Source organism: Canis lupus, chromosome 29 (assembly GCF_048164855.1).
Source record: "Canis lupus baileyi chromosome 29, mCanLup2.hap1, whole genome shotgun sequence".
Lineage (NCBI taxonomy): Eukaryota > Metazoa > Chordata > Mammalia > Carnivora > Canidae > Canis > Canis lupus.
In genome coordinates, this window is record NC_132866.1 from 21,235,969 (window position 1) to 21,308,057 (window position 72,089).

The 72,089-nt window shown below is 35.8% G+C and overlaps 1 long non-coding RNA gene across 1 annotated transcript; it reads right to left on the reverse strand.

Moving 5' to 3' along the window:
• Positions 1–13,260: 13,260 nt before the first annotated feature.
• On the reverse strand, positions 13,261–52,683 carry LOC140620563 (uncharacterized). The gene is made up of 2 exons (XR_012020319.1): positions 52,525–52,683; positions 13,261–13,661 (listed from the first exon to the last, which is right to left on the reverse strand). It is a non-coding gene; the product is annotated as an uncharacterized lncRNA (long non-coding RNA).
• Between the last annotated feature and the right edge of the window lie 19,406 nt (positions 52,684–72,089).

Here is a 72,089-nt window from a genome sequence, read left to right on the forward strand (position 1 = left end):
CAGAAGATTAATTTCCTTTTTAATCATGGTCTCTTCCTAGGAGGTTGAGGGAAGTGAAGGCCTAAGCCACTAGTTCTCCTCCTTAGATGCTACTTTCAAGAAATCCACTCTGGGTAGACCGCTTGAGATTGAGGGCAGGTGTGATGCCTAGTCCCCACCTTCACTACTCTTCAAGTCTTTCTCACTAACCAAACTCCCTTGAGAAAGATGAAAGCCATCTGACATCCTTCCTTATAGACCCATTTTTTTTTCACATTCAAAGAAAGATACAACTAACTTGCATTACCCCACCTTTGCAATGAACTTCAGCCAAAATATTCAACTGTGTAATCTCCAAATGCCCTAGATGACATTGCACTGGATATTATTTAAAATCATGCTTCAAGGGGAATAAAGCTTAATAATTTATGCTTTCTTGGCTTTTTAAATTTTCTCTTTATTGCATTTTGGCAGGGCACACTAAGTATAAATTGAATAAAGTGAGACATCATACATTGAGTATTAATTACCACAATATTAAGAGACCCTGCAGCTTTGCCTTCTGAGCTGAACAATGGCAAACTGTGAGGAAATAGAATTTTAAAAGATTGCTTGCTAATCTTCCTCTACTCAGAATGTGAGTTATGCACATGTTTCTTAGCTTTTATATTTTACTTGAATTCTATTAACAGGAACGACTGTTGGCCTGAATGAAGCAAAAGCTGGACCCAGAGATGTTATGTAGTAGAACAGATGATTCTAGGACAGAATCTATTCAAGGGCTCAGAGGTGAAGATATGGGACTAGACATGAATTCCTTCAGATGCCAAAAAAAATCCCGGGAGATAGAGATGTCAACTCCTACTTGAAAGACAAAAAAAAAAAAAAAAAAAAACTGAAAGCCACTGACCTGGTAAATTTACACAAATTTCACACCAAGTGGAGAAAAAGAGGCCTTAGCAGATCCAAAGCAGTGGGCATAGAACAGAGTGAGGAAGTGTTTGAGGTATCTTATACTTGTGGGCCTAGGGATGGCCAATGAAAGACATAAGAGAAATATAAATTGTGTCTTGGGCATCAATTTGTGTAGGAAAAAAAATTTGAATTCAGCTATGAGTTCTTTGCAGTGATTACACATTATCTAGAAGTGAATACCCTTCTCATGTAATCTCCCCATGAAACCTGGATAGGTGATTTTATTGCAGGGAAAAAGAATCATAGGTCTACCAACAGCATGAGTCCTCATGGCATAGCCACAAAGTGGCTGGTTAAAAAAAAAAAAAAAAAAAAAAAAAAAGATGATAGGAATAACATAGGTTTCTATCCCACACTAACAAGTAGACTTGGGTGCTACAACCTTGTGTATCATCCATCATTACTGCCAATATTGAAATAGCAAAATGCTTTCCTCTTGAGGGTAGGCAAAAAAAGTCTATTATTGCAATTTTCAAGATTACACTGAGAGTACTAATATCCTATGAAGTTGAAAAAAACTGCATTTTAATGTCTAGAAGACAAGTCTACTTATCTAGGAAATTCAAACTAATGTTCAGGTAAGACCTTAATATTAATTTGTGTATGTCATAAAGTCACAGAATACATGGTTCATTCAATAGTCAAGAATTAATTTTATTTATATATACAACTATGTGTATGTAACAGTTATATATATGTTTTCCTCAAGTTAACCCTTATATTCAGTGTATCCTCGTTAAAATATCAGCAATTTATGTGTGCATGTTAGTCTTTATAGAAACTGTCAAGTTAATTCTAAAGTTCAAATATAAATTCAAGATCCAAGATTACCAAAGAAAATGTTGAAGAAAGCTAGCAAATATACAGTACCAAAAACTTACTTCTAAGCTGTGTTAATAGGTCACAATCCTAGTAAAAGATAGCTACACAATGAAATATACAGAACCCAGAAAATTCCAAAACCTGTAAATTTATCCAGTATCACTGAAATGATAGTAGTATATAGTGGGGAAAAGATCGTCTTCTCAGTTAGATATGTTAGATTTTTAAGAATTATATCTAGATCCTTATTTCACTTAAAGTTCCAAGTAGATGTCAGATCTAAATATGAATGGAAAGTAGTAAAAAATATTTTTCAAGAAAACTAAAGGACATCATTTGGATTATAGAGTGAGTAAACCTCTTCAACAGGACACAAAAACTACAAGAAAATTAGTAAATTAAAATTTATCAGAACAAAAATTTGCATTCTTCACAAGATATTACTAGGATTAGAAGGCTAACTTAATTTTTCAGACATATCTGACAAATGTGTTGTATTTAGAATATATGAGGGATATCTACAGATCAGTAAGTCCTACAACCCAGGAGAAAAGTGTACAAAAAAATTTAGCTCTTTATGAAAAAAAGGATACAAAATAGCCATCAAGTTAATGAAGAGATACTTAACTTTAGATATCATAGAAGTATAAATTAAACATGAAAGGCTTAAATGAAAAGATAACTTTTGGCTGCGGAATACCACTAAAAATGTGAATAAACTAGAGCACTAAATATACACTGCTGGTGAGTTAAATTGGCACAGCCGCATTGGCTTACAATTCAAGATTATCTAATGAAGCCTAACAACGACATATATGAAGTCCAAGCAAGCTCACAGTTAGACATAAGTACATCAAAAATGTTAAATAAAATGCAAACATTGGAATATAGCAGCATTTATTACAGCATGCACACAGATACACAAAACAGAAACAACTGTCTACAAGTCCATCAGCATTAACATAATTAGATATTCCCCTACTTTCACTTTCAACCTATTTGTTTCTTTGGATCTAAAGTGACTTAATATAGCACATAGTTGAAGTTTTTAAATCCATTTTATCAATCTCTGTCCTTGATTAGAAAGATAATCCATTTACATGTAAATATTTACTGATAAGAGACTTGCCACATTTTTTTTAACCTTTGTAATTTTATCTTATTCCACCTTATTATGGTGGTTTGTGTTTGATCTTTCTGTAGTGAAGTGTTTTAATTGTGTGTGTATGTGCATTTTATAGCTGTTTTCTTTGTGTTTACTATTGGGATTACATTAAATATCCTGAAAGTATAATGCTCTAACTTAAAATTTATAGCATCTCAACTTTAACTACATACAAAGTGCTGCTCCTTTACAACTTTATCCTTATCCCTTAAAGTTATCAAAATATTACATCTTTATCCATAGAACATCCAAAACAATTTAGAATACAACAGTCTCTAAATCTAGTAGGGAAACAAAATGTAGGTTCACAAACCAGAGTTACAATACGGCTTTTATAGCAGCCCATGTATCCCCTTTCTTGAAACCATGTGCAGGGATCCCTGGGTGGGTCAGTGGTTTAGCGCCTGCCTTTAGTCCAGGACACAATCCTTGAGTCCTGGGATCAAGTTCCGGATCAGGCTCCCTGCATGGAGCCTGCTTCTCCCTCTGCCTGTGTCTCTGCCTCTCTCTCTGTCTCTCTCTCATGAATAAATAAAATCTTTAAAAAAAAAAAAAAACATGTGCAATGACTGGTGTGTTCATTCCAACCTACAGAACTGTCTGGCATGTCTCACTATGCAAATCTAGCAGTAACCAACTCTCAACTTCTGTTTATCTGGGCATGTCCTAATTACTACCTTACTTTTAAAGAACAGTTTTGCCAAATATAGGGTAATTTATGGTTACTTCTTCTAGCACATTAAATATGTAACTCCATTGCCTTCTGGCTTCCAAGGTTTCTAACAAGTCATCTGGTGATAATCTTATTGGGGATTCCTTTTGTGTGATGAGTCATTCTTTTTTTGCTGCTTGCAAAATTATCCTTGTCTGCAGTAGTTTGATTTCATAGAATTCAGTGTGGCTGTCTTTTAGTTTTATCCCAATTGTAGCTCAACTAACTGGATATTTATATTCACAGCTCTCAAATTCATGGAATTATCATCCATTATTGCTTCAAATATTTCCCCTGCCTCTTCCTTCTTCTAGAAGATCTACAATGCATGTGTCTACTTTATGGTGTTCCACAGGTCCTGTAGGTTCTCTTCACTCTTTTCATCTTCTCTTCCTCAAACTTGGTAATTTCAATTATGCTATATTCAAGTTCATCAACTCTTCTGTTTGAATCTGCCTTTGAATCCCTCTAGTGAATTTCTCATTTCACTTATTTTTTTAAAGATTTTATTTATTCATGAAAGACACACACATACACACACACACAGAGGCAGAGACATAGGCAGAGGGAGAGGCAGGCTCCATGCAGGGAGCCTGGTGCAGGACTCGATCCCAGGTCTTCAGGATCAGGCCCTGGGCTGAAGGCAGTGCTAAACCGCTGAGCCACCCGGGCTGCCCAGCTTTATCATTTCTGATAAGTTTTATATTTAATATTTTTGTATTCATACTTTTACTTTCTTCATGTTTATCTTTTGTTGAGTATTTAAGGAAGCTGTTTCCAAGTCCTTGTTTGGTAGATCTGCCATCAAGTATTTTTCTGTAATAGTTGATCATTTTTCTCTCCTTAGAATTGACAATACTGTGCTATTTCTTGTATAGTGTTTTTGTTGCTGTTGAAAACTGGACATTTTAACCTGACATACAGAAGTGCAACAAGAATGGCTGCCTTTTTGTCTCTACCTCCATGATCAGAAGCAACATTTAGCAGAGGCAGAAATTAGCAATCAAAACATGATGGATCCTTGATATTTGTAGAACAAAATCGTTTTTGACTGCCCTAGCTCCTAAAAGCTGTGTTCAAGTTATCCCAAAATGTGTTCATCCACCTATATGGCCTGGGTGATGAGTAGCTGCTGCCTAGCTAAAAGTTGGCTTTGAGGGCAGCCCCAGTGGTGCAGCAGTTGGCGCCTGCAGTCCAGGGCATGATCCTGGAGACCCAGGATCGAGTCCTACGTCAGGCTCCCTGCATGGAGCCTGCTTCCCCCTCTGCCTCTTTCTCTCTCTGTGTATAAATAAATAAAATCTTTAAAAAAAAAGTAAAAGTTGGCTTTGAACAAGATCAGTTATGATTCACTATTCAATCTTTCCCTTGAGAGTTGAAAGCCTATAATAGACTCTAGACAATTGTTAAATGGGACAGATTCTGCTAGTGTAACTGGTCTGAATGGCTGTGCTTCCTACTCTACCATCTTCCCACAATCCCCTCTGGATATGATTTTTGACTATGGCTCTTATTGAATGATTTTTTTTTCCCAAATCACCAAACCTGTGTTGTTCCTTTCTTCCTATAAAAGGGGAGACTAATAACTACTATTCTAGGAAACTCTTAATGAAGAGCTTACCATGTTTCAGGCAATGGGCTATGCCTTCCAATATAAAACACACATACACCTGTAAGACTGATGATATGAGAAGAATTTTATACTTAACAAAAACACTACTAATTCCATAAGGTAAAATAATTTCTCAAAGACACTGAGCTACTATAGTAAACAGTAATGACTCTAGAGAACATAGGTACCTATTTACTTTGAGCATATGAGGTATACCTAAGTTTTCTTTTTTTTTCTTTTTTTAATTTATTTTTTTATTGGTGTTCAATTTGCCAACATATAGAATAACACCCAGTGCTCATCCTATCAAGTGCCCCCCTCGGTGCCTGTCACCCACTCACCTCCACCCCTGCCTACCTCCCTTTCTACCACCCCTTGTTCGTTTCCCAGAGTTAGGAGTCTCTCATATATACCTAAGTTTTCTGACATATTGCTAAACATAGTGTCAATTCTCAAGATATGGGAGCTTAAGCAATAAAGGTAACAGTGGCTGTAGCAGCACACCTAAAAGGAGGGGCTACCTACCTGTTGCAATGGCTCAGATAGATCTGGGAAACATCTTTCCCATCTGGGAAAATGAGATGGTGAATTACCTAGTCAGAGATTATTGGAAGTTTAAGAACCTAGAGAAATTTTAAAGTATTTGTTTTCCCTTTAAGTAACAAGTCATAATTTTCTACATTGCTTGTCTTACCCCATTCCAAGGATAAGGAAGCTAGCAAATGGGGGACCCATACACTATCACAGTTTTGATATAGGAGGATTCTAGAAAGAGGGACCCAGAGAATTGTTAGGTGAGATCCTATGTTGAGACATAGATCACACTGAGTGTATGCTAGTTTAGAGCAGGCATGACTCCCTCACATTAAGAAAATGCACAATTTCCCCACATAGCAAAAACAAAAGCAGAACAAGGAGATGGGCTTATCTAAAACAAAGTGGTTCATCTGTTACTCCTGACCTATATGGCCTATTGTTCATAATACTCTATCATAGTCGTTCTCTGCTTCCTTTTCATAATGTTTTAAACATTTAGTATCTACTCATTAGAAAGATACCATATTCTAACAGATTCTTTCCCAAGTGTTGTGCTTCCTTTATGATTTTGATTCTGCTATTTCCTTTATAAATATGTATGTGTGTATGTACATGTTTTTAGGAAAAGCCCCTCTAGATACATCCTATGTTTGAATTTTAGCAAAAATACTAAAATTGAATCTTAAATGAAATTTGTAGGAATCATCTCAAAACTACTCTTAGAGACCCGATTGACACTGTCAGATAATCATTTAGAGAAGGTCATAGAAAAAAAAATTAAACATTCTTTTCTCTCGTCACACTCAGCTACACACCTGGGTCTAAAGCATTCTTCCTTTTCATGGAGGATGTAGGTGGACAATTTATTTCATGTCTGCAGGACAGGGCTGGTTCTGTTCTTATCTATGTAACTACTTATGACTGAAGAGGCAGAAATAAATACTTATTCAAATATATTTTCCCAATAATCTTAGGTGGCTTAGAATTACATGGACTGAATACAACTTCAACAGCTTTCAAATAGATGACACAATCCTATGAATGATTTCCCTTCATAGCTCAGAGATGTTAGCTTTCTGATATGATAAGATTTATCTATTTCCTTGGATGAATGCTATCTGCTGGTATCTTATTGCTTCATAGATCAATTGAAAGCTTTCAATTAAAATCAGAAAAACTGGCTCTGGATTAAAATCTAAAACCTGAAGCTGAGACAGCTGTAAATAGACTTTTCCACTATCTATGACTTTGTGTGTTTCAGATGTCTTTATTTATTTATTTATTTATTTTTTGGGTCATAACTTATTTTACGGGAAAAAAAGTGATTCAGGTAGCTTTAAAGACTTCTCTAAATTGCATCATGCAAATATATCAACTTTACTCTCCCTTCTTCATGGGGATTCTTCTGAGGTTCAATATATGAAGGTATTTGTAAGAAAAAAAAATTGAAACTTAAACTATCAGTTCTTAGGAAGCTGTATAGAAAGTGAAAGCACATACCCTAGTTCTGGGCAGCTTTGTCATCTTTATTATTTATAAGTTTAAGAAAAAATTTGTAGGTTTTTTTATGACTATTTTCTACTAAAATGGGACAAAAATTTCATTAGGTGATACTATTCTCCTTTATTTGCCTTGCTCTCCTCTTGGTTTAACTTAGCTCCAATCTCGGAAAAAAAGCACTAGCTTCCTAGGAATTTTATCAAGTCAATTTTAGAAGATTAATTTACTTAGTATCTAGAGAATTCAGTTCTAATAAAGGTCTAGCATTCTTTTCTTAGGTCGTAGGTTCAAGTCTACATCGGACCTTATGCTGATTATGTTATGGGTGTTATTGCAGACAGGCAAGAGTTTTATTCTGCTTAAGAGTCAATCTTGTTTCTCTGCACAGAATTCAGCACACTAATGTTTGACATGCAGCAAAATGGCTTTGTTCAATTCTGTCTTGTGAAAGGTAGAAGCATTAACTGGTGTTAGAGTTGTCTCACACCAGCTGAATTCAGGGGACCTGGAGTATGTAATGGACATGGCCTGTATTAGTGGAACTAATAGCCACTGAATTTTGTTTTCTTGTGTTTGCATGTAGTTTTTGTTTTCCAGGAGTTTCTCCTGCCCTCCAAAAATAAATGGAAGTTTAGCCACAAATACAGTACCATAGCCATTGCCAGTGATTTGGTATGGTAATGCTAATCACAGAATTGGAAGCACTGTGCTGCAGGAGTAAAACTAACCACAGTTCTGTCCAGCTCTGGCACAAAAAAAATTGTAAGATATTGCTGTTTAAGATGGGTCTCTACTTAATGTCTCCATTTAAAAAAAAAAAATTTAAAAGTGGGACACCTGGGTGGCTCAGCAGTTGAGCATCTGCCTTTGGCTCAGGGTGTGATCCCAGAATCTCAGGATCAAGTCCTGATCTGGGCTTCCTGAATGAAGCCTGCTTCTCCCTCTGCCTGTGTCTCTGACTCTCTCTGTGTATCTCTCATGAATCAATAAATGAAATCTTTAAAAAGTTTGGATTCAATAGCCTAACTTATATTTCATAGGTCACAGACTGAGAGAGAGAGAGAGAGAGAGAGAGAGAGAGAGTATTGTTTCTGGTTCTTTCTTTTGTGGTGAATTCTTCCTTCTAGTCATTTTTTCCAGTGCAGAATGGCTGTATGAGCAGGCTAAGTCAAAAATATCAACTACAACCTAAGTAAACTACACTCTAGATGATTCCAAATGATTCCATTTTCAGACACCAGAAAATAAAAGAAAAAGAAGAATAGAACAAAATAAAAGGATCAGTAAAGTGAAAAACAAATTTTAAAACAAAGTACTAAAAATGAAAAGCAAAAAAACAAAGACAAAGAAGATAAAGAAAAGAGAAAAAAAGGAGGAGATGGTGGTGAGGATGTGGTAGTGGAGAGAGAATGTAGTCTACCTGAGGGGTCCTAGACAGTTATCCTCTTGGTTCTGAGTGTCTTTTGCTCTGTATGTTAGAAGATGCTTAATCCTAAATTTATATAAACCACCAATACTTATAGAAAGCCCCAACATGGACCACCAAAACATAAACAAGATAAAAGAGGGGGACAGAATGGGAAGGAAGAGAGAATATTATCTCACAGATGAACCAACACGGTGTTCCACATGGTTCTGAGTGTATTTTGGTCATGTGTTAGAAGGTACTAACTTCCACCATTATAAAACAAAACAAGGCAGAAAAAACAAAAACCTGTATCTCATAAAAAACAAAAACCCATATCTCAAAAACCCATATCTAAAGTTGGAAAAGAGAAAAAAAATATTAGAAATTTTTAGTCTGGGCAGCCCCGATGGCTCAGCAGTTTAGTGCCGCCTTCAGCTGAGGGTATGATCCTGGAGACCCGGGATCGAGTCCCATGTCGGGCTCCCTGCATGGAGCCTGCTTCTCCCTCTGCCTGTGTCTCTGCCTCTCTCTCTCTCTCTCTTTCTCTCTCTCTCTCTCTCTCTCTCTCTGTGTGTGTGTCTCTCATGAATAAATAAATAAAAAATCTTAAAAAAAAAGAAAAACAAAATTTTAGTCTGATATAAAAACAAGTGGTAATGGAGGGAAAAAAAGGACCCTCTAGTTCTTTTTTTTTTTTTTTTTTTTTAATTTTATTTATTTATTCATGATAGTCACAGAGAGAGAGAGAGGCAGAGAGACACAGGCAGAGGGAGAAGCAGGCTCCATGCGCTGGGAGCCCGACGTGGGATTCGATCCCGGGTCTCCAGGATCGCGCCCTGGGCCAAAGGCAGGCGCTAAACCGCTGCGCCACCCAGGGATCCCCCTCTAGTTCTATATACTATTTTCCCTCAGTCCTGGAGCTTTCCAGTGCTGCTTATTCAGTAAACTTGCTTTTCCTTTGTTCTTCCAGCTGGTCTTCCAGGGGAGGGCTTGCTGTTCTGATTCTCAGGTGCCTGTGCCTGGGTGTGGATGCCCCACCCCTTGCCAGGTGCTGGGCTCAGTATGAGCTGTTTATCTTGTGAGGCCTTTGTTCCCTAGAGGCCCCACCTCTCCCAGGCACAAGTTGCAACAAAGAAGAAAAAAAAATAGCAGTGGCCAGATTTCCAGCTCTGGAGTCAAGTTCCCCTGAGTAACTAACCTCAGTCTCCCAGTCCACAAAGGCCTAGAAGCTCCAGGGGCAGGCATGGGTGCACTGATCTGCACAGCTGGCAGAATGCCCAGCAGGAGAGTTCTCACTTTCCTGTACCCTCCCTGATTCCACCTGTCCCAGAGGGAACAGAGGATAGCCAGCTTTGTCCACTTGGGCACCCTGGGATCTGAGGCCCTGCACCACTGAACCTGCACTCCCAGGGACCACCTCTCCCAAAGGGAACAGAAGAAACCCACCTTTGTCCATTGCCAGGCTTTAGTGTAAAGGCCACTCTGGAGCCCACCTGCCTAACTGGACTGGCTTCTCCCAAATGCCCCGGAGGGCTGCAAGGCTCTAGTCCTTTACCAATATCATGCCGTGGTTTGTGGTGAGCTTTTCTCCTGAGTGCCTCTCCCCTTATAGTGACTCTGAGAATCTTGGGGCTGCAGTGCCCCTCTGATTCTGCCTGATTTCCCTGCTAGACAGTTTTCTTTCAGGGAAAACTCTGACACAGATTTCTAAAGTTTCCACTTCTTCAGGGGCTGGGCATTCATGCCCCAAATGCTTTTGCTGCTCCACTTTAGCCCTACTAGTTGCAGTTCCCCTCCCCCACTTTATTCTTTTTCTAATCTAGCCTTCCTACCTTGTTAGAAGTGAAAACTTTTCTCTCTGTAGGATTCAATCTGTTCTCTCTTTAAATCTCAGGTCAAATTCGTAGGTGTTCAGGATATTTTGAATGTTATCTAGGTAAGTTTGTGGGACCAGAGGAGCTGAGGACCCCTACTCATCCACCATCTTGCCACCTCCCCCTTTCTCTGAGTTTTAATTCCAAGAGTTTGACAAGGTCTTCATCCTCCCCTGCTTCTAAGCAAGGGGGAAAGTAGTTGTTTAAAAAGATCCCAGATTAGGGGTGCCTCGGTAACTTAGTTGGTTAAGTATCTGACTCTGGATTTTGGCTCAGGTCATGATCTCTGAGTCATGAGATCAAGACCTTCCTAGGACTCTGGGATAAAGGTAGAGCCTGCTTAAGATTCTCCATCTCCTCTGGGGCACTTGGGTGGCTCAGTGGTTTAATGTCTGCCTTTGACTCAGGGCATGATCCCCGGGTCCTGGGATTAAGTACCACATCCGGCTCCCTGCAGGGAGCCTTCTTCTGCCTATATGTCCCTGACTCTGTGTGTCTATCATGAATACATAAATAAAATCTTAAGAAAAAAAAAAAAGATTCTCCATCTTCTCTGCCCCTTCCTCCCCCTTCCCCCCTACTATGTGTGCTCACTTGTGCACTCTCTCTCAAAACAAAACAAAAAATATACAGATTATTCTGCCATTATGTTCTTAAGAGGACTGCTCTTAAATTTTACCAGAGGTTATTTGTCTATATTTTAAGTCAGCCCAATTAACTTGGGAAAAAAAAATAATACCCAACTTCAGCTTAATCTTCCATATGAGGCAAGGGAAATATACAAATCCAGTCGCCTCTGGCTAACTGGTCCTGCCTAAAGTAGGAGTTACTGAGAAGCACTTGTAAAGTTCACAGTCCAAGGGCGCCAGCTTACTAAACCATGGAGACATAACTGTATTCTAGAATGCTTCTCCCCCAAATCACCCCCACCACTGTTAGCACCACATCACTAAAAACCTATTTATTTCAGTTCCTTTTACTTAGTACATCATCATGCACAGCTATCAAAAAATTGCATAAAATGTTAAAAGGAAAATATAAAAAGTTTAAAGAAACTGAGTAAACATCAGAATTAGAGTCCTAGATGTCAAGAGTGTTGGAATGAACAGGCCAGGATTTAACAACAAAATCATTAATGTGCTAAGCTCGCTAATGGACAAAGTAGATAATATGTCATAAAAGATAGATAATGTGAGTAGAGATGAGAATAAAATTCTCTAGGTCAGAAAACACTAAACAGAAATAAAAAAAAAAAAATCCCTTAAAGGGCTTGCTAATGGACTCCACATAGCTGAGGAAAGAATTTGACCTTGAGGATATGTCCATGGAAATTTTCAAAACCAGAAAGCTAAGAGAAAAAGTCTGAGGAAGAAAAGGAATATTCAAGAATACTGGACAAAAGTTATAACTTATACATAATGAAGATACCAGAAGGATAAATAGAAAGGAACAAGGAAAGGAATAGGATTTGAGGATTTTTTCAAATTAATGTTAGACACCATGCTACAGATCTAGGAAGCTCAGAAAACAAATCAAAGCCCCCTCCACACACACAAAATAAAAAAAAATGAAATCTAGGTATACCATATCCAAAACAGCAAGAAATCCAAGAGCAAAAATTTGAAAAAGATAAAAACTTATATAGAAACAAAGAGTTACATGAAACTTCTCAGAGCCCCATGAGCAAGAAAAGCATTGCAAAGTACTAAAAGGAAAGAAGAACAAACTGCCAACATAGAATTCTATATTGAGGGAAGGAATTTTCCAAAAGTGAAAAAAAAAAAAAAGAATTCTCAGACAAAAATTGAGGGAATTTGTTTCAGGTAAACTTCCTGGTAAGAAATGTTTTTCCAGAGTGAAGAAACATTATATAGACTAGAAGCTCAGATATGAAGAAAAGTACTAGAGAAAGAATAGGTTACAAAATAGCTTTTTATCTTTCTTATTCTTAATTAATCCAACATATAAATTTGTACATATAGCAAAATGTATTCAATTATATGTGCTCACATATGTGTATGTGCACCTGCATATAGATATTTATGTGTAAGTAAAATAATAGCAATGAGACAAATTAGGAATATTTTATTATTTTAAAGTTGTTTCATTAGCTGTGAAGAAATATAGTATTATTTAACAATGAATTTGGATTAGCTGTAAATGAACACATCAGGCTCTAGGGCACAATTAAAAGTTTAAAAAATTATAATTGATATATTATGAAAGGAGAAAAATATAATAAAATGTTCAGTTAATACTAAAATGCAGAAAACTTAGAAGATGGAAATAATAAAGGACAAGAACAACACATAGCAAATAGTAGCAAATATAGCAGATCCTATAATCCAACGTTGTCAGTTAATCTAAAGATCATGTAAATATATCAATTAAAAATATTTTCAGAGTAGATAAAAAACAAGGCAACTGCATGATGTCTAAGAAACTCATTTTAATTTTTAAATATTTTTAAAAGGAAAATAAAAATATACCCTATTAACTCAAAAAAGTTACATTAATTTCAGCTAGAGCCAACATAATGGAACAGAAAGTTGTCAGGGACAAAGAAGGGTATTGCATTAAACAAACAAAAAAAAAGGAGTCAATCCTCCAGTAAAACAGTCACACACACATTAAGGATTGCTAACAAGAGAGCATCAAACTACATGAGGCAAAAACTGATAGTAGGCATATTTATTTTTCCTGAAATTCTATTATATTTGGACATGTCAGCTATCAGAAATGAGTAGATCTTGCAGCCAGAAAGTTAGGACCATAATTAAACTCCACATTAGAAGTCAATGGATAAAATTGACATCTATACACTTATATCCAAAGAGCTAAATATACCTTCTTCACAACAATGTATAGAAGGTTATATGCCAGGGCACCTGGGTGGTTCAGTTGGTTAAGCCTCTGTCTTTGGCTCAGGTCATGATCCCAGGGTCCTGGGATTGGGTCCCATGTTGGGCTGTCTGCTCAGAGAGGAGTCTGCTTCTCCCTATGGCCTTATTCCATTCATGTGCGCACTTTCTCTCTTTCTCTCCTCTTGATCATGCTCTCTCTCAAGTAAATGAAATCTAAAAAAAAGAGGAAAAAAAAGTTACAATGACCAAATGAGTTTTTCAGGTATGCAGGGCTGGTTCCAGGGGTGGGGTGGAGAATCAATACCCTCTACCACATCAACATGTTAAAAAAATAAGAACAATTGCATGATCATATCAATAGATGCAGAAAAAGTACTTGACAAAAATAAAAACAGCCACTCATGATAAAAAAAACCTCCCCAAAAACTAAAAATAGAGATCTTCAACATGATAAAGGATATCTACAAAGACCTATGACTAACATTATATTTAATGGTGAGAATCTAGAAGCTTTTCTGCTGAGATCACAATGATGGCAAGATATCACCTCACAACATAACTTTGATCATTGTACTAGAAGTCCTAGTTAATGCAGTAAAAGAAGATAACAAAAACTATAAAAATTCACAAAGGAAAAAAATAAAACTGTTTGCAGATGATGTTATTGTCTAGTATAAAATCTGAAAGAAGGACCAAGAACTTCTGGAACTAATAATTACAGCAGGGTTGCAAGATACAAGGTTAATTTTTAAGAGTCAGTTGTTTCCCCACATATCAACAACAAACAAGTGAACTTTAAAATTTAGAAAAAAAAAACATTAGCACCCCTAAAAATGAAGTATTTAGCCATAAATCTAGCAAAAAATGTACAAGATCTATAGGAGTAAAACTACAAAAGTGATCAAATATAAAGAGATTCTTTGTAATACTGAATCTTTCTATACATGAACAAAGACATCAGTTCTTCCTAACTTAACCTATAGATTCAATGCAATCTAAATCAAAATTATAGAACATTATTTTGTGCATATCAACAAACTGCATATATAACATTTATGTAGAGAAGCAAAAGATCCAGAATAACCAACTCAATATTAATGTGTAAGAACAAAGATGACTAACACTACCTAACTTCAGCAGTTATTACAGAACATTAATAATTATGAGAGTGATATTGGCAAAATAATACACAAGTAGATCGATAAAACAGCATATAGAGCACACAAATAGAGCCACATAAATGTAGCCAACTCATCCTTGCGAACTAAACAAAGGCAACACAATGGAGTTAAGATGATCTTTCAACACACACTGGTGGAACAAGTAGATCTTCTCATGACAAAAGTAGAATCTAGACATAGATATACTTTTCACAAAAAAAGTAAACTTAAAATAGGTCACTGGCCTAAATGAAAAACAGGTCACTTTAAAATTTCTAAAGATAACATGACAGAATCTAGATGACCTCGCATAGGACAATGACTTTTTAGATACAAACCAATAGTGTGAACCTTGAAATAAATCACTGATAATCTGGACTGCTTTAAAATTTAAAACTATGTCAAACAAAAACAACAACAATAAAAACTATCAAGATAATGAGAAGATAAAACACAGAGTAGGAGAAATCTTTACCAAAGACATAACTTGTGGAAGATTATTAAAAATATACAAATATACAAAGATATACCCCAAATCTCCAGAACTCAAAAAAATAACTTCCTTAAAAGTGAACAAAAGGGTGCTTGGGTGGCTCAGTGGTTGAGCATCCGCCTTCAGCTCAGGTCATAACCCTGGCGTCCTGGGTTTGAGTCCCCCATCAGGCTTCCCACAGGGAGCCTGCTTCTCCCTCTGCCTGTGTCTCTGCGCCTCTCTCTCTTAAATAAATAAATCTAAAATACTTTATAAATTTTATAAATATTTTATTATAATGTATAAATATATATTTATATATTATATATTTTAATACTGATGAAAAATTATCATCTCATATTATTAGGGTATTACAAATTAAAACACAGTAAGATATTACTGTCTACTTTTTTGAATAGCCCAAATCTGAAGTCTGAAAACACCAAATGGTGGAAAAAAGGTGGAAAAACAGAAATCCCCATTCATTGCCGGTGGGACAGCAAGAATAGTCTAGCCACTTTGGAAAAAAGTGGTTCCTACAAAATTAAAATATTTTTACCATAAGATCTAGTAATCATATTCCTTGGTATTTATCCAAGTTGAAAAATTATATCCACACAGAACCTGAACACGGATATTTGTAGTAAACGTAATTTGTAATTGCCGAAGCTTGAACCTACCACAAAGTCCTTGATTAGGTGAGTGGATAAACAAACTGAGTTGCTTATGGATTTTTATGGATTACTATGCAGAATTGAAAAAAATGGGCTCTCAAGCCATGTAAAGACATTGAGGAATATTAAGTGAAGATTACTGAGAGAAGGAAGTCAATCTGAAAAGCCTATATACTGTAGGATTCTAACTATATGATACTTTGGTGAAGGTAGAACTAAGGAGACAGTAAAAAAGATCAATAGTTGCCAGATATGATGGTGGAGGGAAGGGATGAACAGGTATATCAGAGGATTACAGTGAAACTATAATGTCTTTATGAAACGACAACTGTGGATATAATTATATGTTTGTAAAACGCAGGAATGAAATCTAATGTAAACTATGGATGAAGGGTGATGGCATGTCAATATAGACTCATGGATGTTAACAAATATACCATTCTGGTGCATAATGTGGGTAGTAGGAGAGGAGGTACAAGCACAAAGGCTGAAGATATATGGGAACTTTCCATATCTTTTGCTCAAATTTGCTGTGAACCTGAAACTGCTCTGAAAATAAAGTCTGTTTAAAAAAAAAAAAAGCTTACTGAATATTTTGGGTATTATTAAATACCCAAATTTCTAATGATTTTATACTCCCAACTGAACATACGTTCTTCAAAGGAAAAGGAGGATGGGTCATTATTCTTCTATTTCTTTCAGAGGCTCTAACTAGATGATGGCCTCCCCCAAGTAGAAGCTACACAAATGCTCAACAAATGAATTTAAGATTAAATAGTTACAAAATTCCAGAATTTTTCTTCCAGTTTCTTATATTTCTGATACAGAAAACGTAACAATGACAAATACAATAAGTAACTGAACCCACCACCATATTAAAAACCTGTGTACTCTCCTTCAATTACTCATAGGTAATTGTCATAATGAATCTAATACTTGTAATTCACATTTATTTCTATCTTTTCTATTCATGTATGGATTTTCACATAACCTACAATATTCCTATCTTTTTAGACTTTAGAAAATACTGTTTCTAGTCTCCAAATTGCTTTTTCACCCATAAATATGCTTGAGATAAACTGATGTTGATGCACATCTAACTCATTTAGTGCCACTTATTTTTTAGTATTCCTTCTTATGAATATATAATGGGTTTTTCCATTCTTAAATTAACGGGATTTAGGTCATTATCAAATTTTCACTATTACCACAATTCTGTGGTGAACATTTGTACACATGTCTGATGTTTGATAAGCAGATGGATGTCAAGTACATGTAGGAGTGGAAATGCTGAGTTCTAGCCCATGCAAATTCCAATTTTATTCATGTTTTCCAGACAACTCTCCAAAATGGTTGTGCAACTTACTCTTATGAGTCCTTATTTTATAAAATTATGATTTTCCAACACCAATAGCCTTTTGGGTATTGACATTTACACTGATGTTTGCAGTCAGTCTTACTCAAAGCACTATACCTTCAAGGCCCTCAGTTACTCTGGTGTCCAAGAGCAGGGACATAAGGTCACCATACTTTTAATGGATCTCCATCTCTACTATTATTGCATGACCTAAAGCCATAAAAGTTTACTGTCCAAAGCATAGGAATTCCTTCTTCCTAATTTTTAATTATTTAGAATTCTTCCATTTCCAATACAGCTTCCATTAATAACCTAATGTTCAGTTTAATGGCAAAGGACTGCATTTATCTAAGTGTGATCTGTTTTAATTTAATAGGCTGAGTTGCAATCCAATTCATATGCTATACTCTGCCTAGATCTTAACAAGCGTAATATCCTTTCTCATTGCACTATAGAATATTAGCACTACAGGTAATACAGCTGCTAATATTGTAAGGTCTGGATAACTATAGACTTCAACTAATGCCTCATAACTTAAGTTTATTAAAGACATAATACCTCAGAGCACAGTTTAAGTAACAATGAAGTATTCAGGCCATATTTCAAAGGAAAAGCACATGTTAGGTGATCTTTTAAATAAGAATTAATGATCTAGAACGGCCCGTACTGATTTAATGTTGTGCTTACTACTCCCCCCCAACCCCCCACAGTTGTTTTTCACCCGACTTTGGTAACTCCTACAAATATGATTAGGAATCATGATAGATAGATATGTATCGCCATTTGATCTTCTGCTTAATAAAGATTTGAGGTGGCTTTTAGATTTTATTTTAATAGGTTTTTTTAAGTATTGCATACAAATAGAAAAGTAAATAAATAAATAACTAATAATGAATTTTCCAGTGAATATACCCATGTAATTGGCATTGAGATGAAGAAAATAAAGTTACCTACAAAATCTTTAAAACCCCTTTGGTCCTATTTCCAAACATCCCTACCAACTTAATTACTATGAAAGGGTTTTGTTTTCATTTTTGGTTTTTGATGTCTTATTTTTTAATGATATTCATTTAAACCTTAGACCAAATAGTTCCTGAGAAAATGAAGTGAGTCAAGGGTTAACCTGGAGTCACAAAAGAAGGCAGAATGTGAATTAAGCATTGGGTTGGACTTTGTGATGTCTTTCTAGTGTCCATTCTGTTACATTCCACAACTACTTGTTTTTTTTTTTTTTTTCACTTCCATTTAAAATGGAAAGAAATTCAGCAGCTAACTGAATGAGAAATTAAATTCTCTGCCTTGGTTGAGTGCCTTCAACTTCAGGTAACCTTCCACTATTAGTTTTTGTTAGTTTCAGTTTTTTGTTCCTTATATTTTATATGAAAACAAGTAGAGTAATTGGAGGGAGTTTATTTTCTTTGTGGGAAAAATAGTCAGGCTTACATCAATTCATAATTCTAAACAACACTCACTCATAGTATATACTAGCATCATGACACACCTGTGGACAGTATCAAGATATATTATCTAAATTCCTCTTCAAACAAGGACAAGTCAGACAGACACAAGGAGCATAATACCTAGAGCCTGTAGTTGTTTCCTTAAGATTCATTTTAGTTTTTGAGTTGAGGTCAAATTATTTGTAAAGTGACCTTGGACAATTAATAAAACTTACTGGGAAGACACTAGACAGTGACTAAGAAAAACATTATCTTTTTTTTTTTTTTTTTGCAAAAACGTTATCTAATGGTTCACCCAGTTTCACCCCACATGGAAATCCTTAAATGTGATCTTTGCTCTTGTACCCCATTAGGCTGCCAGACTATTGGAAAGACTGATAATTTTTCAGGTCCTTCTGCCAAACTCTGCCCTTCCACCACCTTTTGTTCTGCATAGCTAATATTTTGTTCTACACAGCTAATAAGTGTTTGGATACCTAACTGTTCAATATATTCTATTATAAAATTAACCTGCAAAAATGTCCGGTACACTTGTTATTCCCTGACTTATTGATTCTAGCCATTCTAATAGGTGTGAGGGGATACCTCATCATGGTTTTGATTTAGATTCTCATAATTGGTGATATTGAGCATCTATTAACCATCTGTAGGTCTTATTTAGAAAATTTAAAAAACGATGCCTCTTTAGGTCCTCTTCCCATCTTTTAATCAGATTGCTTTTTGTGTTGAGTTGTATAAGTTATTTATACATTTTAAGTATTATTCCCTTATCAGATATATCATTTGCTAGTATGTTCTTCCATTAAGTGAGTTACCTTTCTGTTTAGTTGGCTTCCTTCACTGTGTAGAAGCTATTTTAATGTCATCTTCATAGTTTATTTTTCTTATTACCATTGCCTTAGGAGACCTGTATAGAAAAATATTGCTATGGCTCATGTCAGATGAAAAGGAACTCTCATGCACTGTTGGTAGTAATATGTTAATACAGCTGATATGGAAAAAATATGGAATTTCCTCAAAAAAGATCATAGAAATACCATATGATCTACTAATTCCACTACTGAATATTTACCCAAAGAAAATGAAAACACTAACTTGAAAAGATCTATGCACTCCTATGTTTACTGAAGTGTTATTTACAATAGCCAAGATAGGTTGTTTCCCTAAGTCTCCACTAATTGACAAATAGATACTGAAGATATGGTATATGTACAATGGAATATTATGTAGCCATACAAAGGGATAGCATCTTGCCATTTTTGGCAACAGGGTAGATCTACAGGGTATTATGCTAAGTGAAATCAGACTGGGACAGACAAATACTGTATGATTCTACTTATAGCAGTCATCTAAAAACCAAATGAATAAGCAAACACAAACCAGACGCAGACCTATAAATACAGAGAACAAACTGATAGCTGCCAGAGAGAAGGAGGGCTGGGGGGACATGCATAATATGTGAAGAAGAGTGGGAAACCCAAGCTTCCAGTTAGGGAGTGAATGAGTCACATGAATAAAAGGTACAACATAGGGAATGTAGTTAACAATACTATATTAACTCTGTAAGATGACAGATGGTAGCTACACTTATGGTGAGCATAGCATAAGATATAGACTTGTCAATCACTGTTGTAGACCTGAAATTGAAGCAACATGGTATGTCAACTATCCTCAGAAAATTTGGATTGCCTAAGTACAAAGCCATTTCCATGATATCAGTCTCTAAAAATTCTAGTTAATGGAGATTTTGTTGGATGGTCAGTTGGATTCTGTTAGATGGTCAAGTGCAAAAAGCTTGAAATTTCAGATTGTTATTTGTGTTTTATCACCACTTTCACTCATAATACCTTGGGCAAGTCCTTTCATTGTCCTCTATTCTTAGGGCTATTGCTCTATTTTTGAGCACCTATTTCCTTAGTGACAACATTATCAGTACAGACTCCACTATTTTTACAGTCATTCTAGGTTAAGGACATTTTCTCTCATCTGAAACTTCTTTTAGGGAAGAGAAGGACAGATGTATTTAACAAATGGAATAAGTACTTGGCTGCTTCTGAAAATAGATTTTTTCAGGAGATTTGCCAACAGAATCTGTTTGCCTGGCAGGATTCCAGGGGCAAAGTACTAATTTCCATAATATTCGATATGTAATATAACTTCTGACCAATGAGACTAGATATGAGGCTACCAGTTGAAGAGCATTTCTACTTTCATGGTGAATTGTGCTTTACATACACACACAGATACACACACACCTATGGACATATTACCACTCTACAGGAAGCCAGCATTCCAGGCTGAAAGCCCCATCAATCTGGTCTCTTTTAGACTGGTTGATCAAGTCTATCTTATCTGTCCCAGGGCTATCAAGTCTAAAGTTACCCACTAGAGCTTATCAGCACAATTTAATCCTCTATGTCTAAGAAACTATATACATGAGGTGAAATAATGCTTTTCTTAGATAAGTTTTAGAACTTGGATCATTTTAACCTGCTTTCTTTAATATACTAATTACAGATAGAATACATTTGTCTCTAGTTACTGATTATTATACTTAAGACATGGAAAATAAATTTTTAGAGGATATAGCAAAAGGTTATAAAGAGTATTATTGGCTCAAATGAAAGCTTCAGAATTTTATAAGAGAACACACACTAACTAGATTTCACTTCATATGCCATTAGGTGGGATGCCTAGGTGGCTCAGTGGTTAAGTGTCTGTCTGCCTTTGGCTCAGGGAGTGATCCTGGAGTCCCAGGATTAAGTCCTAGGATCAAGTCTCAGATTGGGCTCCCCAGAGGGAGCCTGCTTCTCCCTCTATGTCTCTGCCTCTCTCTCTCTGCATCTCTCCTGAATAAAAAACAAAATCTTAAAAAATATATATAATACATGCACACACACCATTAGGTATCTTAAATACGATCAGGCAAAATTAGGGAGACAGTTCAATATGGATTCTCACATACTTATAGAGCATGAAACTTGGCTTTGACACTCTTATTTCCCCTCCTTCTTCCATATCACTTTAAAATATTTGAATTCTACCTACATAACAGGCATTGTGCTAGGGTCCATGTCCCACACATCTTTAATTTGTCATTGATGGTTTGCTTCTATCTGTCTCTACCATCACCAAAACCCATCCTTGCCTCTCATTTGGACTAGTCTCCCAGGTGATCTCACATCCTAGCATACCTCTATTTTTTCAGAACAGCAAGAGTTTCTCCACTCCCACACTCCCATCCCCCCTCCCAAATATGATGAAGGTAGAAAAAGGTGGTCTTCTCAACTCTTTAATAACTTCTCAGAGAACAGCTTTGGAATACTTGTGTTCCAGATTCTAGGGTAGGACCAGAGGATCATATGATCTTTCCCAGTACGTAAGTTGTTGAGATGAACATTTACCAATCCATTGAACTAGAGGTTCTGTCTGGGAGCAAGGGGGAAAAGAGAAAAAAACAAAAATCGAGCATCTAGATTGTTAAAGAAATAAAAACCAGTCTTTATTTGCAGATAAATTGTTATTGTAGAAAGTTCTATTACTTCTATTAATTTTTTTGGTGAACTTAAGTTTAACCAAATGTAGGACTGAAGTTGAAACTCAATTGTGTTTCTGTATACAGACAATTATTGGAAATTAAAGCATCTTTCATAACAGGATATAAAAATATGGAACAATATGAGGAAGGATCTGCAAGATTCATATAGTGAAATCTAAAAAAACATTACTGAGAATAGTTATACCATGCCTACAGATCACAGGACAATATTGGTGCTACAATATCAGTTCTCTTAAAGTTGGTCTACAGATTTGACACCACTACAAACAATTTCTACAAGAAAAACATTACAAGCTGAGTCTAAAAGTATAAAAATACAAAGAACTTAGAAAAGTCACAACTTTGAAAAAATGAAATGCAAAGATCTGTTGCCTGACTTTGATTACTAGAGCTTTAAAATGATTTTTAAAGTATAGAAGTGGAAAATAGACCAGTAGATCAAAGGGACAGAAGAGAATTCAGAAAGAGGCCCATATATTGGTCTTCAATAAAAGTAAATTGAAAAGGAAATTAGGGCAGCCCGGGTGGCTCAGCGGTTTAGCGTCACCATTGCCCCAGGGCCTGATCCTGGAGACCGGGGATCGAGTCCCACGTCGGGCCCCCTGCATGGAGCCTGATTCTCCCTCTGCCTGTGTCTCTGCCTCTCAATCTCTCTCTCTCATAAATAGAATCTTTAAAAAAATAAAAAAAGGGAAATTAAATGGATAAAGGATAGTTTTCTATAATAGTGCTGGAAAAGCTAGATATCCATACTTTAAAAAAGAGTTCAGTGAATTTCAAGCTTTGTAAGAATTAAATTATTAAATTATGGCTTTAAGTGCCAACTCAAAAGTTGTAAGTCTTCTGTAGGAAAATCTAGGAGAAAGCTTGAAATTATACATGAAACGGAAGTTTTAGATATTAATATATAGTCCATAAAAATATAATTGTACTTCATCAAAATGCAGAAATTCTCTTCAAAGGGCACTATTAGGATGAAGAAAGCAATCCACAAACTCAGAAAATGTTTGCAAATCTAGGAGTTTTATCTAGAATACATAATGAAATAAATAACTCGATAATTGTCAAATGAAAAAATGAGCCAAAAACTGAGCTGACAAAAGAAAGAAAACTGTGTTAATGGCAAATAAATATAAGACTTGATGTTCAATATCTTTAGTTGCTATCAATTTTATTGACTATAGTGAAGATTTGGAAATTAACTTGTAACTACAATGTAATACTATTACCTATAAAAAATAAAAATATTAAAAGGTCAAAATTAAGTACAAAAGACCAAATATTTTGCATATGGTGAAACCAGAATCCTCATACAGTGGAAATGTAAGATGGTACAACCTCTTCAACAAGCAGATATTTTCTTAAAATATAATACAGATCTCTACTATATGACCTAGCAACTATAACTCCAAATAACTACTCAGAGGATTGAAAACCTGTGCCCACATAGACTTATACAAACTGCATAGCTGCATTGTTTGTAGTAGTCCCAAACCAATTATGGCCTCCATGTTCTAAATACTGAATTCTACTCAGCAAGAAGTATGAACCATAGGTAAAGTAAATCAAAATGATTACATTGAAAGAAGTCCTACTAAGACAACATGTTGTAGGTTATTTTTTTAAAAGTAAAAATCCTCTCTCCCTTCCCCTCTCTCCCCTCCCCCCTTTCTCCCCCTTCAGTATTTAGTTATTGAGACAGCCAAAAAACTGACAGTATAATTATGTTATCAAGGATTACATAGGTTCTCTCAAAGCCATTAGTATCCTTTAGTTTTGGTTTCACAGGCTGTCAAGATGGTAAAACTCACTTCTTTTAACTATACTATGGCAGTCAGAGTATCAAGGAAAACATGCCTGTGATCATTTTTGAGTAGTAAGCAAAATCTTTACCATTACTTGCTAAGCAATTAAGTACGCAGTTATTGTAGTAGCTTAGATGCCAAGGGTGAGTGGACCAGAGACAAAACAGCTTTGGATATCTATGGGATTACAGTCAGATGTTTAATATGTAACTACTGGTGATTTATTTATTAACAATAAGGTGAAGAGTACACTCCTTCTAAAATATCTCTTCCTTACTTGGAGCTCAAAGGAACTATTTGGAGAATGTGAAGTTTGACCTTTTTTTTGTGCAAATTTCTTGGGTTTACATTCTCATGAATTAAATATAGAGCACACATTATTCAACCTTAATGGCCATTTAAATGCCTGTTTAGCCTCCTCTCAACCACAGATATTTTATACAGGAAATCAATAAGAGACACATGGTAACTTAGTACTTAGGATCAGGACTTAAAAATCCTGTCTTGTCTCCATGGTCCTAAAATTTGTGTCACTGTGGAGTGATCTCACTGGTCTAGGACTTCTCTAATTCCTCAAATGTCCATTCTGTTCAATATTGCTCTTTCAATAGAATTTTAGCACACCTAGGATTTGTTTTATACTAGATCTCAAAGTAATATGCAGGGGACATAGGATCTACCCCAGATCTCAGAGCATTTAGATTAATACTAGAAAGTTAAACTTGTGTTAAGATATGGTGAATAAGATACAACTTTATATAATTAGATGGGAATCCATCTAGTTAGAGAATCCCCTTCCCTGCATCTAAATTCCACATTTGCTATTAGTTATATGGCCCTTTATAGTTCAACTATGATCTCCCCCTATCAAATTTGGATTTTACTATCAACTTCAGTGGCTGGAGTAAAGATTAAACACAATAACCCATGTAAGTGCTCACCACAGTTCCTGGTTAAGATTTAAGTCTGCTAAGAAGCAGGAGTCCACACATAGCCCCCCTTTTACATGACAATCCTATAAAGAATGGAGGTCACTCTATAGGAAATAAAATTGTTCCATAGAAGCTGGAAAAACATTCAAATCATAGTCAAGAGGGAAAGCTGTTATAGCCATAGCAAGAGTGTTGAGACTTCCTATACTGAGTAGAAAGAAAAATGAACCAAAAAGTTAAAGTTACAAGTCTTTGAAAAATTGAGGAAGAATAAATATATCATAATGGATAGAACTAAGACCATGGGGCACCCAGGTGGCTCAGTTGGTTAAGCGTCTTTGGCTCAGATCATGATCTAGAGTTCCCAGATCAAGCCCCTCATTGGGCTCCCTGGCTCCCTGCTCAGCAGAGAGAGCCTGCTTCTCCCTCCCTCTCTGCCCCTCCCACTGCTCATGCTCTCTCTCACTCTCTCTCAAATAAACAAACTCTAAAAAAATTATAAAAAGAACTAAGACCATGCAGTATGTTGGAATGTAGAGGGATAAGTTTAGATAGAGCTAGCTCCATGGCATAGGTTTTAACTGTCAAGGTAGAGAGCCAGGCAGAATTAAGAAAGAATTAAATGAGTTTAAGACATTATTTTGGTTCAGGATAGTAAAAGCTACATAGTTCTATGTATTGTTTAGATGATATAAATTCTATACCTTAGATTCTAAGAAGAAAATGAGTACATACCAAAAAATGCTAATGTAAGCTATAGAAACTTGGTCAAATAAGAAACAATTAAGACCTAGAGGTAGTATGCAGTTCAGAGTATATACAGTATACAGAGAGTGAGTGGGGCCTAGTCTATAGTAGAATACTTGTATAAAATAGTATTGCTATTTTTAGTTAAGCATATAAGAGTAGCTAACGGGTATGTAGCATACTATGTGTCAGGCTCCCTAATAAAGGTTTTCCCTATTTTAACTGATTTGATTAAACATTTAAATTAGAACAGACTATAAATAACAGAGTTTGTTGCTATTCCCCAGCATAGGTACACAACATAGTTAAGTAAGGTATAACATAAGGTATACTGGTTATACTCGCAACAGAGGTATGCAGAAGTTGACCCACATATCTGTGCTGAATTTAAATAGACAGATGGAGAACCTGGAGCTGTAGTTACTTCTCAGTAACATGTCCACCACCACTGACATAATTGTCTTCATTGTGGCCATCAGTATCACCTCCCTTAATATTTTTAAGCACCTATTTTTACATCACATGTTATAGCATCTAATACTCTTAACAATCTTGTTGAAAGAATAGTCTTCCATTCTAGATGAATACTATGACCCTGTATAAGTAATTTTCCTAAGTTTATAAAGTTAAGTGGGGACAGGATAAGAAAGCAGATCAAGATTTGAATACATACCAAGTGACTTGAAATTCTACATATTTCTCCTGAGCTTTAGGGGACCTTTTAAAACAAAAGTCAAGAGTGGAACTACCACAACTGGATGTGGCACTCTGTGTGCAAAGTTACTGCCTTTTCTCTAATGAAATGAAGAATCACTAGAAATAGACCAGATTATTATATACTAAGTCTTGTATTTTAAGAGAAAGACATTTGTTTTAAATACTCTACTCTTCATGAGAGAGTTCCAGTCTTTCTATCCTCATCACCAGGATCTCAGGCCTATTATTCACAATGGAGGAAAAATGATGAAACCAGAGTTATTCTGCTTTTACTTAGAGTGTGGAAAGCTACATAAGACTCTTACCCCACATTAACAATTACAAGTGGAAGCTGAATAGTCCATAAAGTCATACATTCAGTGGAGGCACGAAAGTTGAATTCATAAGGTAATATAAACTCAGAAGGAACTAAAAATCGGAATGTTAAGTCAACACCATCCCAAGACAGGATGGAAGTTGCAAATCATTTCATCCTTGGCAGAGAAGCAAGGCTAAGATATGGCCAACATGAAAGAAGGTAAAAATAAAAGACATCAATTCTCAAGTTCTTCTAATTGGCTTTTCCCAGATGGTTATGAATATAGAACATAGTTTAGCACTTAAAACATGAACTGGAAAGAAATTATGTCACATTTCAAAAAGATTTCTAGCCCTTGAGGGCGGGAACCAGGTCTTACATCCTCTGTTTTTATAGAGTACTGTTTGGATACTCTAAGATACTCCTGGCAATCAGTTTAATTCAAAGAATACAGGTCATTGCAGTGTTTTTTTTTTTTTTCTTTCCACAGAAAGGAATATGAATTGGATCCAAAATTATAGACCTGAATTAATCTAGTTTCAGCCATTTATTTGAGAGCTTAGGCAAAGATTTAACGAACTTAATTGTTCATTATGTAGTTTTAAGGTTAAAATTAAAAAGTCATGGGTGAAACACAGACCTTACTTTTAAATGTAGGTTAGTGACTGCAAAGACAGGCATTTATCCACCTCTTTTTTTTTTTTCTTTGAAGGCATTACAAATTATTCATGGGAGATTCTCCCTTCATTGAGCCTATATAAAGTCTCAGATTCTACTCAACACAGAGGTATATGAAACATCTACAAACTAATAGGATCTGGCAAATGGATTATGACCTCTTTAATATCTCTAGTCTAATGGGAATGGATACATGGAAGAAAATGAAAATGAAACATAACAGATCAAAATCTTTGGAATGCAGCAAAGGTGATGATTCCTGCAGTAAAGATCTACCTCAAAAAGCAAGGACAGTCTCAAATACAAAACCTAACCTTACTCCTCAAGGAGCCATAAAAGGGACTGCAAATAAATCCTAGAACCAGAAGAAGTGAAATAAAAATTAGGAAATAAATGATATGGAAACAAACAACCCAGTAAAACAAATGAAATTAAGAGTTGGTTCTTCGAAAGAATTAATAAATTTGAAAAACCCCTATCCAGACTTATCAAAAAGAAAAAAGGACTTAAATACATAAAATCACTAATGAAAGAGGGGAGATTACAATGAACACCACAGAAATACAAAAACATCATAAGAGATTATTGTGAGCAATTGTGTGCCAACAAATTAGCCAATCTGGAAGAAATGGATAAATTCCTAGAAACATATAACTACCAAAAGTGAAAACAGGAAGAAATAGAAAACCTGAACGGACCCATTTTTCAAAGAAATTCAATCAGTAGTCAAAAATCTCCCAAAAAAAGTCCAGGGCCAGATGGCTTCTCAGGGAAATTTTACCAGATGTGTAAAGAAGAATTAAAACTATTCTTCTCAAACTGTTAAAAAAAAAAAAAAAAAGAAAAGAAAGAAAAGAAAAGAAAAGAAAAGAAAAAAAAAAAAAGAAATGGAAGGATAACTTCCAAACTCCTTCTACAAGGCCAGCATTACCTTGATCCAAAATCAGACAAAGACACCACTAAAAAGAATTACAGACCAATATCCCTGATGAACATGGATGCAAATATTCAAGATAGAACAAATAGAACCCAATAGTACATTAAAAGTATTATTCCACAACCAAGTGGGATATATTCCTGGGTTGCAAAGATGGTTCAATATCTACAAATCAATGTGCTATATCACGTTAATAAAAGGATAAGAACCATATTCTCTCTCAATAGATGAAGAAAAAGCATTTGACAAAGTTCAACCTCCATTCTTGATTAAAAAAAAAAACTCAACAAAGTAGATATAGATAGAACATAGGTCAACAAGGCCACATATGAAAGACATAGCTAATATCATCCTCAATGGGGAAAAAACAAAGCTTTTGTTTTATATAAAGAAATACATTTACATAAAGAAATGGGAAAATATTCCATGCTCATGTATTAAAAGAACATACAGTGTTAAAATGTCTATGTTACCCAAAGCAATCTACACATACAATGCAATCTCTATCAAAATAACACTAGCACTTTTTATAGAGATCAGTCCTAAAATTTGTATGGAACCACAAAAAGACATCAAATAGCCAGAGTAATCCTAGAAAAGAAAAGCAAAAGTTGGAAGCATCACAATTCCAGAGTTCAAGCTATACCTTATAAGGCTGTGGTCATCAAGACAGTATAGTACTGACACAAAAACAGACACATAGATCAATGGAACAGAACAGAGAGCCCAGAAATGGACCCACAACTATACAGTCAACTAATATTCAACTAAGCAGGAAAGAATATCTGGTGGAAAAGATAATCTCTTCAACAAATGGTGTTGGGAAAATTGGACAGCAACATGCAGAAGAATGAAACTGGGACCTCTTTCTTACACCATATGCAAAAATAAATTTGAAATGGATATAAGTCCTAAATGTGATACAGGAAATCATCAAAATTCTAGAGGAGAACATAAGCAGCAACCTCTTTGACCTTGGCCATAGCAACCTCTTATCAGACTCATCATGGGAGACAAGGAAAACAAAAGCAAACATGAACTTTTGGGACTTCATCAAGCTAAAAAGCTGCTGCCTGGTGAAGGAAACAATCAACAAAACTAAAAGGCAGTCTATGGAATGGGAGAAGATATTTGCAAATGACATCTGATAAGAGGTTAGTATTCCAAAGTCTATATAGACCTTATTAAATTCAACAACCAATAAAATAAATAATCCAGTTAAGAAATTGGCAGAAGATGTGAATAGACATTTTTCCAAAAAACACATACAGATGGCTAACAGGCACATGAAAAGATTCTCAATATCACTGACCATCAGAGGAATACAAATCAAAACCACATTCACACCTGTCAGAATGGCTAAAATTAACAACTTATGAAACAACCGATGTTGGTAAGGATGCAGAGAAAGGGGTACTGTTGTTGATAGGAATGCAAACTGGTACTGTCACTCTGGAAAACAGTATGGAGGTTCCTCAAAAAGCTAAAAATAGAGCTACCCTATGGCCCAGGAATTACACTACCAGGTATTTACAGAAAGGATACAGTAATACAGATTTGAAGGAGTACATGCACCCCAATATTTATAGCAGCATTATGAACAATAGCCAAACTATGGAAAGAACCCAAATGTCCATTGACTGTTGAATGGTAAATATGTGGTACATACATGTATGTACACACACACACACACACACACACACACACACTAGAATACCACTCAGCCACCAAAAAGAATGAAATCTTGCCATTTACAAAGATGTGGATGGAGCTAGAGTGTATTATGCTAAGCAAAAGAAACCAGAAAAAGATACTATATGATTTTACTCATGTGGAATTAAAAAAAAAACAAAGTAGATGAATACATTGGGTGGGGAAGGAAACAAGCTTTAAGAGACTGTTAAGGATAGAAAACAGGGTGATGGAAGGGAATGGGCTGGGGATGGGCTAAACTGGTAATGGGTAATAAAGAAGACACTTGTTATGATGAGTACTGGGTGTTATATGTAAGTGATGAATCACCAAGTTATATTACTGAAAACAATACACTTAATGTTAACTAACTTAATTTAAATAAAAATTTGAAAAAAAAAAAAAAAACCCAGAGTGGCAAGGAGGCAAATTATAGCAGTCAATGGAATAGTATAAAATACATGTTGAAAAAAAAATAAAAGTAGTCAGGAATGGCTTGAGTTGAGTTGAGAAGTTGATAGGAAAGGAGATACAAGATCATGAGAAGTTCATTGAAATGAAAATTCTAGGTGTTTATAAGAATAAAGTGTAGATTGGTAATAGATAAGTCAATGAGAAGCCAGATAAATGCTTTTCTAAACTGTGCCAAAGAATTTGAACCTTACGTTAGAGAATTTTAAGTAGGGGAGTGGGATCAAGTTTATGTTTTCAGAAGAATATCTAACTGTGATGTTCAGAATAAACTGGGAGGGACATACTTGACCCTGAGAGCAGTTCAGATCTATTTTAAGATTATAGTTAAGAGTTGAGCAGTGGAAATGGGGAGAAATAAGGTAATTATGACTGGGAATGTCAAGCAGCTAATATTTCTAAATATCTTATAATCTATATCCCCAGCTAGTTTCCTACCCCACCATGAGATTATATTAAAGCAAATCAGACATTATATCATATCATCTATTAATAATTCTATCTCTAAGCATTTATTTTCAAACCTTATCATTATAACCAAAATAATAGACCATTTCTTAGAATCATTTATACCTGGTCAGTGTTCAAAATCTTAAATAAGATCTTTTTAAAAAGAACAGTTGGCTTCTTCAAATTAGAATACAAAGTATCTCATTGCCTGTGGTTAATGGCTCTTAAATTTTTTTTTAAAGATTTTATTTATTTATTCATGAGAGACACAGGCAGAGGGAGAAACAGACTCCATGCAGGTAGCGTGATGTGGGACTCAATGCCAGGACCCTGGGATCATGCCCTGACCAAAGGCAGATGCTGAGCTGCTGAGCCACCCAGGTGTCCCTCTTAAATCTTTCTGATAGGTTATTTCTCCCTTCTTAAAAAAATACCAAGAATAGAGTTGGTTTCCTTTTGGAAGAGGTTATCAAAAGGACCTAGCCATCAGTTGACCACTGAGCTGTACCTGGGAAATTGAGGCTTCTCACATCTCTCTTGTCCTCTTGGCAGTGTAGGTCTGGCCTACTATCTTCATACTGGCTGCCGTTTCGAGGATGCAGCCTTCAGATAATAAGGTGGTATTGAGACTACTTGGACTGAACACATTACTAAACCTAGTTAAAGGCCCTTCCATGTACTTTCATAATTCTGGTGGGTAGGTGGAGAGATCTACTTATCTTGTCACTGTCCAAAGCAAGCCTCAGATGGAAGTTTCCTTGCTTATTAAAGCTGTAACCTACCAATCTGAGGTGGTTTGTCTCATTTTTAAGTCGCTCAGATTTCACCCAGCAAACTCCTGAGGTTGTAACCCAGCAGTGATTTAGCAGCTTTGAATGATAGAGGAAGGGGAAAAAAATGTCTGAACTCATTAATTTTATCATCAAGATGAAGAATGCCATTTATTAAGGTAAAAAAAAAATCACTGGAGAAATAGCAAGTTTGTTGCAATGGATTACAAATTCTGTTGATATTTTCCAGTAAGGAGGACTGTGTGATACACGGATTAATTGGCCTCATAAGCAGCTAATATCCCCAGTCCATAGTTCAGAGACAATGAGCACCAGTTTTTAGTTTGGGGTTCCTCCAGCCATGGGTTATGACTAAAACAGTTTTAATAAGATTGCTATGGTAGGTGTCTAAAGAGAAAGGTAAAATGCTGAAAACATGATATTGAAAAGTTTTACTCTAACTCCTACATTTAGGAGTTAAATATAGCAACTCTAAACACTTCTCTGCTTGGATTTAAAGAAGTCTTTCTTTAAGTCTTTCTTTAAATATTTTAAGAGGGACAACTATGGATCTGTAGAAGCCAAACATACAAATACTATACAGTGAGAAAGATTAATTGATTTTTATTAAGGAAGTCTGAGAAAGTGTCTTAAGTTCGAAACTGTGCCATAAAGAATAGTTAAGGAACTGACAGATGGACATGAGGTAAGAGGGGAAGATACCCAGGCAAATGGCAGCAGTGGCACAAAAGCGGAGGAAAGGTTAAAATAGTGTTAGAGTCTTTCCAAGCAACTGTCAAAAAAAAAAAAAAAAAAAAAAAAAGGTACTGGAGTAAGTTGCTCTGAGTGGGATGAACAAACTTTGCTAAGGTCTTGCTAAGAGACCAGAAAGCACACATGCATGCATACACCCACACTAAGCGAAAATAAAAACAAGAAGCAAAATGATAAGAGACAACAAACCCCTTTTACTTTCTCCAACTTTCTAGTCTCCCATTACTGTGCCTTATCAGTAAAATTTAACAGGAGGCAGCTGGCAAACCAGAAATGTGACATGAGACCAGCTCCAGCTGGGAAGCGATACTTCAATAATTGGCAGTTACCTAACTAGTAATTTAGGAATTCGTTTGGGTCTACAAAGTTCTTCTATATTTATGTCATTCAATGTATTTGATCTTCACGTAGCAGACATGAGGACATCCATTTTCCACATGAAGAAATCAGGTTAGAACAAATGACATTTATATATCCAACATTATATGGATTGCAGAGTCAGCTTTAGAATATAAAGCATGGCCTACCCTTCCACTGCTCCAAATATTACAAGATCCAAATCTTACTGGCAACTGAACCCATGAGGCTACTTGATTCCAGAAGTCCTAATCTCCTGCAGGAATAGAGAGCTGGATGTTTTGAATGCTTATTGTCCCACGTCATAGAGGATAGGCATTAGTCTTAACTAAATTCAGAATAAAATGAAATATCTACAGCTGAAAATATGGGATATCCAAGATCATCTGACTCTAATGTTCATTTAAAGAATGATACATCTTTTACAAATGCTGGAAGAATACAATTCAGTTTAGCAACCAAAATAACTATCATAAGGAGGCGTAATACCCACGCTTGCCCTGCCCCTGTGAAAGCAACAAACTCCAGTTGGTTTAAAAAAGGATTTTCCTCACCCTTCTACCATACAAGGTAAATTACCATGACTGGCAGACAAATGTATCCTTACCTCCAGGAATGGCATTCCTTCTTGCCATCTGCCAAAAACAAACAAATGATGATTTAAAAGCTACACATAAAATAAAATAAAATAAAATAAAATAAAATAAAATAAAATAAAATAAAATAAAATAAAATAAAATAAAATAAATAAAATAAAATAATAAAATAAAATAAAATAATAAAATAAAATAAAATAAAAAAATAAAATAAAAGCTACACATAGTTGTGACAACTACAAGGTTAAGGGCAACCCTGAGCATATTGCAGTTGTGCAGCGTACAAAAACAATTCTAAGGGGCAACCTGTTTTCCACAGAAGGCTAGTTGTGTAGGTGCTTGATAAATTTTTTTTTTGAAGAGATGCATTTCTACAATCAAGTTTAGCAAGTATGTATTTTGTTCTAACTGCTGGACTTACCAGTATCTTTATTTTAATGGGCATTATGGAGCTTTATGAATTTTCCAAATTTTTATGCTAAAAACTGAATTTTTTTTCTAGGAGCATCTGCAGAGAATTATGCTAATAGTCTATGAAACAGATTTGGAAAAACACTTATTTAAACAGATAACATTCCTGGCCCTACGACCAATACCCTTATCTTTTACTAAAGATTCACCCAGAAAGAAAAGTTCCACTTGATTTCAAGATTTTTCTACTGCCATTTTATACTCTGACAGATGCACATATAGGTTGTTTTTGCTGTTTAGTACACAACTGTAATTCTTTTTACAAAAAACGCTAAAGATTACCAATAGAAAATATGCAAAAGAACCCTTCCCAAAAAATCTAAGATTTTTCAGCAGGGCTGTTTTAGGGTGAATGTATATTGAAAATTCCCCAGTTTCTCTCTTTTCCCCTGACAAATCCAGACCATTTCCTCCACTCACTAGAAAAGGGCTTTGTCATTGTGATGTGAATGTAGAGAAGCCTGTTACATATAGTATTTGCATCTCTCGATTTGTGTAGCCTTCTTGAGTCAGGCTCCTCTTAAGAGCAGGGGGAGTCTTAGGGTGGCTGTGGGCTTGGCTTTTTGAATGGAAAAAGATGGCAAAGGGAAAGGGGTAATAGAATTGGCCAAAATACTTGCATCTTTTGTTTCAAACTGCCTTTTATCACAAGATTCTAGAACTAGAAAGGTCATCCAACCCTTTTACAAGGAAGAAACAGAATGATGAAGTGACTTATCCAAAACCCATGACACACACACACTAGCTTCCAAACAAGAAATAAAACTGAAATCACCTACCCCTTCTTGCCTAGTCAGTGCTATTTATTCACTGGAGAGCCTTCTTCAGGTGGGCTGGGTTAGTTGGGATGAATTTCACATGGCTTACATCAATGACATTTAAGACTGGCTAATCATCTCAGCTGAACTTTGCTTATAGCTATAGATTTCTAGGTCCCATCCCACAGCTTGTGATATCAAAATCCTAGAGACAGTACTTTTCCAAACTAAAATCTTTCCTAGTGAGTCTGAGATCATAAATATTGGATAACTCTGGAGAAGATCATGCATTTTGAGAATCATGAGATATAACTCCATTTGGCTTACACTTATTTGCCTTTATTCTGTATGCAAATATATATGATTGAAGGAGTTGAGAGTATGATTGCTACTTTGACCATGTCTAACTGAGTCTTGCTGTATGAAATATACTGAATTGGTTACTTTTTTTTTTTTCAAGTCACACCCATTCTGAAAGCTGGGTTACTATGACCTGTCCGGGGTTGCATGAAAGACTAATTAATTAGTAGAAGAAGAACATTTTAATCTTTTAGTAAAAGTGTCTAGAAATTGTAATGTCTCTCCTTTTAACAACACTTTGAATTCCAAATATTCCAAAATGATATAGAAACTTCCAAGTGATTAAAAAAATAAACAAAGCCTGATCTACACATGGGCCCAGGACCTGGACATTCCATACAGAAATATTTGTTTGCGGGATCCCTGGGTGGCGCAGCGGTTTGGTGCCTGCCTTTGGCCCAGGGCGCGATCCTGGAGACACGGGATCGAATCCCACGTCGGGCTCCCGGTGCATGGGGCCTGCTTCTCCCTCTGCCTGTGTCTCTGCCTCTCTCTCTCTCTCTTTCTCTGTGACTATCATAAATAAATAAAAAATTAAAAAAAAAGAAATATTTGTTTGGAGGAGAAATAGGTGCTCTATGATTCAAAAGCATATTTCACTTTAAATAGAATGGTCTTTCCCATTTCTTTCTTCTTAAAGATGGGCTATCTCACCTGTTTTTTGTTTGTTTTTATTTTTTGTTTTGTTTTGTTTTGAATGAGAATAAAAGGACAAGTGGTATTTTCATTACAGATAAGAAATATATGTTTTAGGCATACTCTGGGGAAATGCACCAGCTGGCCAATTATGCTTAGAAGTGAGCTGCCATGGAAAATGAAATTCCACTGAGATCTCTTAAGTCTTTGCATGTTTGCAAGGTGCAAGTGTTTATACTGACAGAAGAGGGTTTTCAGCTCTTATAGATGGCAACGAGACCAAAAGATGCATTTTAAAGAGAAGAACAAACCAATAGCCAACATTTGACTTGTAATTACCATAAATCTCTTGCTATTTTTTCCTCTTTTATTGTAGGTATGTAGAATCTACACTGTATTAGAAATTCTGTTTTTAGAGACAGTTCACTTCCTGGAACTAGAGGTGAGAATGGCTTTCCTTCTTGGCTTCTCACAAGTTACTGTTATTAGCAGCCGTCATTGTTATCAGCACCAAAACACTTTTCCATGTATGTCAGGGAATCACATACCAAATAAATTCTGGAAAACAACATGAAGCGATAGTTGAGAATGTGAGATCTACCATCAGACTTCCTGGAACAAAAGCCTGACTTCATCATTTTACCAGCTGTGTACATCTATGCAATTTACTTAACCTCTCTATGGCTCAGTTACCAGCATAACAAAATGACAGAGATGATAATATCTCCAACATCAAAAACTGTAAATAAATGGTCAAATTCAGAGGAAGAAAGGCCTGGTAAATATATGGGAGGATTCATGGATGAGGAAACATTGAAGTTTGACTTTATAGGAGGTATAATTTGGCCAGTAAGAGAATGAAGAAGATGATATTTTAGACTTAGGAAATAGACTGAACAAGAGTATGTCATTTGGAACTGGCAGATATATTTAAGGAACAATGAGTAGATCCTTTGGATGTTCCAGATTCCTTTTGTTTTGAAAATCAGAGGGAAACCAAACACAAGGTTGCATTCTGGATTAATGGTGGAATTGAGATGTGGAGGTAAGTTTGAGCATACTCTAGACAGGAATTACCCAGGCAAGCCTAGGGTTTCAGGGAGCTCCCCTGCATCTGCACTGTCATAGGGAAGTCACACTTTGTATGGGAGATGGGTGAATGTCCTTTGGTGTCTTTCTGAAGGTCAGATTTGTTGCTTGGCTTTGCTTGCCACGGGATCCAAGGACAGGCCACCAGCAAGGGAATAATGAGATGAAAGAGGTGATTCCTGGCCTCTGATCTACCAGATATTCAAGATGTAACCATGAGCAAGTCTCTCTCCCTCTCAGACACCTTCTTCCTTCATGGTTTATCTCTTACAGACTGGCTGTGAAAATTCAATGAGCTAATTTCTATGGCAGATGCCTTGAGGGTTGTCAGGAGCTTTGTTAAGGAAAGAGTAAGGGAATTAAGATAAATTTGATAATATCTACTGGGATTCATATTGAGAAAAAAGCAGAACACATTTCCAGTTTCCAGTCCCTGTCTCTTCTTTCCTCCTAGCCTCAAAGCTATCAACACTTCCATGGGTAGAGATCCCTCACTCCTGTGCTAAGCACTATGCTAAGTGCCTTCTAAGCATCATGTCAGTCAGCACCTCTACTCCATAAAGTAGGTACTACTGGTATTCCAGTTTACAGATCAGAAAAAAGGATGCCCAAGGCTCCCTCATTCATAGTGGGTCAACATTGTATCATATAGCACCTTTGCAATGAACCGTCAAGTTTACATCATAGGGGCCCTGAAGCCACAGGCCAGCTGCTTACATGCTGTTCTGTATCACCTGGTACAGGAAAGCCCAATACTGTCACCTTCCCCTTTGCTACTCTCTTGACTTCCAAGCACCTCCAATTTGCCTTCTTGATTGACAATACATTTATTTTAAGAACCAGAGAGAACAGAAGCACATATTAAATAGACTTTTGATTATTGACAGCCTTCATGGTGCAGTAGAAGGAGCTATGCTAGAATATCCTTCAGAGAAGCTACTGACTCTGACTCAGCCATTAACTTTCCATGATCCCTCAGGCAAATAGCTTACTGCGTTGAGCCTCAGTTTCTTTTTTTTTTTTTTTTTTTTTTTTTTTGAGCCTCAGTTTCTTAATCTGTAAAAGATACCACTGCTTGACATTCTTGCTTGCTAGGATAAAATTAGATTACAGATATGAAGTAGATTTGTGAACTCTAAAGCACTATGATGCTAATTCCTGTTGCTTAACAGAAGCACAATGGAGTGATGGAATGGAATATGATAAAATGATATTAATGAAACTTGACTTGAATTCAAGCATCATGGATACCATTTAAAACCATGCAATATTTTTCAAATGAATCCTAGTCTCTGAACCTTTGTAATCCGATAGCAAGAGATATAAAGTTTACCTTTTACAGCAAGTTTCTGGGGATAAAAATGGGAAATTGCCTAAGACTGAACTCTAGAAATCATTTTAATATGTGCCATAATTCATGATGGCTAGCAATTAATATACATTAATTTTTTTTATTATAAACACCTTGTTAGGGTATATTATAACTTGTTAAATAGATTCAAGGTGAATGGGTCTCTTTGGGAGGCTAAGTAACCCTGTGTAAAATACAAATAACTTGTCTTAAGAGGTGATGAGAGGGTTGAAGAAGACACATCCACCTAAGAGGTAAAAACCTCTTTTTAGTTATGGAAGGGTTAATAAGTCTTAAAGAGTGGATGCTATTAATGAAATAGCTCTTGGCTACGCCAGCTCCTGCTGTTTCATTTGGCAATGAGTGCTGCATCTTCTTTCATCATTCATGACCTTTTCACCTTTGAAAGAGCAAGAAAGGCAGGTTCTTGCTGTGAGGAGCCCAGGTAACCAAGTTCTTGGAGTAAGATCAAGACTTTCTTGCAATCTATCATGCTCTCTCCTTTGATCTTTAGCTGGGTCTGGGGCTTGCTCAATGTTCTGGTCTAGAGGTTCTATGCTGCATGGAATAAACTGAGTGTAGCCCTTCACACGTCTTTAGTCTTCAGTACCTCCAGACTCCAGAAAAAAATGACAAAGGAAGTTGTTTGTTCTTCAAGGAAGGTGTAGCCTAAGAGAGAGCGGGTGAGTTATCACTTAAGAAATCAATGTTTAGGGATGCCTGGGTGGCTCAGTGGTTGAGCATCTGCCTTTGGCTCAGGATGTGATCTCGAAGTCCCAGGATCGAGCCCCACATTGGCCTCCCTGCATGGAGCTTGCTTCTCCCTCTGCCTGTGTCTCTGCCTCTCCCTCTCTCTGTCATGAATGAATAAATAAAATCTTGATAAAAAAAAGAAATCAGTGTTTATATGTATTTCATGGACATTGATGCATCAGCCTCATCATTGTCTAGCTTTGTGTCTTTATGGTGTTACATTACCTCTGTAGGTTTCAGGTTTTTTTTTTTTTTTTAATATGTTTAAAAAGGACAATAATGCCAACCTTTCCTGGTTGTCATGAGAATTGCTTGAGTTAATGGATAAAGAAATTAGCATAGCAATTAATTCATGTTAAATATTTAAATACAGTTGCTTTTACTCCTGTTTCTTTCCTTTTGCAGATCATAGAAATACAGGAGATTTTACAGTGAGCTTAGGTTGGTTTGTGCCATTCTGAAGAGTTTTCTTTAGCACTAATGATAGACATGAGGATTTGCTAGAAGCTTTGGGGAATACAAAGATGTTTACATTGTAGCCCTGTCTGTTAGTAGCTTCAAAGCCAGCTGGTAAGATGGAACATATGCAGAGAATGAGATCTAACAGAAGGGGATTCCTATAGGTGCCTAATGAGTGGCCCAGGTGGCAGGTGCTGCAGGAGCTGAAAGGCAAAAAGGTCACCCTTTGTGGGATGGAGTTGCTGGAGACCTGAGGTCAGACAGACTAAGTTTGAACCCCAGCTACACTATTTACTAGCTGTTTGGCCCTAAGTAATTATCTTGCTATTATGGTGTCAATTCTCTCAAAATTGAGTAAGCAATTGTCACTAGCTTAGGTAGTTAAGGTATCATATGTAAGTGTAGAATATGAAAAACACTTGCAATAATACTCATTATTCACTAATAGCTCAGAAAATCTTATAACTATCATTGTTATCTCTATTCTAGACTCTTCCACCTGATTTCCCTGTATCCTACAGGCTTCAGGATGGCTTTCTTAGACGGTAATTCTGATCATGTCATTGAGTTTGACAACAACCATGCTGATTCACGCTTGAGTGCAAATGAGATGAACAAATCTTACATCCTCAGCTTCTTAAGATCTGGACACAACCACCCTTCTCCTTTAAATACCCCCTATGTCTTCTTCCAGTCACTAAGATAAAATAAAACGTGAACCTCCTCCTCTCTTGCTAATGTGTCTAAGTTTTCTTGATCCATTCAAAGAAGTTCTCCTTGGTTATCCCTGCTTTCCTCTCTTCACCCAGCATTCTTTATATACTTTCATCATACCCATAATCTATATTTGTCCTAGCACTGCAGCTAGTGTATATTAAGTACCCAGCAAATATTTATTGGGTAAGTGCATAAATGAATGAATGAATATATTTAATAATTTAATAACTTTAGAAGAATTGTACCATGTTAGATGTTTTCCCGTTACTATAGACAACATAAGAAAATCCAACATCTTAGGTAAGTCCATGAAATATTTCATCCTCAAGAGGAAAATCCAAAAAATGATTAGTAATAATAATATAAAATAACATTTTACTTTCAGGTGAACAAAAATAAGTATAAGTTCATCTTACTTGGAATTTTAACATGTTGGTTTAGAGAACATGCTCTCATCATGTCTTATTATAAGTAGGGTAAACTCATATTCTCAGGACAGTTCCAATTTATGCCCATTATTCTGGATTAATTTTTAAAACACCTTTTTTCTCTTTTAAAAATATTTTGATTCTGATGATAAATTATAATGTCATCCTAATTATAAAGAGAGTTTACTTTTAAAGTTAAAACAAAATTAAAAGGTCACATAGTAAGGAAGTCCAAAGGTAATTAACCCTGTCTAAAGACAACATTTCAAGGGCAAGCTAGCATCATTTACATCATACAAAGTATACAGCTTATCTTTCAAAAATGTTACTAGGAGTCTTCTGTGAACTACTGTTTTTATACTGTTCTATGTAATGGTCTGCTTATTTTCTGCCTCATACACATTCTCTTCCTTCTTTTTCCTGTATCTTGGGCCATGAACACAACCTACAGATACAGGATAAAGATTCAAAATAACTCTCTCCAGTGTTTAAGTGATAGAAATACAAATCACATTCATAATGATGAGCTAAATAATGATCCCACAAGAATATCCATGTCCTAATGCCCAGAAGTTATAACCATGTTATACATAGCAAAAGTGACTTTGCAAATATGATTAAGTTAAGAATCTTGAGATGGGGAGAGTATCATAAATTATCTGCATGGCACAATATAATCACAAGGTCCTTATATAAGGGAAGTAGGAGGGCCTGAGTCAAAGAGATATAAAAATGGAAGCTGAAGTCAGACAGGAGAGAAGATGCTATACTCTTGGCTTCCAGCATGGAGGAAGGAGCCAGGGAATGTAGGCAGCCTACAGAAGCAGAAACAAACAGGAAACATCTCTGCCAACACTTTGGTTTTAGCTCAGTGAACCTGATTTCAGACTTTGACCTCTAGAGCTATATGAGAATAACATTGTGTGTGTGTGTGTGTGTGTGTGTGTTTTAAACAGCTATTTAAAAAAATTGTTATAGCAGCAATAGAAAACTAATATACTAAGTAACTGAAAAAGAGCAGTGTTTATGCTAACATAACTCAGAATTGCATTAGCACCTTGCTTCAGATTTGGCTGGATTTAATGTCACCAAAAAGCTTTCTTTATTTCTCATTTCTACTTTATCTGGCTGTTATTCCCCACATAGAAACCTAGATTCTCCACAATAACATTCTTTAACTGCAAGCCTTGTAAAATATAGTGTCTCATTTCTTGTAACATAAACAAAAATTCTAATAATAATTTTAGTTGGCTCAGTTTGAGTCATGGGTCTATTTATCACAGTAGAGGAGGGGGATCTGATATGATCATATGAGTCCTAGGTTATATGCACACCTCTGAATCTAGAGGGAGATGGAGGTCAACACAGTGAAATCATATGAACTAAAGGTCTGGGAAGTTTTTAGGAATTCTGGGGTCATGTTATTAGGAGATTGGAGTATGGTAATAGTAAGCAGGCAAAATCCATACAAGTCACTGCTATCAGCCTTATGAGCATCCTCTGTTTGAATAATAGATTGTTTTAACACTAGAAAATGTCCAACGAAATTTTTTGGTTTTGTTTTACAAGACATTCTCCTTCGAGTGGCATGTCAAATTCTTGGGTTATTTTCACATCATTGTTCTACTATCCATGTCTACAGAGTTCTCTCCTGTCAGACAAAAGATAGTTATAAAAGATCAACCATAGAGAAAATTTATAGGTGGGGTCTGAAAGTAGAATTCATCATTTACATCTGCATTTCATTGCCCAGAACTCAGGCATATAGCTGTACTGAAGTACAAGGAAAACAGGAATTTTATTATCTGTAAGCATAAAAGAAAAAAGAGAACTGTTGGTGAATTACCAACCAGTTTTTCCCATAGATTCATTCTTATAACTGGTTTCTTTCTAATCTCTAAAATCAATTTATATACTCCAGAGATGTTAACAAGTGTCTCACTTATAATGGACAGAGATACTCAAGATAAAGGAACATGGATAGTTTTGGAAATAGGAAGGGCCACAATTTCCTAGATCCTTGCCATTGCTGTTCCAGGGACCAGCTATTTTGCCCCCTTATTGATAACTGCCTGCTTAGATTCCCAGTCCTAGTCCCCCATGGTGGTGCTATCTCCAAGCCAGGTTAGTGTCTTTTCTACCAGTTACATTTTGTCCAACTCCATTCCCAAACTGCCTAAATTAGCTCTCAATCTTGTTTGCCATTTACATGCCTGGTTTTTCTGTAGGAATTATTATATCCTTATTTTCCTACTTTCAGCAGTTTTTTTTTTTTGAGAGAGAGAGAGAGAGCATGTAGAGGAAGGGCAGAGAGAAAGGGAGAAAGAGAATCTTAAACAGGCTCCATACCCAGCATAGAGTCTGATGAGGGGCTCGATCTCATGATCTGAGATCATGATATGAGCCAAAATCAAGAGTTGGATGCTTAGCTCACTAAGCCACCAAGGCACCCCATTCTACTTTCACCAGTTCTCATTACAATATTTCCTTTCCTACTTTAGTTAAAGTTTTTCAACACCTCAAAAATAATACTGATTTAGCACTTAGTTGTAGACATTTTCTCTAAGCTAGGCTTGTTTTCCACGATCTAGGCTCTGAAGTCCTTCTGTTTTCACTCCCTTTCCAAATAAAAGCTATGGACCTAAGAAGGTGGGTAAACAATAGAGGAAATAGGAGGGGGAAATTGATTGGAAAAGCAGGAGGGAGAAGGTGGATATTTTTCTCCAAGCTATTCATGGAGCTTCTCCAAAGAAGGAGGACAAGAAAGGAGAGTGTGAAAACATGAGGATAACAAAAAGTTGGAGAGTGAGAACAGGCAAGGGGCAATATCACAGAGCTGCACTCTTCTGAAGATCTCTGTGAAATGATTCATTTGCTAGCAAAGGATACAGGTAGGCTATAAGAACAGAGCTTTGGCAATGCTGTGAATTTCCCATGAGAGATTTGATTCTTTTATTTTTTCAGTAGTACACTGAAATCTTCTTTGAGACTATCCCACAAAAGTTTCATGGATGATATCCTAGAGAATTCTAACAACGAGCAAGTGCATATATATGTTTTTTCAAATTATGTCATTTTTAATGAACACTTAAATAATAGTAATTCACTCTGAATGGGGAGCTCTGAAGTTTTGTTATATACTATCTGATCACTGTGCAATCACACACTTGTTCATGGCCTTGCTCCCTTCTTTCAGATGATTGATCAGAAATAGGTCTTCTCTAGCCTGAGCAGACAATACCACCTCATACTATAAGCGAGTGAAGGGTCAAGAAAAAGCAAATGAAAAAATAAAGGATAATTGAGGTACAAATGGGGAAATGAAAGATATAAATAGAATGAGGACTACAAAGGAGGCTTCTATAAAAGCATATGTTTTCTTTTTTTTAAGATTTTATTTATTTATTCATGAGAGATACAGAGAGAAGCAGAGACATAGGCAGAGGGAGAAGGAAGTTCCCTGTGGGGAGCCCGATGTGGGACTCAATCCCATGATCCCAAGATCATGACCTGAGCCGAAGGCAGATGTTCAACCACTGAGCCAACCAGGCATCCAAAAAGCATATATTTTCACCAATGACCATTGACTTCTTAGCAAGCTTTTGTTGAGTATCTATTATTTCCTATATATGGTTAATGAGGATATCAAGCAGGAGTGTTTGTAAAAAAAAAAAAAAATGCAGTGAATGCTGAATGAAAGGGTTAAGTACAGATTCTCAGAGGCTGTGATGTCTCTAGAAGGAGAGGAATGTGCCAAACTAGAGAACTTAAGGGAAGTATCCCAAGGAAATAAACCCTGAGCTGGGCTTCAAAGGTTGGGTAGAACTTGACCAATGTAGATATGAAATAAAGATATAGAGTGAAAGGAAAAAGAGAAATCTACAAACAAAAGAAGGTCTAAATCATAGAACCTGTAGTATATGAGCTTAGATTGATTGGGACAAACAGTGGTAAGGAGAATGAAAAGAAACAGGAAAGCAGATGAGATAAGGAAAAAAGAGAAGGAAAATGAACACTAAATAGAGAATGATGAAGAAAAATGGTGGTATGAAAGAAGGAAGGAAGGAAGGAAGGAAGGTAGAAAGGAAGAAAGAAAAAGGAAGAAAGAAAGAAAGAAGAAAGAAAGAAAGAAAGAAAGAAAGAAAGAAAGAAAGAAAGAAAGAAAGAAAGAAAGAAGAAAGAAAGAAAGAAAGAAAGAAAGAAAGAAAGAAAGAAAGAAAGAAAGAAAGAAAGAAAGAAAGAGTTTCAGATATTCACAAATTCCTGTACTTGAACCCATCAGGTTGGTCTCAGAGAGCTGATAATACTACGGTAGAGTCCTCATGACTGTGTTTCTCTATTGGCTTTCCAGATAGATTGTGCATAGAGAGTTCCAGGCTGACTTCATTGTGAAGTCTTGAATCACATTTCCAAGTATAATAGATTTCTTGTAAGCCACAAAGTGGAAGTTCACCAAGTGAAATGACAGAATTGAGACAGGAATATGTAAATTCATCCAGTAATAAGTGGGAGAGTTTCTGTATAAGATTAAATTTCCTTTTAAATATTCTACTACTCTTTAATAGTAAAACTCCTAATATTTAAATATAGGCCATGACAATGAAATTTTCCTCTAGTCCAAAATGAAATAAATCGGAGAAGGCTTGTTTTGTAATGTTTTGCATAGTAATTGTTAATGCATTTGACAAATTAGTTACTATTATCACGATTTACCTCCCATCTCAGTTATCAACATTTTCATGGGAAAAACAAGACAAAATTGAAAATGTATCTATCATACATCTCTTTCATAATATCCACACATCTTAACATGGCCTCCTTAGTAGCTTTGCACTGTATTGATTTAGCTAAAAGGGAAGTATGTTTCCTAGAATTCTCTCCCTGTAGGCTCTGTGTTAGGATTATTCATGAAAGACATATGAGTAAGATTTGGAAGGCAAATATGAATTAGCAGTGGTATTTACACTTGGAAAGTTGTTGTAGGGTCAGGCACTATTGTAGTTCTCCTATATTGAGAGCCTTAAATCCTCCCTGTGTTTTGATTTAGTTAATGGCTCATGACAATGTCTCTACCTTTAGACACCCAAACAAAAGAGAGGGAATGGTTCCAAGTTGACCTCAGTGCCTTGAAGTCAGACCATTTTCTCCTAGGACAGAAAAGTCGCCTGTCTTTTCTCTGGGGAGACAATTATTTAGGAAGTCACATTGGCTCCATGTGACCAGGCCATATTTGACAGGGAACAGACAGAAAGAACAATTTCTGCAATAAATACAAGGCTTTGCTATTTACCAATGAACATGAGGAAAAATGTTCTACTGTAGCTCCTTCCAAAAGAATATACTTTTTTCTCTCAATTTTGCCAGCCTCTAGGTGAATACATATCCCTGTCAGAGAAGGTTGGTCTTAGAAAAGGTTAGAAGTTCCCCATCCAATAACATTTCAATTCCGAAAGCTAGTTAACTTGGCTAATTGATTCTCAGTTGGTGAAATGATAAAGTACTTGGAAATGGAAAATTGAATTTTCATATATGAATTCTTAATAATATAATCACTAATTAAAAAATGAAACTAGGTAAAAGAAGTGTCATAAAGAGATAAAATACTTTTTTCTTCATATTGTTTTATCAAATATTTAGTATCAATGTGTTGAAAGAAAATTCTTCACATAAAAGTCAACATGAAAATGAACATATTAAAAAAAAAAGAATCATAGTCCCTCCACCTAAAAGCAACTTCTGTAGACATTTTGGTTGGATTCGAGTCCATATGATATCACCCAGCTGTATACATATTTCCTATTAAAAATACACTTATACTGTTCTGTAATGTTTTTAACATTTTTAAAAACAGATTAAAATTGATATGTTTTCTCATTAGTGATTGTGCTTCCATAACATCAGAGGCATAAACTTAAACAAGTAAATGTGCTTAAACGTAAACTGTCAGTTGCATAGATTTGTAGCTTTACCCTTTAAAAGTTGTGGCCAACTGCGTGGCAAAGTGCCTTGTTCACTTTGAGGCATTGCTTCAAATTTTTCTGGACTAGCAGCATGAAGATGTCTTTCCTCAGGTATAAATGCCCTATTTTAATGAAATAATCCTGATGAGCAATGATTTTCATCATTTTTAGGAAATGACAGCCTAAGACAAGCAGATGAACATGCTGACAAGCAAATAAAAACGAATCAAGTTCAAGGAGCTTCAAAGAGTGTGCTCTTGGAGGGGTAAGGGCTGCAGGACTGCACCATTGTCACTCTTGATGATAGTTGAATTCTTCATGAATTCTCCTCTGTCTGGAGCCATTAGAGGAAGAACCATAGCTCTAAAAAGCTGACTCCCAGGGAGGTTATAAAAGGAAATCTTTCTGGGGCTACACATTAACTTCACACCATATAGTTCATGATTAAAAATAGCATTTGTTTTTATGGGACATCTCTTGTAGAAGCTACCCGACTGGGCTACAGATTTTAATGTCACTGGGGTCTCACTTTATATGAGAGCAATAAATGCATTCCTGCAAAGTTGGGAGTGATTTAGATTTAAAACAACTGAATTATATTTAGAATGCACTTGGATAACTCAATGTTTAAAAGAACCCTGCAGTGAATCCCTTGGAAACTTAAAGAATCCTTTGGTTCTGTGAATAATCATGGTTCTTGAAACCTTGCTGAATTGTTTGTGCAAGATCAAATTTTTATGTTGAAGGAATGAAGTCTGTGGTTTTCTCTCAGGTAAATTGTATTCATTAATATTTATGAGATTCTTTGTTTTAGATGGTGAGTCTTTGTTTCTTTTTGTGGTCATCATGTTTTTTTCCTGAAATGTTATATTTTTCAGTTGTCATCATTACTTATATCATGCTAAATACTTTATATATTATATCCATGTTGTAGATTATATGTAGGAAAATAGAGAGAAAAAATGGGAATCAATTAGCACCCACTATTTATCGTGGATTGAGAGCAAAAACAAAAAACACTATTATAATCACATCAGCAAAAGGACTTTTCCCAACTAAGAAAGAGAAGATGTTCAAACCAAGAAAATGCATCAGAGATATTAGTGGGGGATTAAGAAACAACTATGTAAAACTCATTGCTAAATGTATTGAATTTACATTATTTGCTTCTGGTAGGGAAAAAGAGACAAAAAAAAAGACTAGCAGAAAAGGATGACAAAGTACATTCATCTTTCAGGAAACTATAACTTGTTAATTATTTAATAAATAATTGGCATTCTGGATTTATTTATGGAGCAAATTTCAAAACAGAGAAAGCCATTTTAAATTTTTTGTATTATTATTATTATAGAACAGTGCTGCCATAAATACTAGATTTACACATAAATAGGTCACATTTTCCACCAGCCCATTATGAAGAATATAGTGTTGATAGCATGAGAGTTAAAGAAATATGCCTGAGACAGTGTGGGCCACATCCATCATTGCAGGCAGAGTAAGGCAGGAAATATATTATACTATATAGTATAATATACTGCTAGCAAAAAAAATGTGGGACAATAAATTCTTTGGTATAAATATATTTAATAATCTCCTCCCCCTACCCAAGCCACATCAGGAAGAGAGAGTCAAACTGCTAGCTGGGAGTGGGTTGTAGATAGGCCCCAGATCATAGGCCCCAGCAGTTTCTAGAAGAGAATGACATTTCATTGCAAGAGTCTTTCCTCTCATCACTGTGGGCTTTTGGCAATCACCAAGCTACATCCACATCTAGGCTGATTGTCAGTCTTCCCTGACTCCCTACACTATGTGAAATACTTTGATACTACTTTAAATCTTCCTGTTAATATACTCATAATAGCTACGAATATGTTCAGTATTATGAATATTGTACCATGTCTGTCTCTGGTACAAGACTCTAAGTTCTGTGAGTTTAGAGACTCTGGTTCACCTTTGTGAACCCTGTCAATCAGCCTGCGGACTGTGAAGTCAGATGCTGGGGATGAGTAGTTGCTTTACGTCAAGAGAGAGCATAGACACTGGAAGCCTGGAATAAAGATGAGAGTTCGAACACAGGAGAGGGCCCACTTCAGGTCCTCAGGCAGGACAACTGACTGCTGACCTCAGGAAGAAAATAATGCTCAGCTTCTGGGGCCATGTGCTGCTTAGAGACTAAGATTATTACAGAATTTGAGGATAGGTTGATTTAAGATTTATTCCATTTCAAGTGTTCTACATCACTCCTGACAGGTCCTTATGGAGACTCCTTGATGACAGGAGCTGTGTAATTGAGCTTCTCTACTTACTCATCAATGCCTGATACATGGGAAGACCCCAAGTGCACAGGCTGGTAGACTGATGTGGATTTGAAAGTCTTTGATTGCAGAAGAGTTAACCAAGTTAATACAACCCCTGCTTTATTTTTAACCTCAAATAGAAGTGTCCAAATAAGTGAAACTCAGGTCCTGGAAGCTGCTCAGGACTTCACTCTATGGTCTGGCTTCCTCACACTCTTGGAACAGACAAGCATCTGGTGATGACTTTAATATCTTTTACTAAGATGTCTTTTTTTTTTTTTTAAGTTGAAGGTCTGGAACAAGGACATAGGGCACTACAATAATGTTCTAGTTGCTTCTGTGGTTAGTCTCCTACATGTATCATGTATGTATTTATTCTGAGCAAGTTGACAACTGACATTAAAGAGATTCCCACATAGTAGTGTGAAAGAAGAGAAAAGCACCTAGGAAAAATGAAGAGCAAAGGGGATCTCTCTCTGGCACAAGCAAATAATGAGAGGAGAGCACTTTGCCTTTAGCCTTGCAGCTGCCCAATTACACTGTTTTCACTTCAGGGAAGAGTATCAGAAAAAGGAAATAGGCAAAAGATATAAAAAGACATCAAAGAGACCTGTGAATAGCCAACAAGCACATGAAAAGATTCTAAACATCCTAAGTCATCAGGAAAATTCAAATTAAAATCACAATGTGATACGACTTCCATCGGCAAGAATGGTTAAAATAGACAAGTGCTGGAGAGAATGTGGGGGAAATTAGAGCCCTCTGGTGGTAATGTTAAAATGGTGCAGCCACTTTGGTAGTTCCTTGAACAGTTAAATATAAACTTGTCATATTCACCCTCAATTTCCCTACTAAGATATCATTCCCAGAGAAAGGAAAAATTATGTTCATAAGTATTATGTTCTACATGAGTGTTCATAACAGCATTATTTCATGTAGCCTAAAAATGGAAACAACCCAAATGACCATCAACTTATAAATGAATATGAATATGAATATAAATGAATAATATGAATGTTTATCAGAGAGAACACTATTCAGCAGTTACAAAGATGAAAGAACTTATACTAGCTATGACAAGATGAATCTCAAAAAATATTTTTAGCTGAATAAAGCTCGATGTAAAAGACTACTTATTGCATGATTACATTTATGTAATATGTCTAGAGAAACATTATTTATAGAAACAAAATATAAATAGTGGTTATCTGAGGGTGGGGACGGCAATGGAGAGTGAATGCAAATAGGCACTAAGAATCTTTGTGGGGGATAGAAACATTCTAAAATTATATTGTGATGAAAGTTGCATACCTGTAAGTTTTCTAAAAATCATTGAATTGTACATTTAAAATGGGAGTATTTTATGGTATACAAATTATACTTCAAAAAATATTCCATATGATTAAAGAAAATAACTATCTTATAATCTAGAAGTTTTTAAAACTAGAAATGAATTATTTTTCTACCCGTACCAGACCAACAATGAGCCAAGAAAATGTGCTAAAATGTTTAAATATATGCTAATACACACAAACTACATATTCATATAATGACACATGTATTTTAAAATACTGAGATATTTTTTCAATGTTTTTGATGGTTTTTGCTTTGAAATTTTTAGAGCAGTGTACCATTAAAAAGTGACATTAAAGTTAACATTAAAAAGTGGCCCCTGGTCTTCTCGTGTAATTCTGTGATATATCATCATTATTTTCAAATTTAGTAACAATGTATTAACCTAACACAATATGCAGTCCTTCGAACACACTCAGTGACACTTGTGTATTCTATCTAACTATTCATCTGACAATTGTATCTTCCCTCCAACATCCTCACCAAAGATTTATCTCTAAAGATCAGAAATGTATTACTTCCTGAGGCAACACATTACATGGCTCTCTAAATCAAAGAAAAACATATTCAAATTTCTGGTGAATAACTTTACTTGCATAACCTAGAGCAATATTCTCCAATACAACTTTTTCTGTGATGATATAAATATTTCCTCATCTATACTGTCCAATACAATGACCACCCTCTAGCAATATGTTGCTTAGTTCTAATTGATTTAAATTTAAATAACTACATTTGTCTGTAGTTATTGGTATTGGCTGTATGTAATATGTATTGGCTGTACATATTGCTGTATTAGACAGCATAGGCATAGGGGCTCATCCAACTTATCTAAATCAAAAAAGTGAAAGTCAAACTTCCTTGACAAACCTGCTTGCCTCTTCTTGTATTTCCCACCTCAAAGATAATTACAATCCTTTATCCAGTTGCCCATTCCAGAAATCATGGAATTATTCTAGAGTTATCTCTGCTTGAGATCTGTCACAAAGTCCTATGAAATCTACCTTCCACACAATCCTTATTCTTGTCTGGCTTCTGTATTTCACTGATCCTATCTTTTCATGCCTCTTTATTTCTCTCTGCATTCTGTGTCAGTCTGTTATGCCTCTCCATCACTTGTCTAACTAGCCTACAACCCATGTCAGTGCATGACTACCACAACAAGCTCTCTAAAAGGCATGACTTTTTTTTTTTTAAGATTTTATTTATTTATTCATGAGAGACACAGAAGGAGAAAGGCGGAGACTTAGGCAGAGGGAGAAGCAGGTTCCATGAAGGCAGCCCGATGTGGAACTCAATCTGGGAACTCCAGGATCACACCCTGAGCCAAAGGCAGTCGCTCAACTGCTGAGCCACCCAGGCATCCCTAAAAGGCATGTCTGGCAATGTCCACTCTATTGCTTGAAATTCTTGAGTGCCCTCCAATGCATTCTAGATATAATCTAGTATTTGGTTGAGGTACATCATGATCTGGTCCCTTCTTGCTATTCCTTTTTTTTTTTTTTTCCTTCTTGCTATTCCAGTTCACTTGTCATTACTCAGATTTGCTTCCTACATTTGTACAGGCTGCCTTTTTATATTACAGACTGTCCTCTACATTTTTATAAGCAAGGCAGTGCTCAAAGACAAGAACAGATGCTCCAGACCCATATAGTCTAGGTTTGTATGTTGGGTCTACCACTTAGCTTTCCTTAGCTTATAGTTAGTTACTTGTAAAAGAGAAATAATAAGATCACCTACCTCTTAGAGTTGATGAGATAATATTTATAAAGCATAATCAGTATATGTTTTAGACATTCCACAAATATTTTCTATTGTTACTAATATTCCTAACATGTCCATTTAACAGATCCCTACTTATATTTCAAGATTCAGATAGTACATATCAAGGATATCATTTGTACTGGCCCTTCCCCTCCTACCCCATTTTTCCTCCTAGACTATAATTTCATGATTAAATTGGCATGCCATTTTCATTGCTCTTTATATATATAAGATAATTACTATTTTCTTATATTCAACTCCCCTATAAAGATTGTAAACACCTTGAAAATAAAAACTATGGATCCTCCAGGTATGACCCAGCATCTAATCCACTATACATATTCAATAAATATGAGCTCCCCAAATGAAGTTTGCAAAAGAACACAGTTTTTCAGGAATGAGTATAGAAGTCTCCAGATGTAGAGGCTCCTAAGATTGACATTACTAGGATTGGTAGTGTTAACTACTTTAAACTTCCAGATCAATGGTTCAAATGAATAATCTACCAGCACTGCTTTAATAAAATGGACAATCTGTAAGTCAGACATCCTACCAGAACCCTGGATCCAAAAAGCTGTATGTAGCTAGCCTTGGGTCACACTACAGACAGCTGATTTTTATTCTAGGAAAATTAGATTCTGAACCAAGTCTTCATCAGACTTGGTAGAAAAGCGCTAACTATGAATTTTCTCTGGTACTTCTTATCCTCAAGAAGTCAACATTTGGGCAACTATGAGGCTGCTCTTATCAAAATCAGAATGGAAATTGGGGTACCTGAGTGGCTCAGTCATTTGAGTTGTCCAACTCTTCAGCTCAGGTCATGATCTCAGGATCATGAGATCAAGCCCTTCATCAGGCTCCATGCTGGGCGTGGTGCCTGCTTAAGATTCTCTGTCTTCTTCTCCCTCTGCCTCTTGCTCCTACTTGCACACACTCTTTCTAAAAAGAAATAAAACATAAAAAAAAATTCAGAAAGGAAATACTAATGACCTTACTTTTGTTAGAGCTATTACCTTGATTACCTTTTCAAAGTGACCCTAAACCATCCCTCACAAGTTTTTCAACGTTCTCTTGGAAATGATCACTGCTACAGAAGTTAAGAAGATGACATTGAAACTTATAGATGGTTAATTTTATGTTTCAACGTGGCTAAGCTATAGTTCCCAGGTATTTCATCAAACACTGACCTAGGTATTGCTGTGAAGATGTTTTGTAGATGCAAGTAACATATACAATCATTAATTTTAAGTACTGGAGATTACTTTCATACTGTAACTGGGCCTGATCCAAACTGAAAGGCCTGTGAAAAAATCATTTCCCAGAAGTAATTCTACATTGACACTGCAATACCAGCTCTTTTCCTCAACCTGCCAGTCTGCCTTACAGACTTTAGACTTGTCAGCCTCCAAAATTACATAAGCCATTTCCTTCAAATTCTTTCTCCCTCTCTGTATGTGTGTAAATATATATCCTACTATGTGATTAGATAGCTAGAAGGAGATGTACATGCATATATCTATATGTATCCTACTGTTTCTGTTTCTTTGGATAAACTTGTTCAGGAATCAGAGATTGTACCAAGGGACTGAACTTTTAAAGTATGGTTAACTTTACTTGGATTCCAAGTAAAGTCCAAGAGGATTCATCAACCTTTCCAGGCTCATTTTTAGAAAACTTGCTTTTGCGTGCAGACAACTTTGCATTCAGGCTCTGATGGCTCAGAACCACCTGGCAGAAATGGGCACAATTATTTGAGGACATGAACTTGATAGACCCAGCCTGTGCACATGATGATTTTTAGAGTAGTTTGGCTCTAAAATCTTAGCTCTATATCATTTCTCATCTTGTTCACCCTTCTTAAACCCTTTCATGAACTATCCTCTTTCCAACTGAGTCTTAATTCCTAAGGACATTGGTGATATATAATCCTCAAGTCTTGAAAAAATGCATTTGATCTTTTTTACTTCTGTGAATGGATAATTTTACTACTCTTTATATAATAGCATATTACCAGCGGCAGCATTTTTTTGATGGCCCTTTACACTAAGATGTAATAGTATAAATGAGAAACCTAAGTAAGAAATCAAAATGTTTCTACTCTATCCTTCATGTGTGCACAAATAAGATAGCTTATTGTATGTGGGTAATAATATACCATTTTATTATAAATAAGAAATGCTTTTGAAAAGAAAAACTGTTATAAAGTAATGTCATAACTTATTACCTCACTGTTTTACATTTAGGTTTAGGCTTGATGACTTTTTATGTAATAACTTATATTATACTGTCTTATGTCTATATCCCTGAAGCAATTTTATAAAGATTGAGAATCAATTGGATTTAAAGAAAATCTGAATGAAAGTTTAATTTTATATTTAAATAAAAATACTACCATGCAGAGATAAGAAGAGAAAACATATATACACAATAGTTCTTCCTCAACTATCTTTATAGAAGACTAGTAATTTTCTGAAACATGCTTTTCTTTTTACTGCACCTTATTTATAACTATAGCATATAAAACACTTAGATTTATTCATTCTCTGTCCCTGCATCCATTGGTGATAATTTCTTAGATGATTTTCTGTACTTGCAATTACATGTTCCCTCCCAATTTATGGACAAATATGACTAAAAGGCTTATTGCTCAGAGAGAGAGAGAGAGAGAGAAACCAAAAGAACACTTAATGTGTCAATAATTAAGTTATTATCTTTCATTTATAAATACACAAGCCTTTACTCTGGCTGAAAACTATGACTGCATGAAGAATTCTTTTTAAGATTTTATTTATTCATTCATGAGAGTCACACAGAGAGAGGCAGAGACACAGGGAGAGGGAGAAGCAGGCTCCCTTTGGGGAGCTGAAAGCAGACTCAATCTCAGGATCCCAGGATCATGACCTGAGCCGAAGGCAGACACTCAACCACTGAGCCACCCAGGTGCCCCTGTACGGAGAATTGATCTAGGGATTGGAACATCAAAGATAAGATTCTGAAATGATTTGGTAATGCCTGTCTCTCATTAGTGTTGAGCTTTTTTCCAACAAGAAATCAGATACTAAAATTCCAAATAATTGCAACAGACAAATGAATAATTAAGTCATTACTTTTGATTAATGTGATGAAGTGCCTACCTAAATAACAGCATAGGAGAGACAAGTTTGTGCTAAACATGACCATTAAACATGTGTGGGTGTACATGTATGCATGTTTGTGTAAGTGTATGTGTGTCTTATATGCTATAGTATTGACAGAAATAAAGTGACAATCTCAGGGCTTACTTATAGTTTCAAATTAAGTTGCATTAAAGGTGAAAAATGGGACTCCTGGGTGGCTCAGAGGTTGAGCATCTGCCTTTGGCTCAGGGCATGATCCTGGGTCCAGGGATCAAGTCCGGCATGCAGCTCCCTGAGAGGAGTCTGCTTCTCCGTCTATGTCTCTGCCTCTCTCTGTGTGTCTGTCATGAATAAATAAATAAAATCTTTTAATTTTTTTTTAAATTAGAGGTGAAGACAAAAAAGGATTTAATGGATATGCCAAGATACTCTCCTCTCTTTCAGATCTCATTACATTTAAAAGCTCTAGAAATCACACAACAACCATAGGAAGTCTCTGAAAGATAGGAAACAGAAGGCATACTGCCTAGGAAACTCAAGATTTGAGGAACAACATGGTGTTGAGTTCTTGGGGTTTGGGTTTCCTTATTGCTTCTTAAATAAGACAGAGCACCAGAAGCCTTCAAGCCAGAACTGGCAAATGGCCCAGACAACAAAATCTCCTAGGAAAGCTTTCTCATATTGACAAAGAAATAAGTAAATGAAGAGACATACTAGGTTAATGAATTGGAAGACTCAACATAGTAAATGTATCAGTTCTTAAAAGTGATCTCTAGACTTAGTGAGATTCCTACCAAAATCCCAGAATGTTTTAGTGGATATAGACAAGCTTTCTCCAAAATTATATGGAAAGGCAGTGACCATAGGATATTTAAAACAATCTTAAAATGGGAGAAATTACTCTACCCAATGTTAAAGTCTACCAGACAGTCACACAGGGACACATATAACTCAAGAATAAAACAACAAGCAATCCAATTTTAAAAATGGACAAAGGACTTGCATAGATATTTTCCAAAGAAGACATCCAAATGGCCAACATCATGAAAGGTTCATGAAACTAACAGAAAAAGGTACTCAATATCACTCAACATTAGGGAAATACAAATCAAAACCACAATGAGATGTCATCTCACACCTGTTAGGATGGCTATTATGAAATGACAATAAGTATTAGAAAATATGTGGATAAATAGGATATCTGATGCACTGTTGATGGAAATGTAATCTTATACAGCCACTGTCCCTAAAAAGTTAAAAATGGAGCTAACATATGATTTAGCAATTCCACTTCTGGATAGATATCCTAAGAAAATTAAATTACTATCTCTAAAAGATATCGATATCTCCATGTTCATTATAACATGATTTATAATAGTCAAGACGTGGAAACAATCTAAGTGTACATCAGTGGATGAATATACAAAGGAAATATGAATATATATGTGTATATATGGTGAAATTTATGTATTTCATATATGTAATACAGTATTATGAAGCTATAAAAAAGAAAGAAATCCCCTGCAGCCTGGGGTGTGATCCTGGAGACCCAGAATCGAGTCCCACATCGGGCTCCCTGCGTGGAGCCTGCTTCTCCCTCTGTCTGTGTCTCTGCCCTTCTCTCTCTGTGTCTATGAATAAATAAATAAAATCTTAAAAAAATTATAGTCACAGGCTTAAATGAGCTTATTGTACTATGTGACTGTGTCGTGGTGTGCTAAAGCAAGGCTGGCCGCCAGCCACATGAGGCCATTTTGCAGTAATATGGATGTATCTTTTGGGCATAATGCTAACTAATATAAATCAGAGAAGGATGATTACTGTATATCCTCATTTATATGTGAAATCTAAAAAGCTGAGCTCATAGAAACAGAGAGTAGAATAGTGGTTGTTAGGGGTTGAGAAGTGGGGGCAATGGTGAAATGTTGGTCAAAGGGTACAAACTTCTAGCCATAAAATGAGTAAATCCTGGAGATTATAGACACAGCATGGCGACTATAACTAATAATATTGTAACAATATTGTGTTACATATTTGACAGGTGTTAAGAGAATAGACTTTAAATGTTATCACAAAACACACACAAATGATTATTATGTGAGGGGTTGAAGGTGTTAACTAACCTCATTGTGGCAATCACTTTCCAATATATACGTGTATCAACTTGTCATATTTTATACCTTAATCTTATACATGGTGTAAGTCAATAATATCTCAATAAAGCTGGGGGAAAAAAGAAAAGCAAAGACTATGGGCTTTGGCTCAGGACAGACCAAGGAAGTAGAATATGGGTAAAAAATACAGACTCATGTCAGGTCAAGAACAAGTAAAGGAGCACAGATTATTGATGGCATTCAATATTTATTTTTGAATTCTGGGATTTACAGCCTGGATCCCCTAAAGCCACTTTTGGTGTCAGGGACTATGTTGGCAGGAATACCACCTACAGAGTGTATTTCTAAATTCTTGCTGGAGACTTAAATCTAGAAGACCAAGAATAGAATAAAGTGATGTAGAAGACTTCAGTGTCAGAGCTGGAGAGTCTCTAAAATATTCTGTTTCTTCCCAAGATTCTTGGCCACTGGGCAGATTTTTCAAAGTAGATGTCAGGTAAATGACCCAACTCTTTTTCTTTAAAAGTACTTAAGAAACATTTTGGCCAATAAACCATTACATGAATATTTATATTTTTGGATTAATGACTATATTTTGCCTTGTATATAGGTATATCTAAACTGCTTTTATTATTCCTTCTATTATTTACTTTTTGAAATATTTTATTTATTTATTCATGAGAGACACACAGAGAGAGTCAGAGGCAAAGGCAGAGAGAGGAGCAGGCCCCCTGTAAGGAGCCCAATGACCCCAGGATCACTCCCTGAGCTAAAGGCAGATGCTCAACCACTGAGCTACCCAAGTGCCCCTTATTCTTCCTTCTGGATTGTAATTATGAGAATACAAGGTATGGTTTATCTCTTTCTAAGTCTTTCCTCCTACCACTACTTCTACTTAATCCAGTACCTTGAACATGGTAGGAACTCAATAAATAGTGCAAAATTTAATGGAATGTCTTTAAAAGACGTGAAAAGTTATTCCACCCTTAGGACACATTTAATTTCTCTGACACTGTGATTTTCTCCTTGCTACCACCAGCACTTCTGGACCTAACTGTTTTGCCCATACTTCCTGCCTAGATAACTAGACGTGAAACTTTTGCTGATTCACAATCACTTAAAATGAGATCTTTTCATTCCCCACAAGATGAATTAAAATAAATAAATGTGGGTTTATTAAAAATTGATCATTGGGCTTGGAAATATTTGTGTAGTAATCATGGTCAGATTATGTCCTATGAACCTCAAACAACATCTCATTCATTAAGAATATTTTGCTTTAAGGGGCATGATCCTGGAATACTGGGATCAAGTCCTGCGTCGGACTCCCTGCATGGAGCCTGCTTCTCCCTCTGCCTATGTCTCTACCACTCTCTGTGTCTGTCATGAATAAATAAATAAAATCTTAAAAAAAAGAATATTCTGCTTTAAAAATAAACACAAAGATGTAAAATTAAATGTTAGGCGATTAGATATGCTAAGTGTTATTACCATAATAAAATAAAACAAAAATAATATTTTAACAGTAAAAAACAAGCAAAAGTCACAAACAGACATTTCACCAAAGAGAATATAATTGCAGATGACGCATATGCACGAGATGTTCACCACAGTTAACCAAAAGGGAAATGCAAGTTGAAACCACAATGATATCTCATTACATACTTATCTGAATAGCTAAAACTAAAAACAATAACAAAAACAAAAACAAAGTGACAATACCAAATGCTGAATAGGATATGGAGAAACTGGGTCATTCGTAGATTGCTGACGAAAATGTAAAATGGTCCAGTCACTCTGGAAAATAATTCGGCAACATTTTATAAAGCTAAACATGCAGTTTCCCTGTAACCCAATAACTGCATTTGTTGACATTTTTTTCCAGGAAAATAAAAGCTATGTGCACACAAAAAGTAATGATATTCAAAGGAAGTTAAGCATAGCTATAAAAGGGCAACATGAGGGATATTTATGGTAATGGAGCTGTTAAGTATCTAAACTGCATCAGTGTCAATATTTTGCTTTTGATATATTACTCTAGTTTTACAACATACTCCCTTTCAAAACTGAGTATGCATGATCTTTGTATTATTTCTTACAACTGCTATAAATCCATAATCATCTCAAAATTAAAAGTTTAATTGTAAAAAAGTGGTTAAATGGTGCTCTAAAACAATCTTTTAATTTTTATAAGGTCACAGATATACTTACTGCAAATTAATGTTTAATAGTGCTGGTTGCAGTACTACATAAATGAATTTATAGTCACCTACTTTTACTTATATCTTCTATCCTAAATACTACATTCATGTGGGTTTCAAAATGAACCTCTTCCTCATCCAATTAGCCACCAGATTCTACTAATGATTAAATATTTAATCGGTTCCTAAGAGATTCTGAACATAGACCTAACCCAAATACTACTTCTGAAGCATGGTTCACAGTTATATATATGTTTTTTGCTCCAATTTAATTGTCCCCTAATTTTTTGACTATTGCCTTTTTTCCCTTTCACTTCAGATCATATTTATTGACAGAAATCTATTCAATGTCTCTAGAGAGCCAGTACATTTTGGGCTATAAAAATGGTATCAGCACAGAGACTTAGTTAAAAAGGAAAAAAGGATGTTAAAAAAGGACTTTTAACACTTCTGTATCAGGAGGAACCACAGCCTCTGACTAAGCACCGCTGCACAATGCAATTGGCCCACTGTTTTTCTGCAGAAAAGTAATTATCTCTAGAATTAATAGTATGGTATTAAATCTAGCTATTGTATTTACAGTGCTGTTATGCACATAAAGTAAATATATTGACTTAAATAATAATTGCCTCTTGCCTCTGCTATTGATAATTCCAGATATATATTCTATGTTTCCCTAGCCATACTGAAAACATCTTCCTTCAAGCATCTTGATTTAGTAAGAGAGGTAGGAACACACAGCTAGATGTAGATTTACTGTTAATGAAGAAAGCGTCAAGGCTGGACTGACCTTTATTTAACCATATCCCACTTTAATTTAGAAAAATTCAGTCAGCTTGAAATGGAGAAAAAAAAAAAGAAAAAGAAAACATGATTTTCTTATTTCCCTTTTCCTGTCCTGGGGGAAGAAATAAAGAAGTAAAACAGAGCTGCCTGAGCATCACAAAGGGCTGCTATGCATTACTTTGATGTGGAGACATAGAAAATTGAAATTTGTATCACCAAGGGCACAGCTCCCTCCACTGGGACAGGTCATCTTAATTGTATTTGTATTATTGGCTTGCATTACATGTTCATCACATTTCTGCTCATCCATCTCATTTTGAGAAAGCTCTGCATTACGTTAAGGGCAAGGCTGCATTATACATGGACAGACAATTCTTGGCATTCATTGGATAAATATCATTACATCTTAAAAATATTTTTTTCTCAAATTTTCTTTTGCCTCCTTGCCCTTGTACCCTTGTCCCTTGCCCCTTGAATTCATTTTACTCATATACTTTCAGAAACTATCTGAGATCACAGGGGTAAGTCGGGAAACTGGCAATCTCAAATGTTCCTCTGCTCACAAATGTACCACAGGTATTATTCCTTTCCTGGAGTTACATTTCAGGTCTCCAAAAATGTCCCATGTGTTCTAGGCATACAATAAGCCTGTATTCACTATGTGCAGCGATGGAAATGTTTTGAAATCAAAATTATCAGAAATAAAATTTTGGGTCCATCACACATGAGCTATAATTATAACTTCTCAAAGCCTTACTTTTCTTATCTGTAAATTCCACCCCAGAGAGTTATGATAAAAATAAGGTATAATATAATGAACATAAAGAGAAATTATCACAGTGACTAGATCAGAGTGTATGCTAAGTAGAATATTGTTAAAGAGAATGTCTGGGTTAGAATAGATTTGAAGAAGAACCTGCTTACTACATTATTCCCATGGACTCTCAGACTTGAAATGGGGACATCTAAATAGACTAGAAAAAAGCTAAGGATCTTCAAACTTTAGTTTATCTATTTCCTCCCTCTTCTCTCTAATGCTAAAATCCATTTTGGAACATTCCATCAAGTGTTACTTTAATCATCAATTGCATATCTCTACTGGTATCAGTAGATGTGTATACATCTGTCACCTCTTGGAGAAGTCTTCTACATAACTAAGCAATTTTGAAAATGCATTCTAATATACACACAAGGCAGGACCCAGTACATTCCACTCAGTGAGGCTAATTCCACCCTTGGGATCATACAGAACAAATTTAACCTCTCTTCCCACTTGACAGCCCTTTGGGTATTGGAAAATACCTATTATGTCCTCCCTTGACTTCTCTCCTTTGAAGTTATTTTATACGTTTCTCAAAGTATGAGTTTTTGAAACCCAACCTTTTGTTTACCCCCCTGATCCAAATGCTGTTGTTAAATACACTCCATATCTAAAGTCTCAGTTGTCTATGTCCTTTTTGTTCTCTGACAAGTAATCCACCTTTAATTTTCTATTTCCCTATTTCTAATAAATCCTTCCGTTGACAAGTGAAGACCATTTTTTTTTTTTTTTTTTTTAGTGAACACCAAAATTAATTTGGGGGAGTAGTATTTGTATTTGTTCAGGCTTCTGTAAAATGAGTTCTGTATTTTTTTCATCTATTTTCCATTTCTTAGCAATACAAGATTCTTAAAGACAAAGTCCATTGCCAACATGAGAAATCTAAGATTTTAAAGTTGTGACCAGGTGAGATAAACAGAATTGGCCCAAATTCCTGTTATCATAATGTTACAAACTAGGCACTTGAGGTCCCAGAAGGTTAACTTGCTGTGCCCAAGATTGCGAATCCGAAAAACCACCAAGGAGCCGGAGCCGACACCCATGCAAGCGCATGAGGGTTTATTTGCAAATTTGAGCTTGGGTCTAAGTGTACCAGACACAGAGGAGCAGGGACTTGGACCCCGAAGTGGGTTCCAGCTTAGTTTTATGGGCTGGTCTAGGGGACCTCCAGAAGGGGTGGAGGAATTTCTCAAGTTCTGTTTACATTCTGATATGGGGCTTTCAAGGGCTTGAGTTCTGTTCTCATTCTAATATGGGGCTTTCTAGGGCGTTAAGCTGTAAGCTGTTTGTTGTTGTTGTTGTTGTTGTTGTTTTCCTGTAACTAAAATAATGTAAATTTCAGCTCTTATTCACAGGGGCCTGGGATGGCTGTACTTGTGCTTAACACTGAACTTAAAGTGGAATGGCCTTAATTTTCTCGCCCTCCACAAACTGACTTCCAGAATTCATACAATAGCATTAGTCTCCTCCCTACTGTTCAAGGGATCTTTCAACAATACAATTTTCCATTTACTTGGTACAGATATCTCAAGCCAGAGCCCGGACATTTTTTTAACCTGAATATCCTGAGATAATATTTAAAATTTAAATCTTACATTAAAGTGATAGCTTTTCCGTTTATTTTAAAATACGGACTTTTGCAAGTTCTAAGGCCACATTCCCACTTTCCATGGAGTTCAATGGTGCTTGTGCCATGTAGAAGGGATCACACTCCATGTGACCTGAATAGCTTCTATAGGTATAAAGTTTACTTTACTACTTCTTGCAAAGTATCACATAATTTTCCAAGCATTTCATCTCTATTATTTTTATTTGGGCCCATCACAACACTGTATAATATATGGAACTGGTGTAATAATAATTGTGTATTTTAATAGTATTGAGATGAGATAGCTAATGTGTCGGGCAGGGGTAGTGTGGTACAGTGATTTGGGTACAAGTTTTTAATAAATGTTATGTATAAGCATTTCCTTCAGACTAGGCAGTAGAAGCCAGATTTCCTGGTATTGAATATAAAGATCCTACTATAGTGACACTAGCCATATTCACTAATTCATATAACTCTCTTGTCTCCAGTTCCTGGATTATCTTAAAATGAAAGCCTCACTGGGCTGCCACTAAGGACTCTCTCACCATCAGGCATTAGATGAGTTATTGGAACATCTCAGCATGCTTCCCCGACCCATCTCATCCCATATGCCTATATGAGAAGTGTGAAGAGTGTCCTGTAGGTAAGGTAGCCCTAAATCATGTAGTCAGAATGGACACAAGTGAGACTAAGTGGGGTTTTGTGACCTATTAATACTGACTACTAAAATACATATTTATAAATTGGGTAGTTGAATGCTATGCTTAATTTAGTAAATCACTGGCCATAGGACTGCAGCTGAGGTCCCTTATAAACATCTCTAAAACCTCTGCCAAACTGATTGGTTATATATATATATATATATATATATATATATATATACACACATATATATATATATATATTTCCTTTGTAAGGGAATATCAATCTGGAAAATTTTCCTGTCGAAAACCTAAGCTCTTCATCCATCCCCAAAGCATAAAATTTTCACAAAGAAGATATGCAAGCAGTTAATAACATCATGAGAAGGTGCTCAGCATCATCAGTTGTTAGGGAAATGAAAATCAAAACTACAATCTTCCATTTTACACCCACTAGGATGGCTACAACTGAAAGGCAGATAATAACAAGCTTTGATAAGGATGTGAAGAAGTTAGAACCCTCATATACCATTGATAAGAATGTACAATGGTATAGCTGCTTTGGATAAGACTAGAAGTTTTTCAAAAGTTTGAATATAGAGTTACCAAAATGATCCAGGAATTCCACTCTTGTATACCCAAGAGCAGTGAAAACATACATGTCCATACAAAAACTTGTACTCAAATGTTTATAGAAGTACTGTTTATAATTGCCAACAGTGAGAAAGGCCTAACTCTTCATCATCTCATAGATAGAGAAATAAAATGTTATATACTCATATAGCCATACAATAAAATCATTCTGCAGTAAAATCAATGTAGTACCAATATAAACTAAAACATGGATGAACCTTGAAATTTTTACCCTATTAGAAAGAAATAGTCACAAAAAGGATTCTATTTATATGAGATGTCCATAATGGTAAATCTATAGAGACAGAAATTAGGTTAATGTTTGCTAGGACTAGAAGGAGGGGAACAGATAGAAGTGAATGTAAAGTACCTGGGGTTCTGATGGAGAGATAAAATTAGATTTGTTTCAAAATTAGATTGTGGTGGTAGCTCAAAAAAAAAAAAAACATTGAACTCTACCCTTAAAGGGGTGAAATTCATGGTTTGTGAATTATATAACAATAAAGTTACTAAAATACATTAATAAAATGATAGGTCACAATCTATTGGTCTAACTCTTCATGCCATCCTTAACAGGGAACACTCATAGTAATAATAACTCTTGAAGATTTTTATAGGGTTCTCTTCCACTCTGGACCTAGGAGGGTAGACCTGAGTGTATTATCTATTTCCAGCCAAAGAGGAGCACATTTCTTTCTCTCCAGTAATATCTTGTGCCTGATTAGATTTCTTGTTCCATTATTGCTGACTCCACAGTGAGGTGTTCTTGTGATGTTTTGAGATTTGGAAGCACAAGGGATGAAAGATATAGCTAAAAAAATAAAGAGAATGAATGTAGACTGCCTAAATCATGGGGCAAGACTCCATATCCTCAGTCTATGCTATATGGCATCCTGAAGTTTGTGTTTGGCAGGCAGCCATTTGACCTTCTTTTGTGTAAGCTGTATATATCCGTGCATATGCACCTTTTAATCCTTGAATTATTTGTGGACACAATAAATATTAGAGAAGCATGTACTCATTTTTAAAAATTAGTATTTAGTAAACAACTACAAACTACTGAAAATCCAGGGTAAATAGACCCAGGCTATTTTTAATCCTAATTTTTCCTGATCCAATAATGTTTTGTTTTGTTTTGTTTTTCTGATAACCCCTCACTACAGAATAAATTTTAACATTAAAATACATTATTTTATCTTAAGATTATCCCATCTCAAGCCATGGGATTTTTGAAAATGCATTTATAGACCTTGCAAAGTCATATAAATATAAGGTATTATTATGTTTAATAACACAAAACTTTTTGGAAGAGTTATTCATTGGCCTTTAAAACCGTCTTTAGGCTATAGACATAAGTTTCTCTTCTCTCCAGGTAGTTGAGATACAGATTCCTATGATAAAGGAAAAGTCTGAGGTAGAGAATTATTATTTGTTAGGATAAAGAGTGCAAGAGGAGAGTGGTTCTTCATGATGATTAAGTGGAAAGGTTTGGGTAGTATTTCTTTTTATTTTCTGATCTGTTGATTTGGAGTATCTGCAATCATCTAGCTAGAGATTACCCATAACCAGGCTGATATAAAGGCCTGGAATGTGGACTGAAGAAACAGTTTGATTATATGGCCTCATTCATTTGGGGAATATGAAAATTAGTGAAAGGGAATAAAGGGAAAGGAGAGAAAATGAGTGAAAACATCAGTGAGGGTGACAAAACATGAGAGACACCTAACTCTGGGAAATGAACAAGGGGTAGTGGAAAGGGAGGTGGGGGGGTTGGGGTGACTGGGTGATGGGCACTGAGGGGGGCACTTGGTGGATGAGCACTGGGTGTTATGCTATATGTTGGCAAATTGAACTCCAATTAAAAAAAAATTTTAAAAAAAAGCACTTTGGAACCATCTGTGTTTAGGTGGTAACAGAAACCACAGTATAGGGGTACATAAGTGGCTCAGTCAGTTAAGCAGACAAACTCTTGGTTTCACCTCAGGTCATGATCTCAGAGTTGTGAGATGAAGCCCTAGGTCAGGCTCCGTGCTCAGCACAGAATCCAGAATCTTTTTTTTTTTTTTCCAGCACAGAATCTGCTTGAGATTCCCTCTTTCTGCTTGCATACTTTCTCAAATAAATAAAAAATCTAGAAAGAAAGAAGAAGAAAGAAAGAAAGAAAAGAAAGAAAGAAAGAAAGAAAGAAAGAAAGAAAGAAAGAAAGAAAGAAAGAAAGAAAGAAAGAACCACTGTATAAATGCAATCACCTGGGAAGGACCTGTGGAGTTGTAAAGCCAGAAGTTCCAACTCAAGAATCCATCTCAATAGCAGAAAATAAGGTACAGAAGATTATTACATTTTCTCTTAGTTACGTGGCCAATAAGTGGTAATTCCAAAAAATTAAACCAAGTCCTTCTGCATGAATCCAATATTCTCTTCTCTAAGCCAATCTCTCTCTGTACTACAAATACTTGTTGAATGTTCACCATGTATGCAACATATATAAGTCTCCATGGAGAAAGAAAAGAAGAAAAGGCAGGACCCCTTGAAAAGAGTGTCATCACAGAGAGACCATCCCTTATGAAATGTCTGGATTCCCTCTCCATTGTCTATGCTTCCAACCCTTCTCCTTACTGAGACCTTCATTTTGTCATCTTTGAATCATTAGAGGCTTCATATAATCTGAAGCCCTAACTTTGGTTCCTTCATTGTAATTCATGATTAGAACACATAAACCAGAATTATCTTACAACATTGTCCCTCCTATTACTCTCTTTTATCCATAGGGTAAAAATCCAACACCCTTAGTCCAAAATCAATGTCTCCTTCATCTGCTCTAACCCTTCTGGTCTCTCTTATCTTCCTCTTCAAGGCAGGATAAAGCCTCTGAAGAAGCCAGACTGATTCTTCCCAGTTCATTATTCAAGATTCTGCATCAGTAGACATATTTTCCAGGCTTACAAGTTCTTATTCTATTTTTTTCTACCCACCTAAGTTGCACTTATTTAAAAGATCCTACTTAAATGTCATGTCCTTTGAGAACACATCCCTTAGAATAACAGGCCGTTATTTCCTCTATACACCTACTTTCTACAATTCATTTGACCTGGAATATATTGTTAGACACATTTCTGAATTATATTATTATTAGAGCAACTGGAAGGTAAGAACTCTGCTTTGAGTTTGATCAGTTGTCTAATTAAAGAGATCAAACAAATTAAACAGAACAATCACAAACTGAACACAATATACATTTCATAAGTAATTAAAACAGTAACATTTATTAATGACTCAGCTGTGAGCTGTCATAGATAATCAGGTGAAGGCATAGGACGCTTAAGTTTTTATCCAACGATTGCTTCACAGAGAAAATAGTTCTACACTTCAGCCTCATATTACCCATAAAATGCAAATAAAACCCCTTGTCCTTAGTTATAAAAGAAATTGAGTAAGGAAAATAATTAACAGTAAGCTACAGCTGCCCCTTCTTGGATGACAGCAGGCTTGAGTTTAGAAACCTCAGAGCCTGTTACAGAGTGTATTCTCTTGAGCCATTCCACACGGTACCTGAGGGCTTTGAGAAGACTCTAATCTTCCCAAACACTAATTAAAATAAAAGGCCGCCTGGAGACCCTAGAGAAGAACTGTGTCAGGAAGCCAATTAGCTAAGGTCCACCCCTGACTCTGCCTGCACAGTACTTCTTTTAAGGCTACTTTCCTATTCCCTTTTTATTTTTATAACCTGTAATTAGCTACTGTGGCATATAATTTCCATGACCACAGGCAGCACTTAACTGTAGCATCAAGGCACCTGGGATAAAGATCAGCTCTATGAAAAAAAAAAAAAAAAGATCAGCTCTACGGAGATTATATGTTGGGTGATTAGAGTACATCAGGACAGAACATTCCAATTGTCTGAGACGCACGGACTTCTGAAAAAAGTATACTCTCATTGGCACATCAGGTTTCTAGGTTGTAACCAGATGCCAGTCTTGGTCCTGAAAGGAATACAACCATCTTCCCTGTACCAAACAACTGAAAGTATCTTAGACTCTCAATTCAAATTATGACACAATTGTACCACGGTAAAATTGGAAAGGAAGGTTTTAATTTGACATCTCAGAACAGCACTCATATCTCACACACACACACACACACACACACACACACACTCCCTCTCTCTCTCTCTCTCTCTCATGTTCTCTCAAATCTCTCACCTGCTTTTAACCCAACCTTTCTGTATATTTGAAAAATATTAATAAATAATTACTTCTCCCATGAGTATACTCCCTGCTATTCACTCTTTCACTTATTATCGAATACCCACATTTGCTTATATTCAGCCAGAGGTTTTGAAAGATATTTAGCTTAAACTACAAAAGGCTGATGTCCTCATGGACTATTCAGGTTACTAAGAAAGAAGGCAAAGTTAATATTTGTGGCTCACTTCTATCTAAGGGACAAGGCAGTTTATGTGTATTATTTTGTTTAACATCTACCATGAAGTCAATATTAATATCCTAGTTTTAAAATAAGGTAACTGAGATTTGGAGAGATTAAATAAATATTTAAAGTTCACAGATATAGCAGTGTTAGAGATCCAATTTGAACTCAGGACTGTCTCCAAAATCCCTATTCATTTGCTACAATATTGCTTGTAATAATTGCAATATCATATATATAGTTTGTAATAATTGCTATATATATATATAGTTTACACAAAAGAGGAACTATCAGAGTGGTATTATCCGGATGCTGTCTTTGTTTGGAACTGAATTCACATGACTGTGTGAAACATAAAATAAAATTGAAAATGAATAGATATTTTCTGAGAAAATATTACAGAGGAAGAAAAGCTCTGTGGCCCCGACACACATCAATGGAAATCATGCATTACAGGTGAACCTGGCCTGAAGATTTCCTCCCAGAGTGGTTCTCAAACACAGAGAGTTTCTATCACTTAGGGAAGCTTTTTCATGCATAGGCATTGTGTATTCGGACAAAAGAAAACTTGTAGTACATTTGTAGAAAACGCAAATAATATTGGCGAGTCAGGTACAGGTAGGAAGAACTTACTTATCCATAGCTTTGCATAGAATGTCACCTCAGGGATCCCTGGGTGGCGCAGCGGTTTAGCGCCTGCCTTTGGCCCGGGGCGCGATCCTGGAGACCCGGGATCGAGTCCCACATCGGGCTCCCGGTGCATGGAGCCTGTTTCTCCCTCTGCCTGTGTCTCTGCCTCTCTCGCTCTCTCTGTGTGACTATCATAAATAAATAAAAATTAAAAAAAAAAAAGAATGTCACTTCAAAGGGTTTAAAGAATGGAAAAGATATAGAATGTAAATGGGAGGGGGCATTTTACATACACATAAGTAGCTGGATTAAAAATCACAGACTAATCTTTCTTTGTTTACTAAGAATGTGGACCATCTGCTCTTCAACATCATCCCTCTTTATAAATTTATTTCCTTTTATTTTCTTGAATTGACATATTATTTAAAGGTTCTAGCTCTCCTTCCTCAGAAGTTAGAACTCCTATTATCTGTATTACTGATTTGCAGTTGACATCGCACAACTCAGTTTTGCAGGTAAGGGATGTGGATTTAAAAATAAATTTAAACAATTTATGTGAAGCCCTGTAACCTCACAGATCATGAGACACTTGTTCATAATTTGTAACTCCAACCATTCTTAGTTTCTTTCCTTCTCCAAAACTTGAATATCTTCAATGATTCCACAAAATATTGGCATTTACTGTTTCATTTGTTATGGTGTGCTTTATTTGCATTACTTGTTTGTACAATTCATTATGTACTTCATTTCTCTTTTGTTAGTATTCTTTATATCCTAGATAATGTATGCACAATCAATCATTTAATGATCACCACAACCCTGGGTGTCATGGTCTCAATTTCACAGATGAGTAAATAGTTTCAACTATATTATATAAGCTACCCAGAGTCACCTAGCTTGTTGGAAGTGGTCACAAGATTAGAATTTGAGTCTGTGGAAATACAGAGTTCTTGCTCCATTCATGATAGTGTGGCACTTGTTATCCTTGTCTTCTATTTCATTAAGAGTTACAGTTATACCTAGATATTTTTGGTGCTTTCTATTTGGCACATAGGCTTTATACTCTTTTTGCAACTTATTAGTTATAAGACACTTTCTAAGAACATGGTAATAAAATAACTAGATTTCTATCAATAGGGCCTTCTTCCAAAAATGTTCACGGTCTCTCACATGAAATAACAGAATAATTACAGGAATTAAGGAGAGCAGTTTTTGCTTTTCCAAAGAGGATATATGTGAGAAACAATGGAAGCAGCTAGCTGTTTCTCTGTTACTAATGATAATGTCTGAATTTTAAGGATTATGTTTGTAGTTTGTTGCCTTCTTATATGAATTATATACCATCTGTATGTGTGTTTCCTAGCAAATGACTGAGGATGAGCATTGTATGATTTGACCACACTGATCAAAAACAGAAATGGTGCTTTAAAGTTCTACTGAAAATAAATCAACTTGAACTAGATCTCAAGAGGCAATTTATGTAAGGGAGTGGAAACATAGCTGATGGAATAAGATCTCCCTCCTTCTCTCGCTAATGTTTCAATTTTCATAGTAGGTTTTAGCCCCTAAAATAAATCATAAAAAACTGGCAAAAGAGACATAAGATACATAAGGAATTGCCAAAAAAAGTGAGATTCATAAAATATTCACCTGCAGTGAAATTGTGTTTGATATTATCTTATAATAAAGACATATAAATGTAGCATCCCACTTCTTCTGGATCTCCTCTATACTGACACATCAGCACAATGTTATTGAATGATTCCATTACAGGGAATGAATATGGACCCCCAATGTCTTGCTTATTTGTTTTCCTGTTCTCAAGAAGGTATTCTTCTAAATGTAGTCATGAAATATAATTGGGGCTACAATTGTTCCTTGGTGTATATAAATTCAATTTTAGCTATGTGCTATTGACCCTGCCAGTCATTGTTTAGAAATATCCACAGTTATTCAACAGAGTCATTGTGGAGATCAAATGAGAGTGCATGAAAAATACCTCACCAGAATTTGAATGGGTTAGTACTGAGGCTGGTATGAAAGAGCAATTTATGAACTGGTGACTGTCCCTACCTGACTATCTTGCATCTTTGTCTCAATTAGTGCTATGCCCTCAGAGCAAATTAGTTTAATTATGCTTTATAATCAAGAACAATTACTTCTCTAAAGCTACTTCCTAGTTTATAAAAGCACCTAGTTCATAATGCTGTTCTAAAGATTAAAAAACAAGACAACAACATGTAAAGAACTAGAACAGTGTCTGACACATAGTAAAAGATTAGTAAATGCTTAGCACTGTTACAAAAGTTGAGGATTTGCAAAGACTGAATAGATTTAATGATTTAATGCCAGCATGGTTTCAGTTTCAGATCCCTAGTATCAGTCCTGATAACATATCATTCCTATAATAAGTTTAAAATCATATTTGGGGGTGCCTGGGTGGCTCAATTGCTTAAATGTCCAGCTCTTACTTTTGACTCAGATCACATAATCTTAGGGTCATGAGATCAAGCCCAGTGATGGTCTCTGCATTCAGCTCAGAATCTGCATTCTCTCTCCTTCTGTCTGTCACCCCAATCATGCACTCTCTCTCTCTCTTTTAAATACATAAATAAATAAATAAATAAATAAATAAATAAATAAATAAATAAATATTTAAAAATGATTTGTGCCTACGTATGTTCTTATATATGAGGGTTGGGAAATGGAAGGCATAGAAAATGTCCCTCTTCTCTCCCATGTCCACTCTGTAGGCATCACTACTTTTACATCCTAGTACTCTTTGTAAGCCAAGTCCGGAATTCAGAATCCCTCAAAATACTTATAATAATTGGATTGGAGCCCAGGGGAGATAACCTATTTGACATTACTTTCATCTGATGCCATTATTTTGAATCACAGCTAGTAGAGTTGAACTGGAAAAAAATGAATGGAATAAAATTGGACAGGAAAATAACAAAAAAATTACTGCTATTCTTTGAGCATCTTCTAAGTCTTTCCTCTATGGCAGAAGTATTCATTGGTGCAAGAGAGGAGAGGAAAGAAATAAGACATAGAATGCCAGCTGGCATTTTTTTTTTTTTTAATATGTGGCTAAACATGCCTTTCTTAAGTTTTTGCCGTTTAGATTCTACTGACCACTCATTTATTCATTAATAGCCTTTCACAGGGAGTCATCTTCCTCAAATGTTCTCCCCTTTGGACTCTTGGTTCAAATCATCCAGTTGGAAGCCTCTCTGTTGATCCAGTCTGCACATGGTTTAATAGTGTTAGTAGCTCCCTTCAAACCTTATCTACGTTTGTGAGGATACTTGAGGGAAGAGTGATTCCTTGAAAGGACATTAGCATTGTTCTTCTAAACTCCTTCTCACCTGAGTAATTTTTG